The sequence below is a fragment of the Camellia sinensis genome, chromosome 13, assembly GCF_055761805.1.
Source record: "Camellia sinensis isolate YWXY chromosome 13, ASM5576180v1, whole genome shotgun sequence".
Taxonomy (NCBI): Eukaryota; Viridiplantae; Streptophyta; class Magnoliopsida; order Ericales; family Theaceae; genus Camellia; species Camellia sinensis.
The window spans coordinates 49,098,167-49,170,255 of record NC_138973.1 but is presented as its reverse complement, the minus strand read 5'-3'; the positions used below and the strand labels follow the sequence as shown (position 1 = coordinate 49,170,255).

The 72,089-nt window shown below is 46.2% G+C and overlaps 1 protein-coding gene across 1 annotated transcript; it reads left to right on the top strand.

Annotated features, from left to right (window-relative positions):
- Positions 1 to 18,284: 18,284 nt before the first annotated feature.
- Positions 18,285 to 51,540, top strand: LOC145805373 (uncharacterized). Its single transcript, XM_082900494.1, has 6 exons — positions 18,285 to 18,719; positions 18,847 to 19,008; positions 19,102 to 19,695; positions 19,778 to 19,876; positions 50,614 to 50,757; positions 50,830 to 51,540. The coding sequence occupies exons 1-6, from the start codon at positions 18,285 to 18,287 to the stop codon at positions 51,538 to 51,540; spliced, it is 2,145 nt and encodes a 714-aa protein (XP_082756620.1).
- The last annotated feature ends 20,549 nt before the right edge of the window (positions 51,541 to 72,089 follow it).

Below are 72,089 nucleotides of genomic sequence, written 5' to 3'. Positions count from 1 at the left end.
AGTTCCGGGTCAGGTAGTGAGCCGGAATCTGATTCTACCGAATCTTGTGCGTCGGAATCAGATTCCAGCTCGACTGAGTCTGAGTCCGGTATTCCTGGGGGTGATAACCCGGATGCCACAGTCCTGTCTAGGTCGTCTTTTTCATTTTCTTTTGAGTCTGTTGTAACAGAGGAATCTGACGGCTTGGAAATATTTAATGAGAATGATGTGGATGTGATTTCCGAGTATTTTTCTGTGCCTTTGATTTATTGCTTAAATCAGGATTTTCAAAATTTTGATGAAAACAACGAGGGAGAAATTCCCCCAGTTTTGCAACGATTAATTGATCAAGAGCAGGAAAGATTTGTTAAACCTTTAATGGATGAAATCACTACTGTGAATGTTGGTACTGAGAAGGACCCGCGGCTGGTCCAGATCGGGTCCACGTTGTCTTCAGAGGAGCGCGAGCGCTTAGTCGCTTTATTAAAAGATTTCAAAGATGTTTTCGAGTGGTCCTATGAAGACATGCCTGGAATCGATCCTGAGATCGTACAGCACCGGATCCCTCTTGATCCCGAGGCCCACCCTGTCAAACAGAAACTCAGAAGGATTCGCCCGGACTGGGCCCTCAAAATTAAGGAAGAGGTCACCAAGCAAATTGACGCAGGGTTCCTGCTGGTATCTGAATATCCAACTTGGTTGGCCAACATTGTTCCGGTGCCAAAGAAGGACGGCAGAATTCGGGTCTGTGTAGACTTTAGAGATTTGAACAGGGCCAGTCCGAAAGACGACTTCCCCTTACCGCACATTGATGAATTGGTGGATTTCACGGCAGGACACGCCTTGCTTTCATTTATGGATGGTTTCTCAGGCTATAATCAGATAGTAATGGCACCCGAAGACCGGGAGAAGACTGCGTTCACTACCCCGTGGGGTACATATTGTTATAGAGTGATGCCATTCGGGTTGAAAAATGCTGGAGCTACGTATCAACGGGCAGCGACTACAATATTGCATGATATGATCCATAAAGAGGTCGAGGTGTATGTGGACGACATGATTGTCAAGTCCAAAGATAGAGAGGGCCACTACACCGCCTTACAAAAATTCTTTCAGAGGATCAAAGAGTTTCGACTGCGACTGAATCCCCAGAAATGCACGTTTGGTGTTACAGCAGGGAAGATGCTAGGGTTTCTGATTACACAAAGGGGCATCGAGGTCGACCCTTCCAAAATCAAGGCCATCTTAGAAATGCCACCACCAAGGACTGAAAAGGAGGTGCGAGGCTTTCTCGGTAAAGTGCAATTCATAAGACGGTTTATTTCTAAATTAACCTTGACTTGTGAACCACTTTTTGGTCTCCTAAAGAAAGGAAAGAAATTCCAATGGGACGGCCGATGTCAAGCAGCTTTTGAGCAGATCAAAGAGTATCTACAGAACCCACCCGTGTTGTCACCGCCAGAGCCGGGGAGACCGTTGATACTGTACCTTTCAGTAACTGAGACTACCATGGGCTGCATGCTCGCGCAGGAGTCAGAAGACAAAGTGGAAAGGGCCATATACTATCTGAGCAAAAAGATGCTGGATTACGAGACCCGCTATACACCGCTGGAGAAGGCTTGTTTGGCCTTGGTATGGGCAACCAGGAAGCTGCGGCACTACCTGTTAGCCCACTCTGTAATGTTGGTTTCGCGTTTGGATCCCATTAAATATCTTTTCGAGAAACCAGCACTTACGGGTAGGCTAGCTCGATGGCTGCTGTTGCTCTCTGAATTTGATTTGAAGTATGTAACGCGCAAGTCAGTAAAAGGGAGAGCGGTAGCAGAGTTCCTTGCCGACCACCCGGTTGAGGGGGATGAAGCGTTTGAGTATCTATTCCCAGATGAAGCCATTCTGCACGTCAAAGATGAAACCTGGACGATGCACTTTGACGGAGCGTCAAACCAGTATGGGTATGGGATAGGGGTGTTGCTGATAGCGCCTGACGATTCCCGTATTCCTTTAGCATTCAAGCTCCGGTTCAAAGTTTCCAACAACGAAGCAGAGTATGAGGCATGTATTGCTGGCCTGGAAGCAGCCCTAGAACTAGGGGCAAGACGGTTGGACGTCATTGGGGACTCGAACCTCGTTGTGTCTCAAGCGAAAGGAGATTGGAAAGTCAAGGAGGAAAGGATGATAATTTACCACCAAACCTTAGATTTGTTAATTCCTCGGTTTGAGAAGCTGAATTTCACCCACCTCGTGAGAGAGAACAACAGGTTTGCAGATTCATTAGCAACTCTATCTTCTATGATAGACATTCCGTCCGGAGTCCGGATGCGTCCAGTCATTATTGATCAGAAGTTCACGCCAGCATACGAGTCGATTTCCGCCATAGATGAGGTTCAAGACGGCAACCCCTGGTATTACGACATCTGGAACTTCTTGGAAAAGGAGACATATCCACTAGGGGCAAATGCCAAGGATAAGAGGGCTGTCAGGAGAATGGCTGCTCAGTTCATTATCTGCGGGGGTAAGCTGTACAAAATGGGTCATCTGGGAATGCATAAGCTCTGTGTAGAAGCTGAAGAGTCGAAACGCCTGATGGAAGCCATCCATGGGGGAGAGTGCGGTGCACACATGAATGGAGTAATGCTGGCCAGAAAGATCCTCAGACAGGGCTACTACTGGTCAACCATGGAGGAGGATTGTATTAGTTTTATTTGGCGATGCCACAAGTGTCAAATTCATGCAAACCGCATGAACATCCCGCCGTCAAAACTGTACAACATGACTTCGCCATGGCCTTTTTCAGTCTGGGGAATTGATGTAATCGGAGCTGTTACCCCGAAGGGGTCAAACGGGCATGAGTTTATCCTGGTAGCGATAGATTATTTCACAAAGTGGGTCGAGGCCTAATCATACGCGGTGTTGAAGGCGTCGCATGTCGCAAAGTTCATCAGAAATAACATCATCTGTCGCTACGGGGTGCCAAACGAGATAATTTCAGATAATGGTTCCCATTTCAAGAAAGAAGTAATAGACTTGTTGGAGAAATACAATGTGGCTTTTCATAAGTCATCTACATATCGGCCGCAGACCAATGGAGCGGTTGAGGTCGCCAACAAGAATATCAAGCATATATTGCAGAAGATGGTGGGAACCTATCGGGATTGGCCAGACAAGCTGCCATTTGCTCTGTGGGGCTACAGAACTTCAATCAGAACTTCTACTGGAGCAACTCCATATTCATTGGTCTATGGAATGGAGGCTGTTCTACCCATTGAGATTGAGGTTCCGTCGTTACGAGTGTTGGCTGAATGCTAGATAGCCGAAGCAGATTGGCAGCAAAGCAGATTCGAAGAACTCATGCTCTTTGATGAAAGAAGACTGAAAGCACTGTACCACATCCAAGGCTATCAACGCAGAATTGCCCGGGCTTTCAACAAGAAGGTTAAGTCCAGGAATCTGAAAGAGGGAGATTTGGTGCTCAAAGACAATCGAGCTCCCATCCACGACCCAAGGGGCAAGTTCAAACCTAATTGGACCGGTCCTTACATCATCAAAGCTATCTGGTCAGGTGGAGCTGTGGTTCTGATGGATCTAGATGGCTTGGAGTTCTCACAATCGATCAATATGGACAAGTTGAAGAAATACTATCCTTGAGAGGCTCGTTAGGCCGAAAACCCGAAAGGGCGACCTAGGCAAAAGTCAGAGCACAAAAAATTAGAAAATATAAAAACTGAGCTCGCAAGGTTGAAAACCCGCAAAGGGCGGCCTTGGCAAAAGTTAGAGCGCAAAAGGAGAGTGAAAATACTCGAGCGAACCTGAGCCTGAACTACGTAAGGCTTGATTCCCATCTTTGGGATACGTAGGCAACTTCACATCGAAGTTCAGCCATAAACTTTTCCCCGATCAACTCTGTCCATTTCGATCATCTCAGTCATCCTTATCCATCAGCATTTATCGCGATCTCCGGTACAGTGCTGTTCAGACTGGGGCAACTTTCCGTTGCTTTGAAGTGCCGCATTGTTCTTCACACTAGGGGCAACTTTCCAGTTGCAGGGATCTGGGGTTGTGCATCTCAGTGACAGATTTTCGGCGTGTCCAGTTCTGATCCACATCGAAAATAGTTTTGAAAAGTTTTAATAAAAGTTGACTTTGTTCAAATTAATCTTTTTACGACTAAGACCATTTTTGGACCAAAAGCGAAAAATTTTCAGTACCACAACTTTCAATTTCATTGATTTCAAAACTGAGTTCTCCTGCTCTTGCATTACAATCGAGGTTGCTTTTTAGTACATTCATAAAGAAAACTTGAAAATGCTAAATAAGCAATAAATTTGGGGCATAGTTGAATCAAGTATCTCTGCGTCCCCTCCCAGAGCTGGACGGAGCATCTGATGCCAAGCTAGGCCCGACCTGTGCCTCTTCATTGAGCCAATCCAAGCACTCATCGGACAAAGTGCAACTGAAAGTTGAAGCAGGGGCCAGGAGCTCTCTAGTCCTCCATGCCGTGGCATATCGGGCAAGCTGTACACCCCGGACCGAAAAAGCAGCTGGGTACTCAATCCCCTCCGGTGGACAGGTCTGATCATGACCAAGCTGCCGCAGGAACCGGAACGGAAAATAGAATACGCAGTGGGTTAGACCAATCAATTGGATCCCAATCAGCCGAGACATACTATAGCTCATTGCCGGGAGGTTGAGCCAAGGACAACGCCAAGCAATACTGTCTGCAGACAAGTTGCACATCCAATCGAACCACCACCTTTCGTCAAGAGCATTGACTAGGCGTTGCCGAAAGAAGTAGCCTCGAGCTGAATAGGCCGGGCAAGAATCCACAACCTGCAACTTGTCCATTAACCATACCTAGGGGAGGGATGGAAAATGAGAGAATAAAGAACAGAGAGATGTACGATGAGAGAAAAAGTGAGGAAAAGGGTTTTGTGAGAAAAACCGAGCCTGAGGGTCAAGTGATGTGAGAAAATATATATGTGAGGTCGGGTGGGAAACATTACCTGCAGCAGCAGTGGACTCCCAGCAAACCTAGTCGCCTCCCGGCGATAGACAGAATCTAAGCCCATCAGTGTCTCGGCCAAGGTCATGGCAATACAGCTCTTTCCTTCTCTCAAACCTTGGGCGACTTCAATCAGGCGAATACTAGCTCCGCCGAAGCCCGAGGAAAGCAGAAAGTGAGACAACAAACATAAGCAGAGGGCGTGTTGCCGGAAACCCTGCCAATAATGGTTGCTGCGGTCACCGGCGTCGGAAAAACGATGGATCAAGCCGAGGATGTCTAGTTCCCCACTGCAAATCAGAGATCGAGCGTCATGCGCCGTGAGCCCACACATCCGCCCTAAAGCCTGAGCATGGCCAAAACGGAGTTGGGGCAAGATCACTTCAGAGCATTCAGACTCCATCAAAACCTGAAAATCTTCGAAAGTAGGACATACCTCTTGGCCGCCGAAGCTAAAAACATGCGTCACTGGATTCCAGAACCTTGCCGCGGTATGGAGAAAAGGAAGATGTAGCGGAGTACGGCTCAGCGTGAATAGTGCATTCAAGCCGAAACCCCGGAAATTCAGCTTTTCCGAGCCATCTAGAGAAGAGATCCAAGATGTGACATTTTCTGTGAGAAACGCCTCCATCTTTGTCTAAAACTAAGATGAAATGAATGTTCCCGAAGTTGAGGCTTTTATAGAAGGAAAGACACTATTCACGGGGACACGTGTCAAAAATCTGGTGGCTGCAGGACTGAGTGGCTGGCCGGCCACCTTTTCTGGCTGGCCAGCCATTTACTTTTTCAGAAATGGCCGGCCAGCTGTCTCTCTCCACAAAAAATGGTCGGCCGGCCCCCAGAGGTGACCAGCAATGCTCCAGTATATCCCCTTGGCCCTGTTTTACTCTTCGAGGGAAAGTTCCAAGCATTTTCATGCAACGGGAAAGTCAAAGGCCTTTATCTCCCTCCGTTTCGGATGCGTTCCGATGCCCAGATCGTCAGAAGTACACTTTGTTGTTGTTGAGTTTTGTTTATCGAGTTGTTGTTTTGCTTATCGAGTTGTTTGTCGAGCGGACGTGTTTTGTGTTTTTGAGTCTTTGCTCTCTGTTTAAGCAATTTTTGTTAAAGTCTTGTTTATTTGCGTTGTTACATTTTGCTTATCGAGTTGTAAACTTCCTAAGGTTCTGTTATATCTTAGTAAGTTGAGTTGCTTAGTTTGTTGCGTCGGTTCACTACCTGACTTGGTGATTACACAACGCGCATTTCCATTCAATTCCATTTTTGTGCAAAATAAATTGATGCGATACGATGCTAAAAGTTTAAAATACAAACACCTTTTCAAAAGCTATTTCATTTCATCATGCTTTACAACAAACAAAGGTACAAGTTTTACAAAAAAATAAAACTGCCTAACAATGTGCAAAGTGCTACAAACTACTAGCAAAAAAGAAAAATAAAGCAGAAAATAGCAGCATCAAAGTCCTCGGGAGCGGGAACGAGAAGCACTCCTCATCCTCTTCTGCAGGACAACGTGACAACCCGACGCAGAAAGGCCCGAATCCTGCCAAATCTACCAAATCTCGGACGGCCTCCGGGAGCTCGGCGTACCAGTCCCGTGCGATGGTGGAACCATACCCCCGCACACTGCGGGAACCAACCTGCATTCAGAATGAATACATTTGTCAATAATGAAATGAATGGGCTGTGTGCCAATGAAATGAATGGGCTGTGTGCCAATGAAATGAAGTGGGCTGTGTGCCAATGAGATGAAATGGGCTGTATGCCGATAAAGTGAAATAAGCTACATGCAAATCTATCTGGGCTGCATGTTCAGAAAATTTGAAGTTTGGGCTGCGTGTTCAACTTTCAGTTAAATTGTGGGCTGCGTGTTCACTATCTATCTGGGCTGCGTGTTCAGAAAATTTGAAGTTTGGGCTGCGTGTTCAACTTTCAGTTAAATTGTGGGCTGCTTGTTCACTATCTATCTGGGCTGCGTGTTCAGAAAATTTGAAGTTTGGGCTGCGTGTTCAACTTTCAGTTAAAGTGTGGGCTGCGTGTTCACTATTAATCTGGGCTGCGTGTTCAGAAAATTTGAAGTTTGGGCTGCGTGTTCAACTTTCAGTTAAATTGTGGGCTGCGTGTTCACTATCTACCTGGGCTGCGTGTTCAGAAAATTTGAAGTTTGGGCTGCGTGTTCAACTTTCAGTTAAATTGTGGGCTGCGTGTTCACTATCTATCTGGGCTGCGTGTTCAGAAAATTTGAAGTTTGGGCTGCGTGTTCAACTTTCAGTTAAAGTGTGGGCTGCGTGTTCACTATCTATCTGGGCTGCGTGTTCAGAAAATTTGAAGTTTGGGCTGCGTGTTCAACTTTCAGTTAAATTGTGGGCTGCGTGTTCACTATCTATCTGGGCTGCGTGTTCAGAAAATTTGAAGTTTGGGCTGGGTGTTCAACTTTCAGTCAAATTGTGGGCTGCGTGTTCACTATCTATCTGGGTTGCGTGTTCAGAAAATTTGAAGTTTGGGCTGCGTGTTCAACTTTCAGTTAAATTGTGGTCTGCGTGTTCACTATCTATCTGGGCTGCGTGTTTAGAAAATTTAAAGTTTGGGCTGCGTGTTCAAATTTCAACTAGTGTGGGCTGCGTGTTCACTATCTAATCTGGGCTGCGTGTTCAGAAAATTTAAAGTGTGGGCTGTGTGTTCACTTTCGAGTTCGGGCTGTGTGTTCGACAAATCAGTGTTTGAGCCGTGTGTTCTAATGTGGGCTGTGTGTCCGCAATTAATTAATGAGCCGAGTGTTCAGAAATTCGAGTGTTGAAATTACATGTTCAGGATGCAAGCAAAGTACTATGTCATAAGCTAAACTGTGTGTTCAAGCATGGCAAAGGTGCGAAATGTACAAAAAATACAGAAAATGAAGTAAATACCTCTTGGGCCTCGTGAGAGAGGTGATGCTCCGGCTCTCGGAGAAGCAGATCCACGGGTGCTCGCTCGTCAAAGCTAGTAAAGTGACGAAAGACAGCACGAGGGAGGACATGTGCTGGCGGACGGTACCTCCCGGGAATAAAAGGTCGGGTCCTCGGGGGTAGAGTCATGGGATCGAAATCATCTCTGGCACCTGGAAAACCTCCGCCGTGGGGAGAATTGCCCGCCATTTTCAAAGAATCTGCAAAAGGGAGCAAAAATGAGCAAAATGAGCCAAAATTGGAAAAAGTCAACAAAAGTCAACTCTTGGGAAATAAAAAAGTCAACAAAAGTCAACTCCCGAGAAAATCTTCCAAATATTAAGGCAAACTTACCTCAAGTGGCGAAAATGCAAAAAGAAGCTCCGAAGCCGGAATTTAATCGCTCCAAAGTGCTTGAAACTGAATGTTTTTGCGAAAACAATTTACACGGGGCGTTAGAAAACGCGCATAAAACTCAGATCTGGAGAGGAAAGTGGAATAGGAGGCAAGAAAGGAAGGGGCCTCGGCTGCCTTTTATAGACCTCAAGTCTTGGTTGAAGAAGCATGAAGGAAGGGGGTGAAAAAGACCAAAATGCCCTCGGATCTGGCATATGGCCGGCCGGCCCCTTTTTCTAGCCGGCCAGCTATCTGCTTTTTGGATAACTGGCCGGCCAGCCATTAGCTTTATGGGAAACCGGTTGGCCACCTCCCCTTGGGAAGATGAACGGCCGGCCATGTCCCTCACATGCCCACCTAGCTCTCTGCAAATTTTGAGGAAGATCGAAGTTCCCGGGACCTGAAAAAGTTCAAGAAAAGTACACTTCCGGTCGCGAAATAGCTCCGCCGGGACTTCAGCTTCAAGTTCTGACATGTGTCTCATCATCACTCATCGAAATCAAAGTGTATCCATTTTGAATGAGTTGTAACCTTTCAGGGAAGTGGGTCGGAGGCCGCGATCGAGTTGCCTTCGCCGAAACACGCGTTTCCGTACTCGTTATTTCATAACAAACGAACACCCTGATTCATGCTCGTGTCACATTATCTTGCATTCTCATGAGCATACTTGCCTTGTCACGTACATTTCTTGATATTGGCATACCTCCATGTTTGAGCATGCGTTGTCACGCATGTTCCACTCTTGCATTGCGATGCATACACTCACAGGCACTGCGTGTGTCAAACTTTCAGAATCACATTAAATACATGTTGTTAGCATATTGTGCTCGTTGAGTTTCTCTCTTTTGCAGGCACGATATTGTATGTACGGTTCAATTGAGGCTGGTGCGACCAGACGAATCGCGCAGGTATCGTATCTTCTCCGTGTGAGACGTGGCGGGGATTGTATAATCCTCCGCATTCTTAACTGCATGAAATGTAGTTGTTGCTTTGCATTCTTGCTTAAAACTGTTGCATCTATTTGCGAATACTTGCTTCATTACAGCTTGCTGCATTTGCATGATCATTGGGTTACTGTAGACGTCCCCGAACGCCCCGGGAGGGTTGAGCTCCCGTTCTGTTCATTTGGGGTCACTACAGCTCGGACTCTTAAAATGTCACGGTTTCTAATCTGAACCAAAGAGTCCAAATCCGGCAAATTGTTTTGAGAAACTGATTTTTGAAAAAGTAGTGCCAAACATGGACTGCTTTGCCAGATACAGAGTCACCACCTAAATATTTTATTTTGGGAAATTTAGGAAACCCTGACTCGGTGCCAAAAGGCCACGTGTCCGTCATCACCAAAGTTGCCTCGGCTCGGGAACTTGGGTACGATTGGGGAAGGTCACTTCGTGAGCACCCCCGCTCGCCCGGTCATAGACCGGCCTCTACTAACCATGATATCAATTTTGGAAAACATTGTGAGTTCTTATTTCGGTTATTAGCCTAGGTTACTATGTGATGCTCACAACATATAAATATAGACTGGGTCGCCCAAATTGGAATGAAACATTTCATGCTTGTTTTTGAAAATGGTTTGCTACCCGCAGGTAGGCTTGAAACATTTGATGATTTATCCCAATTCAGATAACCCAACCTTCATCCACAGGCATTCAGGCAGTTATATCACATAAGCACATAGCCTCATGGTAAGCATGCTATTCATGGCAGCACTCACACGCATGCAAGGATGCTAAAGCGTAAAACTCACCGAGTACTCCAAGCCAAAATAGAAATTCATTAGAGATTATGCATGATCCTAACTATACAGAAATGCCTAATGCAACACATGCAAAATGCAATTGTAGCAGGCTCGGCTATTCTAAGATGGCATATGGAATGCTACAGCTAACATGTATTCAATTTGGAATTGAAATACAAATGCAGTTAGTATGGTGCGCCAAGCTCGGTGCATGCAATACAGATGAATGAATGCAAACATGCTGTCATACTGTATGCTAATTTAAATATACCCTAATCTAACCATCATAAGCGGATAAATAAAAGGGAGAAAGACGTGGGGTTGGAAGACATACATCACACTCACCCACACTTATTACAATTATGCCCTCATAGAGAGGGTCCGAATAAATAATACAGTCCAAATATTACAGTCCCGAATAAAAGAATATTACAGAAAATCCTAATTAATTAATGAATTAACTAAGAAAGCAAGTAAAACTGGCGTGCAAGCCAGGGACTGCCTTGTTTCTGATGGATGATGCATGTCCGGGTTGTCTTGCGCGGAAATCCACCGGAATGCCCCAATTAGCCTCTGTTTACACCTGTTCTTGAAATGCGTGCCAAGTCCCAAAAAGTTGCTGATTCTGCGTTTTGCTGCAACAGAGAGCAGGAAAGGGGCATAGCAATGTATTTGCACAGATATATGCATGTCTCGATCCTCGTGCCACCAATCACGCATACCGAGGCATGATGGCAGAGGAGTCGAAATGCACAACTCAATATAGGATGAATGCACATGAAACTACAGCTAAAACCTAACTCCATCACGGATAATCCGGAGTGTCGGCGACTGGGGAATTGAGACACATTCCGTCACTCGGAGTACGAAACGTACCGCGTTTCCCGTGCCCGGGCTAACTCCTATTCCGAACACGATGCAATATGCATGATATGCATGAAATGTAACTAAGATGCAATCCTAACATACACAATGCTATGAAAATGAGGTGCCTCGAAATATGTGCACGCGGGCACGCGAACCGAGGAAATGGCAGAAAATTATGAAAATGAGGTGCCTCGAAATGCGTGCACACGGGCACGCAGACCGAGGAAATGATATGTGTCTCGAAATGCGTGCATGCGGGCACGCGAACCGAGGCGATGATATGTGTCTCAAAATGCGTGCACGCGGGCACGCAAACCGAGGAGATGATATGTGTCTCGAAATGCGTGCACGCGGGCACGCAAATTGAGGCGATGATATGTGTCTCGAAATGCGTGCACGCGGGCACGCAAACTGAGGCGATGATATGTGTCTCGAAATACGTGAACGCGGGCACGTAAATCGAGGCGATGATATGTGTCTCGAAATGCGTGCACGCGGGCACGCAAACTGAGGCGATGATATGCAATGCAAATGACATGGAAAATGTAACATGGACTTATACTAACATGAGAGAGCCTCAGCCACTCTCACATAAGAAGCCGGTTGATGAAAATGAAGTGCCTCGAAATGCGTGCACACGGGCACGCAAACCGAGGCAATGGCGGAATGTGATGAAGTAACATGGAAATGACAAATGGGCTTACACCAACATGAGTGAGCCTCAGCCACACTCACATAGGATGCCGGCGGATAAGAATGGAGTGCCTCGAGATGCGTGCACACAGGCACGCAAACCGAGGCGATGACAATATGTTATGAAATGACATGGAAATGACAAAATGGGCTTATACCAACATGAGTGAGCCTCAGCCACACTCACATAGGATGCCGGCGGATAAAAATGGGTTGCCTCAAAATGCGTGCACACGGGCACGCAAACCGAGGCGACGACAAAATATGATGAAATGACATGGAAATGACAAATGGGCTTATACCAACATGAGTGAGCCTCAGCCACACTCACATAGGATGCCGTCGGATAAAGATGAAGTGCCTCGAAATGCGTGCACACGGGCACGCAAACCGAGGCGATGACAAAATGTAATGCAACATGGCAAAAATGATATGCAAGCATACTAATGGAATTTCAGCATTAAAATATGGGGAAAAACAGTCCCGAAATGAGGCGAAATGACATGAAATGCATGGAATTGTCCCGAAATGCAACACTAGGCACCCGAAATGGCCTATAGCTATGCTAAACATGCACAATATGGACATGCAATGCAAAGACAGAAGCTAGACAGTCCCAAAAGATGCACTTTCACAGTTATAAACATGGCCAAACAGCAAGCATAGGTATGGCAAAAATAGCATGCAAGAATAGGGGCCAAAAGAGGGGTAATGAAGCAAGTGATACAAGAAAAACTCAAACTGAAAAATTTCCTTCTACAACACTGAAGAGGGACCAAAAATATGAATATTTACAGTATATGGCAGCCTCAAAATCAGTATACAAACATGCTAAAAGTGTGATGCAAAATTAGGCTCAAAAGTGGCTACAACATGAAGTATACAAAATAATCACCAAACAGCCAAAGACCCTTAATAAAACATGTAGAATGGACCAAAATAAGCACTTTTTCAGAACTGTAAAATGGCCAAAAACAAAAGCATGGTAGGCTAACTAAACATGCAAGAATGGGGAATAAAAGGGAGATATAACATGAAGTGACCTATGGAAACCCCAAACCATGAAAGGACCTAAATGAAACATGAAGTATGGACCAAAATAAGAAATTTTTCAGAACTGTAAAATGACCAAAAACAAAAGCATGGTAGGCTTCCATTGCATGCAAGAATGGGGAAGAAAAGAGGAGTATAAAGGTAGGTACAACATGGAAACCTCAAATGGTGTTGAGCTCTTCTTCAATGTTGAAGAGGGGCTCAAAATAAGCCTAATATCAGTTTACAACATGCTCGAAAATAAATTTCTCATGGGTCAAAAATAGCATGCAAAACTATGACATACAAGAGGGTCAATGAAGCAAGTGTGTCATGGAGGGCTCAAACAGGGTTGAGCCCTTAATGAAAAGTTAAGATAAGCTCAAAAGAGGGCCCTTTTCAGTTAGGGCCGGAGCTTGAAACAAAAAGGAAGTGGGGCTTACAAATAGATCAAGAAAAAGGGTCAAAAGGGTAAAACTGTTACTTACCTTTGAAGACTCAAACTTTTGTTGCTTCTTGGATGGATTTGCAGCTTCTTTTGCCTTTGAGAAACCTCCCTTGTTGCTGGAAATGAGGTGGTGGTGGTAGAGCTTGGTGGTGTAGAAGGAATGAAGGTTAGGGACTTAGGGTTTTTCAAAGAATTGAGAAGGAAGAAGATGGAGTTGAGTATGAAGACTTGAAGAACAATTTTTCTAACCCTTGTAAGTGAAGCCACCAGCTGGTTATAAGGGTTCAAAAGGGGTTGTAAAGGTGGGGGAAAAGGAGAGCAAAATTCCCCCACAAAATATCCCCCGGATAAATATCTTGTCTGGGGGATATTGCCCCACAGCTGTAAAGTGCACAGTGCAAGGAACACGGCCGGCCTATCACTTTTGTTGCAGGTGGCCGGCCGGCCACACCACCTAGCCGGCCGGCTAGGGGTCAAAAGGTTCAATCATATTTTCTGGCCGGCCAGCAACTGGGGAGGTACTCCTATGTGTGTACAACACAACCATGTGGTTAAAATTCCAAGAAAGTGGGTCCAAGGGGTTCAACATTGGCTCGGAAAGAGGGTGTCAAAAGGGTCAAGTTGAATTACTGGCCGGCCATGAACTTTTAGGGGCCTCTCATGTGTGTAGATCACAGATATGTGGTTCAAAGTTCAAGAAAAAAGGTCCAAGGGGTTCAACATTAGCCTGGAAGAAAATGGTCAAAAGGGTCAGGTAACCTTAATGGCCGGCCACCAACTTTTAGGGGCCTCCCATGTGTGTAGATCACAGATATGTGGTTGAAAGTTGGCAACACTAACCCTAGGGTGTTCAACATTAGCCCGGAAGTTGGAAAAACGGGCGCCGGGAGGCTCCGGAGGAGAGATAACTGGCTGCTGCAACAATTGCTGGCCTCCCACCCTTCAGTGACCTCTCCAGTGATAAAACAGAGGTACTTGCCAAAAATGAACGAAAACCGTTGCAAAACGAATGTTCGGGAGCCAAAACACGCAGTTTGGGGCCCTAGAAACTGCCCGTTAAACACCGAAAGTGGCGTTCGGCCACGAAGTGGGTTTCTCAGACCCCAGTGTCCCTCGAAAGGGAGCAAATAGGAAGTAAGCCAAAAACCGGAGCAAAAGGAGATGGTTAAGCGGTCCCGAACCGAGGCACACGGCCTGACGGCCCCGAAAACCGAAAACCGGACTCCGAAATGGGAACAATGGCCTACGGCCACCAAATGTAACCTACGGACATTGAGAGATGGTCTACGGGACCTCTCCCTTCCCTTAGGAAAAGAAACAGAGAAAACCGAGTCTGGTTCGCAAACCGAGACAAGGCACAGAAGAGGGTTCGGAAGTCCGGAGGTAGGGCTCACGGCCGTGACTCTGAAACTTCTGAACAAGCACATTATGCAACATCACCAAGCGCTCATCGGTGACGTCTGAGTCTTAAGGTCGGTCAAAAATGGGGTGTCTACAGTTGCCCCTCTTTGACAGAACTCGGAAGTCACAAGTGACGGGAGTGAATGTCAAAGCCCAGAGACGACTCATTTTTGACAAGGCCGAAGACTTAGACAAACATACAAGATAAATAGAGATGCGCCCGCAGGTATGCCCGCAGGCAGGGGGCAAAATGCAAATGACATGCAAGAAGCCGAAGGTAACCCAATGATCGTGCAAATGCAGCAAGCTGTAATGAAGCAAGTATTCGCAAATAGATGCAACAGTTTTAAGCAAGAATGCAAAGCAACAACTACATTTCATGCAGTTTAAGAATGCGGAGGATTATTCAATCCCCGCCACGTCTCACACGGAGAAGATACGATACCTGCGCGATTCGTCTGGTCGCACCAGCCTCAATTGAACCGTACATACAATATCGTGCCTGCAAAAGAGAGAAATGCAACAAGCACAATATGCTAAAAACATATATTTAATGTAATTTCGAAAGTTCGACATATGCAGTGCCGGTGAGTGAATGCATCGCAATGCAAGAACGGAACATGCGTGACAACGCATGCTCAAACACAGAGGCATGCCAATAACAAGAAATGTACATGACAATGTGAGTATGCTCATGAGAATGCAAGTTATGCGCACGATAGTACAAAACGAGCATAAATCGAGGTGTTCATTTGTCATGAAACAATGAGTACGGAAATGCATGTTTCGGCGAAGGTAACTCAATCACGGCCTCCGATCCGCTTCCCTGAAAGGTTACAACTCATTCAAAAAGGATACACTTGGATTTCGATGGATGATGATGATACACATGTCAGAACTTGAAGCCGAAGCCCCGACGGAGCGATTTCGCGACCGGAAGTGTACTTTTCTTGAACTTTTTCAAGTCCCGGGAACTCCGATCTTCCTTAAAATTTGCAGAGAGCTAGGTGGGCATGTGGGGAACATGGCCGACCATTTATCTTCCCAAGGGGGGGTGGCCAACCGATTTCCAATAAAGCTAATGGCTGGCCGGCCATTTCTGCAAAAAGCAGATAGCTGGCCGGCTAGAAATAGGGGCCGGCCGGCCATGTGCTTTATCCGGGGGTATTTTGGTCTTTTTCCCTCCTTTTTGCATGCTTCTTCAATCAAGGCTTGAGGCCTATAAAAGGCAGCCGAGTCCCCCTTCTTTTCTTGCATTCTACAACACTTTCCTCTCCAGATCTGAGTTTCACGCGCGTTTTCCAACGCCCCGCGCAAATTGTTCCCGCAAAAATACTCAGTTTCAAGCCCTTTGAAGCGATTAAATTCCGGTTTCGGAGCTTCTTTTTGCATTTTCGCCACTTGAGGTAAGTTCGTCTCAACATTTGGAATATTTTCTCGGGAGTTGACTTTTGTTGACTTTTCGTTTCCCGAGATTTGACTTTTGTTGACTTTTTCCAATTTCGGCTCATTTTGCTCATTTTGGCTCCCTTTTGCAGATTCTTTGAAAATGGCGGGCAATTCTCCCCACGGCGGAGGTTTTCCAGGTGCCGGAGATGATTTCGATCCCATGACTCTACCCCCGAGGACCCGACCTTTCATTCCCGGGAGGTACCGTCCGCCAGCACACGTTCTTCCGCGCGCTGTCTTCCGTCATTTTACCAGTTTTGACGAGCGAGCACCTGGGGATCTGCTTCTCAGAGAGCCGGAGCAGCATCTCTCTCACGAGGCCCGAGAGGTATTTACCTCATCTTCTGTATTTTACATTTCGCACCTTTGCCATGCTTGAACACGCAGTTTAGCTTATGACATAGTACTTTGCTTACATCCTGAATATGTAATTTCAACATTCGAATTTCTGAACACTCGGCTCATTAATTAATTGCGAACACACAGCCCACATTAGAACACACGGCTCAAACACTGATTTGTCGAACACACAGCCCGAATTTGAAAGTGAACGCACAGCCCACACTTTAAATTTTCTGAACACGCAGCCCAGATAGATAGTGAACACGCAGCCCACAATTTAACTGAAAGTTGAACACGCAGCCCAAACTTCAAATTTTCTGAACACGCAGCCCAAATAGATAGTGAACACGCAGCCCACAATTTTACTAAAAGTTGAACACGCAGCCCAAACTTCAAATTTTCTGAACACGCAGCCCAGATAAATAGTGAACACGCAGCCCACAATTTTACTGAAAGTTGAACACGCAGCCCAAACTTCAAATTTTCTGAACACGCAGCCCAGATAGATAGTGAACACGCAGCCCACAATTTAACTGAAAGTTGAACACGCAGCCCAAACTTCAAATTTTCTGAACACGCAGCCCAGGTAGATAGTGAACACGTAGCCCACAATTTAACTGAAAGTTGAACACGCAGCCCAAACTTCAAATTTTCTGAACACGCAGCCCAGGTAGATAGTGAACACGCAGCCCACAATTTAACTGAAAGTTGAACACGCAGCCCAAACTTCAAATTTTCTGAACACGCAGCCCAGGTAGATAGCGAACACGCAACCCACAATTTAACTGAAAGTTGAACACGCAGCCCAAACTTCAAATTTTCTGAACACGCAGCCCAGGTAGATAGCGAACACGCAGTCCACAATTTAACTGAAAGTTGAACACGCAGCCCAAACTTCAAATTTTCTGAACACGCAGCCCAGGTAGATAGTGAACACGCAGCCCACAATTTTACTGAAAGTTGAACACGCAGCCCAAACTTCAAATTTTCTGAACACGCAGCCCAGGTAGATAGTGAACACGCAGCCCACAATTTAACTGAAAGTTGAACACGCAGCCCAAACTTCAAATTTTCTGAACACGCAGCCCAGGTAGATAGCGAACACGCAGCCCACAATTTAACTGAAAGTTGAACACGCAGCCCAAACTTCAAATTTTTTGAACACGCAGCCCAGGTAGATAGTGAACACGCAGCCCACAATTTTACTGAAAGTTGAACACGCAGCCCAAACTTCAAATTTTCTGAACACGCAACCCAGGTAGATAGTGAACACGCAGTCCACAATTTAACTGAAAGTTGAACACGCAGCCCAAACTTCAAATTTTCTGAACACGCAGCCCAGGTAGATAGTGAACACGCAGCCCACAATTTTACTGAAAGTTGAACACGCAGCCCAAACTTCAAATTTTCTGAACACGCAGCCCAGGTAGATAGTGAACACGCAACCCACAATTTAACTGAAAGTTGAACACGCAACCCAAACTTCAAATTTTCTGAACACGCAGCCCAGGTAGATAGTGAACACGCAGCCCACAATTTAACTGAAAGTTGAACACGCAGCCCAAACTTCAAATTTTCTGAACACGCAGCCCAGGTAGATAGCGAACACGCAGCCCACAATTTAACTGAAAGTTGAACACGCAGCCCAAACTTCAAATTTTCTGAACACGCAGCCCAGGTTAGAATTTTCATGTAGCTTATTTCACTTCATCGGCACACAGCCCATTTCATTCCATTGGCACACAGCCCATTTCATCTCATTATTGATACATGTATTCATTCTGAATGCAGGTTTGCTCTCGCAGTGTGCGGGGATATGGTTCTACCATCGCGCGGGATTGGTATGCCGAGCTCCCGGAGGGTGTTCGAGACTTAGTCGACTTGGCAGGGTTCGGGCCCTTCTGCGTCGGGTTGTCACGTTGTCCTGCCAGGAGGACACTGATGGCGGCCTTGGTAGAGAGATGATGGGACACCACCAATTCCTTTCATTTCTCTGCTACCGGGGATATGACCATGACCCCTTTTCACTTCGCTGTATTGACCGGCCTTGACGTCGGAGGTTGGTCCATCCCTTACGATGAGGATATGGGCGAGTGGGAGGCCGCCTGGATGTATTTATTGGGGGCTCACCCGCCTGTTGATAGGGTTTCGGGGAGAGTCCGATACACTTGGTTCTCTTCCCATTTCCGGCGGGCGGAGATGGTGCCTGAGACTCCCGAGGAGACAGAGCAGTATGCCCGTGGTTTCCTGATGTTCCTCTTCGGGACTACCCTGTTCGCCGACAGAGGGAACACAGTTGGGCTATATTTGCTGAGCGCTCTAGTCGACCTATCACAGGTCCATCGATATGACTGGGGTGGCGCCGGCCTGGCTACCCTTTACTTTTATATGAGCGCGACCTCCCGCGGGCGGGGCGATTTGCTTGGCGGTTACTGGAGAGCCTGGGAGGTACTTTCTATCCCCTTGATTTACATTTCTGCTTCTCATTACTTGTACATCACACACACAGCGCACTCTTATAGTCTGTATTTTGCTCTCAGCATTTCGTGCTTACATTCTGCATTGTTTTTCTCAGCTATGGGTCTATGTATACTTCCCATCATTAGCCCCAGAGCTGGAGGTGGTAGGGATTCCCGTGACCCCATATTCATTGATATTCGAGGGCCCACACCGGCCGAGGCCTCGAGAGACCCTCCTTCGCCTGCGACAGTACTTCGACACTGTGCGACATTCAGAGGTACCTCAGAACTTTCAGTTCTTTTCATTTTCATCTTTGATTTGCTCTGTATGTTCTCGATTTCTGATTGGTTTAGGCATTCATCATCCGCAGATTACATGGCAGCCCTGGGTGTCTCTGGGTGATAGTCTCCGACTTCAGTATACCGGAGCATCGGACATCTCCCAGTATAGGGTCCTGCTCGAAGGGCCGGTTGGCAGGGTATGGTTCCTGGGGGAGCGCTTTCTGCGCCAGGTATGGGGGTATCTTTCTCAGGATATTCCCGCAGTACCCCCAGCCAGTATGCGGACCGCTGACAGACTCTCTTACTCGGAGGTAGTCGGCGCCATGCTGGGCACTGATGCTTTACTATACATTGAGGAGGGGGACTACGCCACTTACCGTCATATATATTTGATGCCTCCATTGACGGAAGCTCGTATCCCGATGATGAGGCCTGCCGGTATGTCATCCTCGGACCAGGCTCGGGCTCGGGCTGCAGACGTCCCTTCTACTAGCAGGGCCGGTACATCTAGAGGTGGGAGCAGACCGGTTCCTCCGGCTCCGTCAGTTCATCCTCATCCTGGATGGCCAGATATGCCTACTGAGTTGATGGCGTGGCAGTATGGGGCTAGCTCTCCGACTCCGATTCCACTAGAGCCTCCGATGCCCAGTGATCGATACGCCATTGATCCGGACTCACCGCCGGTATGCTCCACTTGTTTTCATTCATCATTCAGATGTTTAGATACTCTTCTGTTCACTGATGATTATGAGCTCATTTTTGCAGCCATCGCGAGGATACATGGAGGAGGTGGTTGGACTGGTGGCCACACTCGAGGGCATGGTCCTGCGTAGGGAGGCACAGTTGTCTGTCGCGAGCATTCAGGTACCCTTTAGTTTTCTGGCATTTATCATACTTCTGATGACATGCTGATTTTTACTGCATCGATAGACTGTTTGTGTAGAGCACATCTGACACACACCCCACTTGTACACTGTATTAACATGCACCCACTTTACGTATCCTTTGCTTGCATCTGCATCTGATATATATATTTGGACTGATGTATTTGAATTAAACTCTTTGTTTTCAGATGCCTTCATGGTCCGGTCAGCTGCAGACCAGGCCACCTGGGCCTCATTAGGGAGCTGGGCCATCTGGGCCTTTTCAGGGAGCGGGGCCATCTCGGCCTTCCCGAGGATCCGGGTCATCTAGACCTTTTCGAGGAGCTCGAGGAGGGCCCGTCCGCAGACGCAGGGCTCACGTTGTGGAGGTGGAGCCTGACGAGGAGGAGGAGGATGCTGAGGAGGAGGAGGAGGCTACCGACCGTCAGTCAGAGACATCTGTTGAGGAGGGGGGCTCCGGTTTCGGCTCGGGGAATAGAGGCGAGGCTGAGGGGGATCCTGAGGATGACAGCTCCGACTCAGATGGTGGTGCGGAGATTGTCCCGCAAAAGAGGATGAGGCGTGCTTCTCGTTCCCGCTCCCGAGGACTTTGATGTTATTATTTCCTGCTTTATTTTTCTTTTTGCTAGTAGTTTGTAGCACTTTGCACATTGCTAGGCAGCTTTATTTTTTGTAAAACTTGTACCTTTGTTTGTTGTAAAGCATGATGGAAAGAAATAGCTTTCGAAAAGATGTTTGTATTTTAAACTTTTAGCATCGTATCGCATCAATTTATTTCGCACAAAAATGAAATTGAATGGTAATGCGCATTGTGTAATCACCAAGTCAGGTAGTGAACCGACGCAACAAACTAAGCAACTACACTTACTAAGATATAACAGAATCTTTAGCAAGTTTACTACTCGATAAACAAAATGCAACAACGCAAATAAACAAGACTTTAACAAAGATTGCTTAAACAGAGAGCAATGACTCAAAAACACGAAACACGTCCGCTCGACAAACAACTCGATAAGCAAAACAACAACTCGATAAACAAAACACAACAATGACAGAGTGTTCTTCTGACAATCTGGGCATCGGAATGCATCCGAAACGAAGGGAGATGAAGGCCTCTGACTTTCCCGTTGCATGGAAATACTTGGAACTCTCCCTCGAAGGATAAAACAGGGCCAGGGAGATACACTGCAGCATTGCCAACCATCCCTGGGAGCCGGCCGGCCATTTTTGGTGGAGAGAGACAGCTGGCCGGCCATTTCTGAAAAAGTAAATGGCTGGCCAGCCAGAAAAAGTGGCTGGCCGGCCATTCAGTCCTGCAGCCACCAGATTTTTGACACGTGTCCCCGTGAATGGTGTTTTTCCTTCTATAAAAGCCTTAACTTCGGGAACATTCATTTCATCTTAGTTTTAGGCAAAGATGGAGGCGTTTCTCGCAGAAAATATCACATCTTGGATCTCTTCCCTAGACGGCTCGGAAAAGCTGAATTTCCGAGGTTTCGGCTTGAATGCACTATTCACGCTAAGCCGTACTCCGCTACATCTCCCTTTTCTCCATGCCGCGGCAAGGTTCTGGAATCCAGTGACGCATGTTTTTAGCTTCGGCGGCCAAGAGATGTGCCCCACTTTCGAAGATTTTCAGGTTTTGATGGAGTCTGAATGCTCTGAAGTAATCTTGCCGCAGCTCCGTTTTGGTCACGCTCAGGCTTTAGGACGGATGTGTGGGCTCACGGCGCATGACGCTCGGTCTCTGATCTGCAGTGAGGAACTGGACATCCTCGGCTTGATCCATTGTTTTTCCGACGCCGGTGACCGCAGCAACCATTATTGGCAGGGTTTCCGACAACACGCCCTCTGTTTATGTTTGTTGTCTCACTTTCTGCTTTCCTCGGGCTTCGGCGGGGCTAGCATTCGCCTGATTGAAGTCGCCCAAGGTTTGAGGGAAGGAAAGGGCTGTATTGCCATGACCTTGGCCGAGACATTGATGGGCTTAGATTCTGTCTATCGCCGGGAGGCGACTAGGTTCGCCGGGAGTCCACTGCTGCTGCAGGTAATGTTTCCCACCCGACCTCACATATATATATTTGCTCACATCACTCGGCCCTCAGGCTCGGTTTTTCTCACAAAACCCTTGTCTCACTTTTCTCTCATCGTACATCTCTCTGTTCTTTATTCTCTCATTTTCCATCCCTCCCCTAGGTATGGTTAATGGATAAGTTGCGGGTTGTGGACTCTTGCCCGGCCTATTCAGCTCGAGGCTACTTCTTTCGGCAGCGCCTAGTCAATGCTCTTGACGAAAGGTGGTGGTTCGATTGGATGTGCAATTTGTCCGCAGACGGCATTGCTTGGCGTTGTCCTTGGCTTAACCTCCCGGCAATGAGCTATAGTATGTCCCGGCTGATTGGGATCCAACTGATTGGTCTAACCCACTGCGTATTCTATTTTCCGTTCCGGTTCCTGCGTCAGTTTGGTCATGATCAGACCTGTCCACCGGATGGGATTGAGTATCCAGCTGCTTTCCCGATCCGGGGTGCACAGCTTGCCCGATATGCTACGGCATGGAGGACTAGAGAGCTCCTGGCCCCTGCTCCTACTTTCAGTTGCACTTTGTCCGATGAGTGCGTGGACTGGCTCAATGAGGAGGCACAGGTTGGGCCTAGCTTGGCATCAGATGCTCCGTCCAGCTCTGGGAGGGGACGCAGAGATACTTGATTCAACTATGCCCCAAATTTATTGCTTATTTAGTATTTTCAAGTTTTCTTTATGAATGTACTAAAAAGCAACCTCGATTGTAAAGCAAGAGCAGGAGAACTCTATTTTGAAATCAATGAAATTGAAAGTTGTGGTACTGAAAATTTTCCGTTTTTGGTCCAAAAATGGTCTTAGTCGTAAAAAGATTGATTTGAACAAAGTCAACTTTTATTAAAACTTTTCAAAACTATTTTCGATGTGGATCAGAATTGGACACGCCGAAAATCTGTCACTGAAATGTACAACCCCAGATCCCTGCAACTGGAAAGTTGCCCCTAGTCTGAAGAACAATGTGGCACTCCACAGCAACGGAAAGTTGCCCCTAGTCTGAGTAACTTTGCACCGTCGCGGCAACGGAAAGTTGCCCCTAGTTTGAACAGCACTGTACCGGAGATCACGATAAATGCTGATGGATAAAGATGACTGAGATGATCAAAGTGGACAGAGTTGATCGGGGAAAAGTTTATGGCTGAACTTCAAGGCGAAGTTGCCTACGTATCCCAAAGATGGGAATCAAGCCTTACGTAGTTCAGGCTAAGGTTCACTCGAGTATTTTCACTCTCCTTTTGTGCTCTAACTTTTGCCAAGGCCGCCCTTTGCGGGTTTTCAACCTTGCGAGCTCAGTTTTTATATTTTCTAATTTTTTGTGCTCTGACTTTTGCCTAGGTCGCCCTTGCGGGTTTTCGGCCTAGCGAGCCTCTCAAGGATAGTATTTCTTCAACTTGTTCATATTGATCGGTTGTGAGAACTCCAAGCCATCTAGATCCATCAGAACCACAGCCCCACCTGACCAGATAGCTTTGATGATGTAAGGACCAGTCCAATTGGGTTTGAACTTGCCCCTTGGGTCGTGGATGGGAGCTCGGTTGTCTTTGAGCACCAAATCTCCTTCTTTCAGATTCCGGGACTTAACCTTCTTGTTGAAAGCCCGGGCAATTCTGCGTTGATAGCCTTGGATGTGGTACAATGCTTTCAGTCTTCTTTCATCAAAGAGCATGAGTTCTTCGAATCTGCTTTGCTGCCAATCTACTTCGGCTATCTGGCATTCAGCCAATACTCGTAACGACGGAACCTCAATCTCAATGGGTAGAACAGCCTCCATTCCATAGACCAATGAATATGGAGTCGCTCCAGTAGAAGTTCTGATTGACGTCCTGTAGCCCCACAGAGCAAATGGCAGCTTGTCTGGCCAATCTCGATAGGTTTCCACCATCTTCTGTAGTATATGCTTGATATTCTTGTTGGCGGCCTCAACTGCTCCATTGGTCTGCGGCCGATACGTAGATGACTTACGGAAAGCCACATTGTATTTCTCCAACAAGTCTATCACTTCTTTCTTGAAGTGGGAACCATTATCTGAAATTATCTCGTTTGGCACCCCGTAACGACAGATGATGTTGTTCCTGATGAACTTTGCGACATGCGACGCCTTCAACACCGCGTATGATTGGGCCTCGATCCACTTTGTGAAATAATCTATCGCTACCAGGATAAACTCATGCCCGTTTGACCCCTTCGGGGTAACAGCTCCGATTACATCAATTCCCCAGACTGAAAAAGGCCATGGCGAAGTCATGTTGTACAGTTTTGATGGCGGGATGTTCATGCGGTTTGCATGGATTTGACACTCATGGCATCGCCGAACAAAGCTAATACAATCCTCCTCCATGGTTGACCAGTAGTAGCCCTGTCTGAGGATCTTTCTGGCCAGCATTACTCCATTCATGTGTGCACCGCACTCTCCCCCATGGATGGCTTCCATCAGGCATTTTGACTCTTCAGCTTCGACACAGAGCTTATGCATTCCCAGATGGCCCATTTTGTACAGCTTACCCCTGCAGATGATAAACTGAGCAGCCATTCTCCTGACAGCCCTCTTATCTTTGGCATTTGCCCCTAGTGGATATGTCTCCTTTTCCAAGAAGTTCCAGATGTCGTAGTACCAGGGGTTGCTGTCTTGAACTTCATCTATGGCGGAAATTGACTCGTATGCCGGCACGAACTTCTGATCAATAATGACTGGACGCATCCGGACTCCGGACGGGATGTCTATCATAGAAGATAGAGTTGCTAGTGAATCTGCAAACCTGTTGTTCTCTCTTACGAGGTGGGTGAAATTTAGCTTCTCAAACCAAGGAATTAGCAGATCCAAGGTTTGGTGGTAGATTATCATCATTTCCTCCTTGACTTTCCAATCTCCTTTTGCTTGAGACACAACAAGGTTCGAGTCCCCAATGACGTCCAGCCGTTTTGCCCCTAATTCCAGGGCTGCTTCCAGGCCAGCAATACATGCCTCATACTCTGCTTCGTTGTTGGAAACCTTGAACCGGAGCTTGAATGCTAAAGGAATACGGGAATCGTCAGGCGCTATCAGCAACACCCCTATCCCATACCCATATTGGTTTGACGCTCCGTCAAAGTACATCGTCCAAGTTTCATCTTCGACGTGTAGAATAGCTTCATCTGGGAACAGATACTCAACCGCTTCATCCCCCTCAACCGGGTGGTCGGCAAGGAACTCCGCTACCGCTCTGCCTTTTACTGACTTGCGCGTTATATACTTCAAATCAAATTCGGAGAGCAACAGCAGCCAACGAGCTAGCCTACCCGTAAGTGCTGGTTTCTCGAAGAGATATTTGATGGGATCCAAACGCGAAACCAACATTACAGAGTGGGCTAACAGGTAGTGCCACAGCTTCCTGGTTGCCCATACCAAGGCCAAACAAGCCTTCTCCAGCGGCGTATAGCGGGTCTCGTAATCCAGCATCTTTTTGCTCAGATAGTAGATGGCTCTTTCCACTTTGTCTTCTGACTCCTGCGCGAGCATGCAGCCCATGGTAGTCTCAGTTACCGAAAGGTACAGTATCAACGGTCTCCCCGGCTCTGGCGGTGACAATACGGGTGGGTTCTGTAGATACTCTTTGATCTGCTCAAAAGCTGCTTGACATCGGCCGTCCCATTGGAATTTCTTTCCTTTCTTCAGGAGACCAAAAAGTGGTTCACAAGTCAAGGTTAATTTAGAAATAAACCGTCTTATGAATTGCACTTTACCCAGAAAGCCTCGCACCTCCTTTTCAGTCCTCGGTGGTGGCATTTCTAAGATGGCCTTGATTTTGGAAGGGTCGACCTCGATGCCCCTTTGTGTGATCAGAAACCCTAACATCTTCCCTGCTGTAACGCCAAACGTGCATTCCTGGGGATTCAGTCGCAGCCGAAACTCTTTGATCCTTTGAAAGAATTTTTGTAAGGCGGTGTAATGGCCCTCTTTATCTTTGGACTTGACAATCATGTCGTCCACATACACCTCGACCTCTTTATGGATCATATCATGCAATATTGTAGTTGCTGCCCGTTGATACGTAGCTCCAGCATTTTTCAACCTGAATGGCATCACTCTATAACAATATGTCCCCCACGGGGTAGTGAACGCAGTCTTCTCCCGGTCTTCGGGTGCCATTACTATCTGGTTATAGCCTGAGAAACCATCCATAAATGAAAGCAAGGCATGTCCTGCCGTGAAATCCACCAATTCATCGATGTGCGGCAAGGGGAAGTCGTTCTTCGGACTGGCCCTGTTCAAATCTCTGAAGTCTACACAGACCCGAATTCTGCCGTCCTTCTTTGGCACCGGAACTATATTGGCCAGCCAAGTTGGATATTCAGATACCAGCAGGAACCCTGCGTCAATTTGCTTGGTGACCTCTTCCTTAATTTTGAGAGCCTAGTCCGGGCGAATCCTTCTGAGTTTCTGTTTGACAGGGCGGGCCTCGGGATCAAGAGGGATCCGGTGCTGTACAATCTCAGGATCGATTCCAGGCATCTCTTCGTACGACCACGCGAAAACATCTTTGAAATCTTTTAGTAAAGCGACTAAGCGCTCGCGCTCCTCCGAAGACAACGTGGACCCGATCTGGACCAGCCGCGGGTCCTTCTCAGTACCAACATTCACAGTAGTGATTTCATCCATTAAAGGTTTAACAAATCTTTCCTGCTCTTGATCAATTAATCGTTGCAAAACTGGGGGAATTTCTTCCTCGCTGTTTTCATCAAAATTTTGAAAATCCTGATTTAAGCAATAAATCAAAGGCACAGAAAAATACTCGGAAACCACATCCACATCATTCTCATTAAATACTTCCAAGCCGTCAGATTCCTCTGTTACAACAGACTCAAAAGAAAATGAAAAAGACGACCTAGACAGGACTGTGGCATCCGGGTTATCACCCCCAGGAATACCGGACTCAGACTCAGTCGATCTGGAATCTGATTCCGACGCACAAGATTCGGTAGAATCAGATTCCGGCTCACTACCTGACCCGGAACTGCTAGATAAAAAGCCTTCTTCATATTGCCAGATGAGAGAAGGTGCGATAGATGCATCCAAGATCGGCGCTGGAAAGCCCGCAGCTATTTCATCTCCAATCACAGAAACCGAAGAGTTATCCCCCAAGCACTCTTGGCCAATCGGAGGATCTGATAGTAGACTCGCCAGTGCTACCCCCATTTCAAGCTCTGTGCTCTCAAGATCCACTGCTTCACATTGCTCAACCTCAGTTGGTGGGTCTGTCTGCGCTTCGGCAACGTCATCCCCAGATAATTGTATGTCGAATAAGATTTCAAAACCAGGCACGCGTTTAGCCATGGCTCCGGGAAGCCGCAGAATGGAAAATCTTCTCCCTCCCAGACGAAGCGTCCGTTTAGGGTACCCCAGATGGGCCTGTGCATTAAATCAAATGGCTTCCCGGCCTTCTTTGCCCTGGCCCTTCCGGCCATTTCTTTTCCTTTCCTCACCCAATCTTCCTTGGTGGGCAGATAACCCAGTCCAAAAGCGTGAGGGTTGTGTGGCACTTCGGCCAACACTGAGACGCCTTTCCGGTCGCTTCTCCCTAATCCCATCCCATGGGTATGCTTTAGCTTGTTCATGAGGTATATGGATTGTGCACTAACATACATGCCCTCATTCGCAGCCATGACATTCTGCACCACTTGAGCCTCGGCCAAAGTGAACCCCGACAAAAACACATCCTCCGTGCCGTGCTCAATCTCCAAGACAGGTGTAGACACCTCCGGCGGCGGATGGATTGATGAATTCCCGAAAACTATCGCTACCCTTTTCCTGTGGGGGTACTTTAGCATCTGATGTAGAGTGGAAGAGACTGCTTTGACCTGGTGCAACCACGGTCGCCCCAAAAGTAGGTTAAAGGTTGCAAGAACGTCCAAGATATGAAATTCGATGCTGTGTTGTCCTGGACCAACCTTGGTTTGAATTTTAACAATCCCCATCACCTCTCTGCTGGTATTATCATATGCTCTGATCACTTGGGTGGTTGGGACGAAGTCCACGGGTTTCAACCCGATTGCATATGCTGTTCTGGTTGGGCAGACGTTAATTGCAGACCCGGTATCAACAAGTACCACCGGTATCCACTTATCTCTACACTCCACAGAAATATAGAGAGGTTTGTTATGACTTGTGCCCTCAGGCGGTAGCTCCTTGTCCGAAAAGGTTAATGCCGGGGAACCTCCTCCCGGAAAAACCAGCCCAACCAGCTGTTCAGGCGTGGTGTCTATGGAGAGTTTGGACTTGTCCATAGCAGATAGGACAGCTTCTCTGTGTACTCGTGATGCCATTAGCAGTCCCCAGATGGAGATGTCTGCTTGTATCTTTTTTAACTGTTTCAGCACAGCTTCATCCTCAATCTGCTTCTCCTTCTGTCTCTCCGCTTCTCTATCCTTCCCGGATGCCTCGGGTTGGTCCAGATGTGGGGGCTTGAAGTACCGCCCACTTCTTGTCATATGATCCACTTCATCAAGATACCAAGTATCATCCGGCTGGTTATTCCCCCAGTCTTCATCCGTGTGGGCAAGACACAAGTCGTCATCTTCCCACCACATTCCACTGGCAGCCAACAGACACCTGTCTGGCTCCGGTCCACTCGCACTCTCAGTGCTCTCTGTCCATATGCTCGCAGCATTGTCTGTCTTCGTGCACACAGCACTTTCAGTCCCCTCAGGGCCTTTAGCTTTTCTAATTCTCTCAGCCTCCTCAAACTTTTCTTGTTCTAGCTGCATCAGTACAGCTGTTTGTTCAACAGTTCCCATATCAATAATGCCCATGTCTCGAGCGGAATTCTTAACACCGGCGCTCTCCGGCGATACAACTTGGTTTTCGGCCATTCCGGCCACAACTGATATTTCTGCCCCTGCCGGGCTCTGTTCTGGTTGGGTTTCCCCCACTGCATCCGGTTGATCTTCAAGCCATCCAGTGGCCTCCTCTGATCCCTCATAATCATACCAATTAATTGACGCATCCCCCAGTTCCTGGTCCTTGAGAAATTGCAGGTTAGCAAAGTCCTCCTCTACGGCTGTCAGCTCATCTGCCCATAGCCCAGATCCATCCCCCCGGATCATGCATAGCTCTCCTGTCTCTGGCAATTCTACGCCTAGCCCAATTCGGCTCGTTGATAGGATGTGCTTGCTTGGATCATAGGCTCCCCCAGCAAAATTCTGCCCAGTCTCAGATTCAACAATCTCATTCTCTCCCAAAATCTACCCTGCCCTGTCTTCGACGGTCACCACCATTGGTTCTGGTTGGGTTTCAGAGATGTCCACCATGCACAAGAAATCAGTGCAATCGGGGAGGAGCACCTCCGGCTTGGGTAGGTGGGTGGGCGTAATATAGATGCTAGGATCGTAAGATGCGACCCCAGTCTGGATAAAGTTAATTCTTTTGGGAGGAGGAGCTTGGTTATGTGGTGGGAGAGGGTTGGTTGTGACATTAGGTTTATCAGGGGGTGCGATCACTTGTTTGTCAATAAGATCTTGAATCTCATGACGCAATCTGTAACAACGGTCGGTGTCATGACCGTGTTGTTGGTGATACGCACAGTATTTTGACGGGTCGTAAGAGGGGGGGAGTGGATTCGGTAATAGCTTTGGTTCTAGGGGTTTTAAATGATTATTTCTAATCAGTATTCCTAGAACCTTGGTCAGATACATATATAGTGGGGTAAAGGTTCTTTGGCCTCGCGGTTGGAATCTGTTGGCTTGTGTGTTGCTTCCGGATGCGCCGGAGAAGGGTGTGGCAATCATGGGCCTTGGAGGGGGAGGGGGAGTGGTGGTGACCATACTAACTTCCGAGGCTCTCGTATTTGCAGCGCCACTCGGGCCCGCATTGTTGTTACGGTTGAAGGTCCTCCTCGGTTGTTCTCTATCATGGTCAAACAGACCTTGTTTCATTGCGTCTTCGATTTGCACCCCCATATCATGTAAATCTGCGAAAGTAGGGAAGGGGACTACAATCATTCTCAGCATCAGTTTTGGGTGGAGATTGCGCACAATCATCCGGATTTGATCTTTGTCTGTGGGCCTTAAAGTCATTGTTAACGCCTTTGCCCTCCATCGGATCACAAAGTCCGAGAAAGATTCCTTAGGCTCTTGCCTTGTCGTTTCAAGATCACGGGTTGTGATCTCGATCTGAGTGTTGTACGAATATTGCGTGACAAAGGCCTCAGCCATTTCATCCCAATTCTTTTTCACTTCATCTTGTAATCTTGCGTACCAATGGGAGGCCACACCCGACAGGGTTCGGCCGAATAGTGAGAGCTTCTGTGGTCGTGTTAGGCCTATTGGCCGTAAGACATCTGCAAACAGTCGGATATGGACCATGGGGTCGCCGGTTCCGTCAAAGCGGTCGATTTGTGGCATTTTGAACCTATCGGGGAGTGTTACGGCCTCCTCGGTATATCCATCTCCGATATCTGGCATAGCCTTGACCCCTTGGGATTTCTTAAAGAGCTTCTCCAATTTGCTCAATTTCAGAGCTGTATGATCAACCTCGACCTTGAATGGAGAGTCCGGGTGATTGGATGTATGGACCTTGGACAGTTGTGGTGGAAGCGGGGGCGGAGCTGGCCCCGTTGGAAGATTCGTGTCCTCTTGTACATTTTGGACAGTCGGTAGAGTATTCTGGGTGTTTGGAGGAGCGTTCTGAACAGCAGGTGCCTGCTCAGGTGACGGAGCCCCTGCCGGAGGAGGAATTTGTTGTGAAGCAGACGCTGTATTCTGCTGTTGCAATCTGGCGATTAGTTCGGCCTGTTGGGCCATGATCGTGGCCTGCTGTTTGGAAAACTCCGATTGACGGGTGGCATCATCATGCATCTGTCTCATGCTCTCCTGCATCTGGTGCATTAAAGCCTCCATCCCTGACGTATTTTGCTGATCCATCTGTCTAACTGGTATGTCTATTTCTGCAGTAGTAATTGAGACCTCAGTCCTATAGTCCTCTGATGAAGTAACCCACTGCCCTGACAACCTCTGTTCTGACACACTGCGCCTTTTCGGCTTCCTTTTTGTAACAGGGGGTAGAGAATGGAACACTGGCTGTCCGTCGATTAGATCCTCAGATCGATGGAGTCGACGACCTCGTGTCCAAGGTGCTTGGGGAATGCCTGTTGGGTTGGAAGCAATCGTGCTAAAACTGGCCTAGCAAAAGATAAATAAAGCGAAAAGGAAATAAATAAACAGATAAACGGACAGCACAACAGCTTAAAATAAAATGCAAGACACACAGTCGGGCATAATCAATACACAGTCAATAAGCTGAAATACACACTGTCCTCAAACACTGATTATCATTCCTGTATCACTGTTCCTTAAAACAGAATCTGATATCCGCAGATAACTCGTTCTCAAATACTGGCTGATGCCCGCAGGCCTGATACCCATAATACTGAACGGATGCCCGCAGGCCTGATGCTGACAATACCGAACTGATGCCTGCAGGCTTGATACTGACGGTCCTGAACTGATGCCCGCAGGCCTGATACTGACAATACTGAATTGATGCCCTCAGGCTTGATATTCAAACTCATATACTGATACATGCATTCCTGTAGAGACGCACTCTAAAGCACATAACAGATAAATGAGAGCCAAAACACCCCTATGTTGGGGTAGGGTTTCCCTGTCCTATTGTGTCAGGAGCTAGGGTTTCATTACGCACGCAGCGGTTTCAAACAACCTATAAACGGGTAAGCAACCTGTCCTAATTTGGAATGGTCACTATGGATTCGAATATGCACTAGGTCGAATGGTCAAAGAGGGTGCCCCGGTAAAACCGGGGTTTGTGTTCCCATACTGGCAGAGCCCACAACCGGTCAGCCTTATGGTCATGCCTTGACAAGACAAGCCTCCGGCAAACCGTTCAGGAATAGCAGATGGCAAACACGGTGTCCTAGGCGCACCAATGCAAATGCAATGCAAAAAACACACAAGTGTATTCAAAAACAGATATCATGAATTCGAGTCAAGTTCTCTAAATCCCCAGCAGAGTCGCCAGAAACTGTAGACGTCCCCGAACGCCCCGGGAGGGTTGAGCTCCCGTTCTGTAGACACCCCATTTTTGACCGACCTTAAGACTCAGACGTCACCGATTGAGCGCTTGGTGATGTTGCATAATGTGCTTGTTCAGAAGTTTCAGAGTCACGGCCGTGAGCCCTGCCTCCGGACTTCCGAACCCTCTTCTGTGCCTTGTCTCGGTTTGCGAACCAGACTCGGTTTTCTCTGTTTCTTTTCCTGAGGGGAGGGAGAGGTCCCGTAGACCATCTCTCAGTGGCCGTAGGCTACATTTTGTGGCCGTAGGCCATTTTGCCCATTTCGGAGTCCGGTTCCCGGTTTTCGGGACCGTTGGCCGTATGCCTCGGTTCGGGACCGCCTAACTATCTCCGTTTGCTCTGATTTTTGGCATACATCTTATTTTCTCCCTTTTGAGGGACACTGGGGTCTGAGAAACCCACTTCGTGGCCGAACGCCACTTTCGGTGCTTAACAGCCCATTTTCGGGACCCCTAACTGCGCGTTTTGGTCCCCGAGCATTCGTTTTGCAACGGTTTTCGTTCATTTTTGGCAGGTACCTCTGTTTTATCACCGGGGAGGTCACTGAAGAGTGGGAGACCAGCAATTGTTGCAGCAACCAGTTATACATCCTCCGACGCCCTCCGGCGCCCGTTTTTCTCACTTCCGGGCTAATGTTGAACACCTTGGGCCCTTTTTCTTGAACTTTGAACCACATATTTGTAATGTACACACATGAGAGGACCCTAAAAGTTCATGGCCGGCCATTAATTCAACTTGACCCTTTTGACCCCCTCCTTTCGGGCTAATGTTGAACCCCTTGGACCCTTTTTCTTGAACTTTGAACCACATATTTGTGATGTACACACATGAGAGGACCCTAAAAGTTCATGGCCGGCCAGTAATTCCACCTGACCCTTTTGAACCCCTCTTTCCGAGCTAATGTTGAACCCCTTGGACCCACTTTCTTGGATTTTGAACCACAGGGTTGTGTTGTACACACATAGGAGGACCCTACCAGTTGGTGGCCGGCCAGAAAATCTGATTGACCCTTTTGACCCCTAGCCGGCCGGCTAGGGGGTGTGGCCGGCCGGCCACCTGCAACAAAAGTACCAGGCCGGCCGTATTCCTTGCACTGTGCACTTTACAGCTGTGGAGCTTTATCCCCCAGAAAAGATCTTTATCCGGGGGATATTTCTTGGGGGAAAGTTACTCTCCTTTTCCTCCACCTTTACACCCCCTTTTTGACCCTTATAACCAGCTGGTGGCCTCCTTTGTTGGGGTTAGAAAACTTCATCTTCAAGCTTCCATATACAACTCCATTTCTATACCTCTCATTTCCTTGAAAAACCCTAAGTCCCTAACCATCATTTCTTCTACACCACCAAGCTCTACCACCACCACCTCATTTCCAGCAACAAGGAAAGTTTCTCAAAGGCCAAAGAAGCTGCAAATTGAACCAAGAAGCAACAAAAGTCTTAGTCTTCAAGGGTGAGTAGCCTTTCTCTTCTTTGACCCCTTTTTCTTGATCCATTTGTAAGCCTCACTTGCTTTTTGTTTCAAGCTCCGGCCCTAACTGAAAAGGGCCCTCTTTTGAGCTCATTTTGACCTTTCATTAAGGGCTCAACCCTGTTTGAGCCCTCCATGATACACTTGCTTCATTGATCCTCTTATATGTAACAATCTTGCATGCTATTTTTGGCCCATGAGAAATTTATTTTCGAGCATGTTGTAAACTGATATTAGGCTTATTTTGAGCCCCTCTTCAACATTGAAGAAGGGCTCAACACCATTTGGGACTTCCATGTTATACCTACCTTTATACTCCTCTTTTCTTCCCCTTTCTTGCATGCAATGGCAGCCTACCATGCTTTTGTTTTTGGCCGTTTTACAGTTCTGAAAAGGTGCTTATTTTGGTCCATTCTTCATGTTTCATTTAGGTCCTTTCATGGTTTGGGGCCTCCATAGGTCACTTCATGTTATATCCCTCTTTTATTCCCCATTCTTGCATGTTTAGTTAGCCTACCATGTTTTTGTTTTTGGCTATTTTACAGTTCTGGAAAAGTGCTTATTTTGGTCCATTCTACATATTTTATTAAGGGCCTTTGGCTTTTTGGTGATTATTTTGCATACCTCATGTTATAGCCACTTTTGAGCCTTATTTTGCATCACATTTTTAGCATGTTTGTATACTGATTTTGAGGCTGCCATAAACTGTAAATATTCATATTTTTGGTCCCTCTTCAATGTTGTAGAAGGAAATTTTTCAGTTTAGGTTTTTCTTGTATCACTTGCTTCATTACCCCTCTTTTGGCCCCTATTCTTGCATGCCATTTTTACCATACCTATGCTTGCTGTTTGGCCATGTTTATAACTGTGAAAGTGCATTTTTTGGGATTGTCTAGCTTCTGTCTTTCCATTACATGTCCATATTGTGCATGTTTGGCATAGCTATAGGTCATTTTGGGTGCCTAAATTCACATTTCGGGACAATTCCATGCATTTCATGTCATTTCGCCTCATTTCGGGACTGTTTTCCCCCATATTTTAGTGCTGAAATTCCATTAGCATGCTTGCATATCATTTTTACCATATTTCATAGCATTCTGTCATTGCCTCGGTTTGCGTGCCCGTGTGCACGCATTTCGAGGCACCCTTTTTTTATCCGCCGGCATCCTATGTGAGTGTGGCTGAGGCTCACTCATGTTGGTATAAGCCCATATCATGTTTCCATATCATTGCATCACATTTTATCATCGCCTCGATTTGCGTGCCCGTGTGCACGCATTTCGAGGCGCCTCATTTTCATAGCATTTTGTCATTGCCTCGGTTTGCGTGCCTGTGTGCACGCATTTCGAGGCACCCCTTTTTTATCCGCCGGCATCCTATGTGAGTGTGGCTGAGGCTCACTCATGTTGGTATAAGCCCATATCATGTTTTCATGACATTTTCATAGCATTTTGTCATTGCCTCGGTTTGCGTGCCCGTGTGCACGCATTTCGAGGCACCCTTTTTTATCCGCCGGCATCCTATGTGAGTGTGGCTGAGGCTCACTCATGTTGGTATAAGCCCATATCACGTTTTCATGTCATTTCATCACATTTTGCCACCGCCTCGGTTTGCGTGCCCGTGTGCACGCATTTCGAGGCACCCATTTTTTATCCGCCGGCATCCTATGTGAGTGTGGCTGAGGCTCACTCATGTTGGTATAAGCCCATGTCATGTTTCCATATCATTGCATCACATTTTATCACCACCTCGGTTTGCGTGCCCGTGTGCACGCATTTCGAGGCGCCTCATTTTCATAGCATTTTACCATTGCCTCGGTTTGCGTGCCCGTGTGCACGCATTTCGAGGTGCCTCATTTTCATAGCATTTTACCATTGCCTCGGCTTGCGTGCCCGTGTACACGCATTTCGAGGCGCCTCATTTTCATAACATTTTACCATTGCCTCGGTTTGCGTGCCCGTGTGCACGCATTTTGAGGCGCCTCATTTTCATAGCATTTTACCATTGCCTCGGTTTGCGTGCCCGTGTGCACGCATTTCGAGGCGCCTCATTTTCATAACATTTTGCCATCGCCTCGGTTTGCGTGCCCGCGTGCACGTATGTCGAGGCATCTCATTGTCATTGCATTGCGTATGCCATCGCCTCGGTTTGCGTGCCCGTGTGCACGTATTTCAAGGCATCTCATCTTCATTGCATTCTTGCATTTTCTCGGTTTGCGTGCCCGTGCGTACGCATTTCGAGGCATCTCATATTTCAGAGCATTGTGTATACTAGGTTGTATCTTAGATTGCATTCTGTCATTTTCTCGGTTTGCGTGCCCGTATGCACGCATTTTGAGGCATTTCATTTCCATAGCATTGTATATGTTAGAATTGTATCTTAGTTGCATTTCATGCATATCATGCATATTGCGTCATGTCCGGAATAAGAGGTAGCCCGGGCACGGGAAACGAGGTACATTTCGTATTCCGAGTGACGGAATGTGTCTCAATTCCCCAGTCACCGACACTCCGGATTATCCATGATGGAGTTAGGTTTTAGCTGTAGTTTCATGTGCATTCATCCTATATTGAATTGTGCATTTCGACTCCTCGGCCATCATGCCTCGGTATGCGTGATTGGTGGCACGAGGATCGAGACATGCATATATCTGTGCAAATACATTGCTATGCCCCTTTCCTGCTCTCTGTTGCAGCAAAACAAAGAATCATCAACTTTTCGGGGCTTGGCACGCATTTCAAGAACAGGTGTAAACAGAGGCTAATTGGGGCATTCCGGTGGATTTTCGCGCAAGACAATCCGGACATGCATCATCCATCAGAAGCAAGGCAGTCCCTGGCTTGCACGCCAGTTTTACTTGTTTTCTTAGTTAATTTGTTAATTAATTAGGAATTTGTATATTATTCGGACTGTAATATTTGGACTGTAATATTCTTTTATTCGGGACTGTATATTTATTTGGACCCTTTGCGCGAGGGCACAACTGTAATAAGTGTGCGTGAGTGTGATGTATGTCTTCCAACCCCACGTCTTTCTTCCCTTTTATTTATCTGCTTATGATGGTTAGATTAGGGCATATTTAAATTAGCATACAGTATGACAGCATGTTTGCATTCATTCATCTGTATTGCATGCACCGGGCTCGGCGCATCATACTAACTGCGTCGTACTTTCAATTTCAAAGTTGAATACATGATAGTTGTAACATTTCATATGCCATCTTAGAATAGCCGAGCCTGCTATAATTGCATTTTGCATGTGTTGCATTAGGCATTTCTGTATAGTTAGGATCATGCATGATTTCTAATGAATTCTTATTTTGGCTTGGAGTACTCGGTAAGCTTTATGCTTTAGCATCCTTGCATGCGTGTGAGTGACTACCATGAATAGCATGCTTACCATGAGGCTATATGCTTATCTGATATAACTGCCTGAATGCTTGTGGGTGAAGGTTGGGTTACTTAAATTGGAATAAATCATCAAATGTTTTAAAGCCTACCTGCGGGTAGCAAACCACTTTAAAAAAAACAAGCATGAAATGTTTCATTCCAATTCAGGCGACTCGGTCTATATTTGTATGTTGTGTGCATCACATAGTAACCTAGGCTAATAAACCGGAATAAGAACTCACAATGTTTTCAAAACCAGATATCATGGTTAGTAGAGGCCGATCTTTGATCGGGCGAGCGGGGGTGCTCACGAAGTGACCTTCCCCAATCGTACCCAAGTTCCCGAGCCGAGGCAACTTTGGTGATGACGGACACGTGGCCTCTTGGCACCGAGTCAGGGTTTCCTAAATTTCCCAAAATAAAATATTTAAGTGGCGACTCTGTATCTGGCAAAGCAGTCCATATTTGGCACTACTTTTTCAAAAAATCAGTTTCTCAAAACGATTTGACGGATTTGGACTCTTTGGTTCAGATTAGGAACCGTGACATTTAAGAGTCCAAGCTGTAGTGACCCCAAATGAACAGAACGGGACTTAACCCTCCCGGGGCGTTCGGGGACGTCTACAGGTAGATCTGACAGCAGGACACAACCGACTTAGCTTTCTTGATGCGTATAGAGGTCACCATCAGATCGCTATGTATGAACCAGACCAGGAGGTCACATCTTTAACAACTCCTAGAGGGCTGTATTGTTACAAGGTCATGCCCTTTGGCCTAAAGAACGCAGGGGCAGCATTTCAACGGATGATCTCCAAGATGTTTGAACCATTGTTAGGCAGAACAATGGAAGCTTACATCGACGACATGGTGGTCAAGAGTAAGGATGAGAAGGACCATCTCAGGGACCTAGATAAGATGTTCCAGATCCTGAAAAAGAACAAGTTGTGCTTTAATGCATCCAAGTGTGCGTTCGGCGTAGGATCTGGCAAATTCCTAGGCTTCCTGGTGACCAACCGAGGTATAGAAGCCAATCCCTCTCAGATCAAAGCAATTCAAGATCTAGAGAGGCCCAACTCAGTAAAAGAAGTATAGCATCTCACTGGCATGGCAGCTGCGCTCAACCGATTCATAAGTCGGTTGTCAGACAGATGTCGACCATTCTTCCAAGCACTAAAGGCTAAGTTTGAGTGGGATGAAGAATGCGACCGTGCCCTAGAGAGTTTGAAAGAATACATATCTTCTCCACCATTGCTAGTAACCCCAATACCTGGAGAAAGAGCTCTTTTTGTACCTGGCAGTTTCACAGCACGCAGTTAGTGTAGTGTTGGTCCGAGCAGAAGGAATCCAATACCTACCCATCTTTTATGTCAGCAAGACCTTGCTGGGCACAGAAACCAAGTACTTGCCATTGAAAAAACTGGCCTTAGCCTTGATGATGGCATCAAGGAAGTTGTTGCATTACTTTCACGCCCACACCATAATCGTCCTCACAGCTTTCCCATTAAAAGCTTTGTTTGAGAGGGCGAACTTTTCTGGGCGAATCTTGAAGTGGGCGGTGGAACTGGGACAGTACGATATCAAGTTTCAACCCAGAACCGCAATAAAAGCCCAAGTATTGGCAGACTTTGTGGCAGAATTCACCCTAGAAAGCTATCACATCTGCCCAGTTGACTTGACTAGTGCAACCGAAATGGGGATGGAAAGCACCGCAGAAAGCATGCAACCCCTGAATCAGGATGCCCAGCCACACCCCAAAACAGATCGGAGTAATAACGAGCAGGAAGAGGCGAACCGTGCTGCACCGGCAAAGACTCATTAGCAAACAAAAAATTGATACAATCAGATAGTGAGGGGCAAACAGTAGGTGTGGACTTGAAAGAAAACATCAGCAACACTCACGACCCAAAGACATCATCCGACCCCTCAACTTGCTGGAAGCTATTCGTTGGAGAGATGTGGAAGCTCTTTGTGGATGGAGCATCTAACAGGCACGGTGCAGGACTTGGCATCGTCCTCATCTCACCAGATGGCTTATTAGTGAAGCAGGTAGTCAACCTTGGCTTCCCAGCATCAAACAACGAGGCGGAGTATGAAGCACTTTTAGCAGGCCTGAAATCAGCACTCTATATGAAGGCAACCGAGCTAATGATTTATAGTGACTCCCAGCTAGTTGTAAACCAAATTTCAGGCGACTACGAGGCAAATGATGAAAGGATAAGTACTAAGAGTTAGTGAGAAGAGAGATCATTAAGTTCGAAGTAATGCGAATAGAGCAGATTGGCAGAGAAGAAAACAATAGAGTAGACGAATTAGCAGGCTTTGCTTCGATAGCAGATACATCCATCCCACATCCATTGCTAATCGACTTCTTAGCAAGACCAAGCATTGAAGAATCTGAAGAAGCCAAAGTATGTTGTGCTAAATTAGGTCCTTCCTGGATGGATCCCATTATAGTGTTCTTAAAGGACGACAACTTACCCGAAGAGAACAAAGAGGCCAACAAAATGAGAGCAAAGTCGCAGCGATTTTGGCTCTCCCCGTCAATAGCCTTGTACAAAAAATCATTTACAAGACCTTACTTGAAGTGCTTCTATCCCAGCAAGGTTGAGGCATTCTTGTTCGAGATACACGAAAGCGTATGCGGAAGCCACCAATGGGGGAGATCATTGGCCTACAGAGTAATTTCGCAGGGATGTTAGTGGCCTTACATGCAAGCAGATTCAGAGAAGTATGTCAAGAAGTGCAAGAAATGTCAGAAGTTCGCACACCAAATACATCAGCTAGCCATAGAGCTTCTACCTTTAACTAGCCCATAGCCCTTTGCAATGTGAGGCTTGGACATAGTAGGACCATTTCTCATGGCACCCAGCAACAGAAAGTTCTTTCTTGCAGCAACAGACTACTTCACAAAGTGGGTGGAGGTAGAAGCACTAGCATCAATAAAGGAGAAAGATGTGAAGAAATTCGTTTGGCAGAATATCATCACTCGATTCGGCATACCAAAAGCTCTAATATCTGACAACGACACTCAGTTCGATGGCAAAATTTTTAGAAACTTTTGTGAAGAATACAAGGTAGAATTCTACAACCCATCACCGGCATACCCCCAAGCGAATGGCCAGGCAAAAGCATCAAACAAAGTCGTCTTGGATGGATTGAAGAAAAGATTAGAGAAAGCAAAAGAAAAGTGGGCTGAGGAGCTTCCTTATATTTTATTGGTCTACTGTACCACACCTCGACGATCAACTGGAGAAATACCATTCCCCTTAACTTACGACATGGAAGCTGCAATCCCACTGGAAATTGGCCTCCCTACCATCAGAAGCGAAAATTTTGACCCAGAGTTAAATGGAGAAGCCATAGCATTAGAGCTCGACCTTGAAGAAAAAAGAAGAGAAAAAACACTGGTTCACATTACCTCATACCAGCAAAAGTTATCTAGAAAATATAACAAGACAGTACATCCAAGGCAATTCAAGATCGGAGATTGGGTGCTGCGCAAAGTAATGGGAAACACCCTGATATCTGGAGATGGCAAGTTAGGGCCCAATTGGGAAGGACCTTACAAAGTGGTTAGATTAGCTGGCAAAGGGGCATACCACTTATAGGATGGAGACAGCAAGACCATTCCCAGGCCGTGGAACACTGCCAATCTCAAACTATTTTATTTTTAGCTTTTCTTTTAAGTACATGTAATTTTTTTTTTCAATAAAACAAGTAATTTCTTTTCAGCACAATTGTTTTCTACTGTAAAAGTTGTTTTAGTGAGCTAGGGGCATTGTAAGCAAAGTTGGCCGGAATAACCAACTTTACATTCTCTTCAGCTAAGATTAGGATCTGGACTGAAGAGATTGGCTGGAAAAACCAACACTTTTCTTAAGCCCAAGATAAGGATCCAGGCTACAGGACATTTGGCTGGAAAAACCAAACACTTCACTCGAGGTTGGCAGGAATAACCAACTTTGAGCTCTCTTCAGCCAAGATAAGGATCTGAGCTGAAGAGGTTGGCTAAAAAAACCAGCACTTCTCCTAAGCCCAAGATAAGGATCCAGGCTGCAGGACGTTTGGTTGGAAAAACCAAACACTTCACTCGAGGTTGGCAGGAATAACCAACTTTGAGCTCTCTGCAGCCAAGATAAGGATCTGAGTTGAAGAGGTTGGCTAGAGAAATCAACACTTCTACTAAGCCCAAGATAAGGATCCAGGCTACAGGATGTTTGGCTGGAAAAACCAAACACTTCACTCAAGGTTGGCAGGAATAACCAACTCTGAGCTCTCTTCAGCCAAGATAAGGATCTGCGCTGAAAATGTTGGCTGGAAAAACCAACACTTCTCCTAAGTCGGGATAAGGACCCAAGCTGAAGAGTGGTTAGCTGAAATAGCCAACACTTAGTCTCTTCAGCCGAGATAAGGATCTAAGCTGAAGAGTGGTTGGCTAGAAAAACCAACACTTAGTACTCTTCAGCCGAGATAAAGATCCAGGCTGAAGAGTGGTTGGCTAAAAAAACCAACACTTAGTACTCTTCAGCCGAGATAAGGATCTAAGCTGAAGAGTGGTTGGCTGGAATAACTTTTAGTACTCTTCAGCCGAGATAAAGATCAAAGCTGAAGAATGATTGGCTAGAAAAACCAACACTTAGTACTTTTCAGCCGGGATAAGGATCAAGGCTGAAGAGTGATTGGCTGGAATAACAAGTTTTAGTGATCTTCAGCCCAGGTAAAACCTAGGCTGAAGAGGTTGGTAGGTATGACCAGATAGGTCTCACGGTTAAAATCGAGATAGGTATCTTGGCCTGAAAATGTTATATTGCATTCAGATTACAATTGGAAAGTAAATGAAAGTATGGCATGGCAGTTAACCGAACTAAAAGTTGAAACAAGAGGAGGTTTCATTCAAAGTTCAAGACAAAGGTACAAAAGGTGGGGCCTCAGCCCGGTTACAAACTCTTTTGATAGAAAAAAGAAAAATTAGGAGAAAAGGTCGTCTAGGTCAGCATCCAAAATAACCCAGTCTTCACCCAGAGGCAGCTCGGTTGTGGCAAGCACCTCTTGGTCGAGCTCGGTCAAAGGCACTGCATCAGTCACAGCAGGCAAAGATGGGATGGAGTCCATTGGAGTTGGGAAGATAAACCGACCCGACTGGGTGTTGCTTTTAGGAGCAGGATCTTCGTCCTCCCCTTCTTGCAGAAATTTTTTTCTGAATAGCAGCAGCGTACTCCGCCATATAGCTCGATATGAAATACGGAGGAGGGTTGAGGATGACCTCGGTCTCTAGGCCATGACCGAGCTACGCCATAGCCGCCCTCCACCCAGACTTGAAGAATATATCTTCGGAAGCTTCACATTGCTTAATATAAGTGGCCTCCCCCTCTTTGTAACTCCGGTCTTCAGCGTTTTCTACTTTTTTCTCCAACTCGGTTATCTCGGCATTCTTCTTTCCTTCAAGTTTGGCTAGCTCGCGCAGGTATTTGTCTTTTACCACAGCCGCAGCCTTTTTCTTATCTGCTTCAGCCGAGCTGACAAGGCTGGTTAGCCGGGATACTTCAGTCTGTAGGTCGGCCATCTTTTGCTGCGATTCTTTTAGTTCGGCTGTTTTAGCATTGGCCTTTGCCATGGCCTCCCTAGTGGTCTTTCGAAGTTCCAGCACGCGCTTGTGTGCGACGTGGTTCTTCTGTAAGGCCTGCAAGAAGGGAGAAACAATTTTGAGATAAACCGAGCGAAAATATGTTGAAATTTGGAGAAGAAAAAAGAGAACTTACCAACACCATTGATTTTGAAGCCGAGCGAATGGCCTTCAGCTCGGTAAGATGGTTGTGGTGATCCATATCGGCTGGAAGATAGATGCTCTTGGCCAGATTAAAGGCCAGCATATGGTCTTTTTCCGTAACCACTGAGTCGGAGTCAGTGATAGCACAATTCTTGTATGTGACCTTAGGCACCCACTTGGAGAGTTAGCTCGGTCAGAGCGCTCTAGTTGTGGGCTTGGTGGTGTGGATTGAGGAAGGATGGTTTCATCTTCGTCGACAAGGCGTGGCTCGGTTGTGGAAGTCCGAGCACGCTTGCTTGGGCGGGATAATGAAGGCTGATGGGATGGTAAGTCTACCACGGTCTCTTGAGTCTAACCGGTCAGTGGTACCTCGGGATGGTTTGTCTAGGTGATGAGGGCTTTTACAGCTCTCTTTTTTTCCATCTCTTGCTCCGCTGTTAATGGAATGAGGTTGATTTGTGTAAGAGAAGGATCAGGCTCAGGAGAAGGCTCCAGCAAGAAGTCTGTCACCCTGGTCTTTCGCCTGCGGCTGTATCTATACGTCGGCTCAAAATTGAGTAGCTCGGCCCAACTTCGATCGTGATGTCTTAGCACAGCGCGGAGGGTGGCAAGGTTTGGGTAACTATACTGCGACTTTAAAAAGTTTAAATCTGCATAAGGAAAAAATACAACGGTTAGTGTAGTTCAAAGCTTACAATTGAAGTAAACAAAGCCCAAAACTAAGCCGAGGAAATTATATCGGCGATTCCTTAGTTCCAGTTTATTCAGTCGCCTGGGATCTGGGCCTCATGGTCTTCAAACTTCCCAGAAACCCATAAAAAATCATCGTCATTTACCTCTTTGTCTGGGGTATTCTTTATTATCTTTTCACGACGGTGCCTTATTCTTAAATAGTAAACCCAGCCGTCCTTATTCTGGCCTAGAGAGTACTGGTGAAACAGCTCGGCCAAACCGAGGTTAAGGCCAAGCCGGCGGTTTAGCTCGACAATACCATTTATAATTCGGTATGAGTTTGTTGAAAGCTGGGTAGGGCAGAGGTTTGTTTGTCTAAGGAACTCACAAAGAAGAGGTTGTACAGAGAATCTAAGTTCGGTTTCTACAATGGAAAGAAGGGCAAAGGGAACGAAGCCAGGATTTTCTTAGGGTGTGGTATCTAGTTCGGCTAAGGTAAGATGGACATCATCAGGGATATGGTAGTCCCTTCGAAACTCGGCCATAGCACCTGGTGAGTTTACTAAGAAACTATACTTTCCCATATGGGTTTAAATTATGTATAAATTAAACTCAAGTGTTAGCTCGGTGCTGAGATGATATGGAATATCTCGGCTGAAGCGTTCAAGAGAGTGCCTGGCCAACCTAAGTCTGCAAGGTAAAAAGGAAAAGTGTTAAGCACAGACCAGTGGACCGTGCTAAAAGTAAACAAAAGGTAAAATAAATGTTGTATTAGCTCGGCTACATGGAATAATATCCGTTCTTAGCTCGGTTTGAGCGGGAGACTTTAGCTCGGTTAAGTTAATGAGAAGTTCGTAGCCCGGTTGTAGCTTATGGTGCAACATTTTTAGTTCGGTTTTGACTAAGTCAGGGAGCTGGTTTAGCCCCAAGTTATAGCTCGGTCAGTGGTTGAGGCTTTCTAGTACGGCATTGTGCAAACCTAGTACGGTTCGCTAGCTCGGTTAAGTTTAGCAAAAGGTACCGAGACTTATTGAAACTACAAGTATGGCGTGAGGTTTTAGTTCGGCCGTTTGGTTTGGCTAAGCTTGTACCTAATACAAACAGTATCCTAGTTCGGTTGGAGTGTGATTTTGGATCAAAGGAAAAAAATTTCAGATTGTTCGTAAGCACAATAGTTCTATTACGTGGTTTTTTTTCCAGAAAAAAGGAAGCAAGAATGGAATATGCATTGAAAAAGCATACGAATAAACGTGTTATGTGTTGCAAAACATGTGCGAAATCGACGGAAAGGAAGTAAATTTGAACCACTTACCAGTTCAAGATGAAGGCACTGAAGATGGAAGTAACAACAGCAAGAAACACGAGCTCTGCAAGTGTAAGGTTGAGGAGAAATGGAGGGAGAGAGAGAGAGAAGATGAACAGAGGTATTGTAGTTTAGAAAATTAGGGTTTTGGTATAAACCTTGGTTTTAGACGGGACTATTCAAAAATTTCGGAGTACGAAGACGGCGTGACAGCTACACTGGCCCAATGAGAGTCTGCCACGTGTCCATGGCAGGGGAAGCAATTCAATTACGGCGACTGAAGAGACGTTTTGACTGGACAGATTTGTAGCCCGGTGTGAATTTAGCTTGGTTGAAAGGCTAAAGTTGTTAGCTCGGCTGGTAATGAGTAATCCCAATCATGTTACGCATATGGAATTAAGAGGCAATTGAGAGGGTAATTTATAAATAAATTGGGCCAAGCTAAGTAGGAGACTTCCTTGGTAATTGGGTCGCGAGACGGACCGAGGTAAAAGCAGATTTACTTCGGTCTAAAAGGCTAAGCAGGTATGCGCCGAGCTAACTAGGCACTGTGCTTGGGAGAGCCGAGCTAACTCTTACCTTGTGCTTGGTTAGCTCGGTGTTGAATGAACAACCCAGTTGGAGTATGTCAAACCGAGGAACATGCAGTGAAAGGAAGAACCGAGCTAGTCAGAGTTCGGTCTAGTTTGCGGCTTTAGTATGGCCACATTAGCTCGGTCATATTGACATCCAACCGTGGTAAAACTATCTCACCTGGTTTAAACAGTAAGGGGGGTGTAAAAGGATAAGCATTATCTTTTCGGAGTATGATTCCTAGGAGGACTCTACATGGAGGAATAAGAGTCCTACTAGGATTATGCCACGAGGAACCTATAAAAGCTCACAACATCACCTATGGAGGGGTAACACAACTTTGATTCCTAAATTCACAGAGCTTTTGTGTCTATTGTCTATTGTGCTGACTTAGGCATCGGAGGGGTTTCCGACACACACCCGCCGGTTAGCTCACGTTTGTGTTTTCAGGTGGCAAAGCGACGACGTTTGGAGGAGCGCAAGTTTGATCAACAAGATCATATGAGAAGAATTATTTCGTGCTCGTACAGGTTCTAATTTGGAAATTACATTAAACCAAACAAACCCTTTTGGAGTTTGGTCTTAAAACTAGCTTTCTCATTCAAAATAAGCTGGTTTTGGGTTCTAGGTACCTTTTGTTTCTCTGCAAATCAACAGAAATGAAAGGAAGAATAATAGTGGATGCATTTAGATTTCTAACTTTTTTTTTTTTTTTTGGGCTTCAAGAAAAAGATTACCTCTTTAGGTTTCTAACTTTTTTCTTGTTTTGTGTTTGAAGAGTTGTTCTTCTCCTCTCTCTCTCTCTTTCTATGTGCTTGGCTCTTCTTCCCCTTCTTCTTCGATTTCTGATGCTGTTTTTTTTTCTTTTTTTCTTTTTGGTAATTTTATCTCAAAATGACGTCGTTTTGGGCCACCGCAAGAACAGCTGCAGGAAATGCCAGCAGAGGATCTGGACTCGTGATCTTTGGGTTTCTTGCTTGCACAAATAGTAGTATTGATTTATTTCTCTCTTCGGAACTTACCTATAAGTCTAACCAAATAAATTTATTATCTAACCGATCTTATAATAATTAATGATATTTTTTATCATATTTTATTAAAAAAATGTATTAATTATTAATTTTAAGTTATAGTTTAAAAATTTTGTTACAAAAAATATCACTAACTATAAATTTTAGTGACAATTTCAAAAAATTCTCATAAAAAAAAATTACTAATTTTTAATTTTCAAAGACTGTTTGAAAAATTCGTTATAAAAAACATCACTAATTATAAATTTTATTGACAATTTATAAAAATTGTGACAAAAAAAGTCACTAATTATTAATTTAATAACACGTAAAAAATTATTATAAAAAAATTATTTTAAGCAATAATTTTACTAATAATTATTTTCAATAAAATTTTATGAGAATTAAATTTAACTATTAAGACATATTGATAATTCACCCTCCTTTTATATATGTAAATGGTTGTTGTGTTATCATTGTATAGTCATCAAAGGCACATCATTTGTCTTTCCGTCTCTCTCTTTAGCTTTCTCTCTCTTCATTCCTGATAAGAATAAAGACAAAGGAGATATCTTTCTCTCTAGCTTCCCCCCTCCCCCCCCCCTTCTCTTCATTCCTGGTAAGAGGGGAAGACAGGTTCCATTTTAGAAGATGGACATGGAGAATGGTGCAAATAAGGCAAAAATGGACCCCCAACAACTGAAACGACAAGAAGAAGCTCCACCCAGAAGAAAAAAGGGTGGCCTTATAACTATGCCATTCATCATAGGTACAGCTTTTGATGCATATACATATATATACTTTATTTACTTTTAGAGTTTAGGATTTAAGATTTAATTCTTAATTTTTTTTATTTTATTTTAAGATTGATTTATGATTTAGAATTTAGGATTTAATTTTTAAAATTTATTTATTTTTATTTTAGAGTTTAAAGTTTAAGATTTAAGATTTAATTCTTAAAATTTATTTTTTTATTTTAAGATTTAGAGTTTAGAATTTAATTTTTAAAATTTAAAATTTAGGGCAAAATATAATTTATCACGCCAAAAAACATAACGAGAACAAAAAAAAAAAAAAAAAAAAAACTGAAACGGTGTCATTTTACACACAAGGAACACAACAGTGACCCGTGTCCATATAAATCAATGAGCTATATATTGATCAGTTTGTTAGGTTTTTCTAATTAACTCCCATAAAACGAATGGTATCTAGCGCTCGTATATTATATATATATATATATATGAGTTATATATATATTTATATAAATGATATATGAGTTGTAATTTTTAACATAACGAAGTGTACGGGAAAGGGATAAACCTTCTCATATAATCCTGTTGATCAAGTCTGCGCTCTTCTGTACGACGTCGCTTTACTCCCTAAAAACACAAACGTGAGCTAGTTGGCGGGTGTGTGCTAGAAACCCCTCCGATGCCTAAATCAAAAAAACAGACAAGTAGACAAGAAGCTCTGTGAATTCGGGGATCAAAGTTGTGATACCTCTCCATAGGTGATATTTGCGAGCTATTATAGGTTCCGTGTGGCACAATCCAAGTAAGACTCTTACTCCTCCATATAGAGTCCTCCTAGGATTCATACTCCTGAAGGATAATGCTTATCCTTCAACACCCCCCTCACTACTTAAACCAAGTGAGATGGTTTTACCATGGCCAGACTACTATACGACCGAAATAACATTGCCATGCTAGACTAACTGGAATGACTGATCTAACTGTTAGTTCGGCTCTTCCTTGCTTTTCTCCTACCTCAGCTTCACATGCCAAGACCGAGCTATCCATAGACGAGTTTAAGCCGAACTAACCCCAAAACCATGTCCTAAAAAGGGCTCAGTATACTTCGGTTCTCTGTGCCATGGCCGATCTAACTATACCGCGACAGCCGGTACAAGTTTTTAACATGGTGACCAAGCTAACCTCTTTGGGACCGAAGTAACTTCAAGCCTCCTTTCTGCCGGAGTAAATTTATGCTTCCTTTGGACCGGAGTAACTTTATCGCCTTTTTACTCAGCCCTTCGTACTGTGGCCCACGACGGCCCATTGCCTGTCTCGGCCCAATTTTCATATAAATTACCCTCTCAATTACCCCTTAATTCCATCTGCATAGCATAATTGGGACTACCTGCTTTCTCAACCGAGCTAAGGTTTTTAAGCCCTCAAACCGAACTAAAACTCTTTAGCTTTTCCAGCCGATCTAAAACCCCCTTTTCCAGCCGAACTAATGTTGTACCGGGCTCTGCATGTCCGGTCGAAACGTCTCTTCAGAATCATTGCAACTGAATCGTTTCTTATCCCTTATACACGCGGTAGCCTTTGATTAGCCCTTTGCAGCTGTCACGCCCCCCTCGTACTTCGCAAGATTTGAACAGTTCCCGCATTTTTCACTTTTCTTTTCACAAAACAAACCCTAATGCTGTGAATCATTCACCTTACTATTCACCTTCTCACTCTTGCCAGCCTCTGAAACCCCTCAACTCTGAGTTTGCTGAGTTCGTGTTCTTCATTGTCTTCGCCTCCATCTTCAGTTTCCTCCTCTTGACCTGGTAAGCTATGCAAATCTGTCTTGTTTCCATCGTTTTTCGCATTTGCCTCTACAATACATGCACTTCGCGTGTTTTTTCAAAACACTATTTTTGCTTCCTCTTTTTTTTTATTTATTATTTTTTGGGAAAAAACTTCATGAGAACCCCATGAACTTTATGAAGCAATCTTTAGGATACTCTGTTTGATCCATAAACACGTCTCAATCGAACTAGGATACTGTTTATGCTTTGTGTAAGTCTAGTCAGACCATTCAACCGAACTAACACTTGTACTAGTAGTTTTATTAAGTCAAAAAACCATCTTTTTGATATATCTTAACCGAAATAACAAACCGAACTAGGTTTGTACTTAGTTTGAAGGCCTCAATTCCAGCCGAACTATCTTGGGGCTAAACCAGCACTCTTAGTTCAGACTGAACTAAGAAAGCTGCCCCTAGTATTTCAACCGGTCTAACAAATCACTTGCCCCAACCGAGCTACCAAGCACCTTAATGAAACCGAGATAGGACCTGCAATAATTCACAAAGCCGAAGTAGGACTTGACTTGTTTTTACTTTGTAGCACGGTCTAAACGATCTGTGCTTAACACTTATGTTTTTCACTATGCAGACTTAGGTTGCCCAGGCACTCCTTTTGATCGCTCAACCGAGCTACTCAGCCCGCATCTGCGACCGAGATAATCCCAAGCGTAATTTATTTTTAACGTAGGACAAAAATGGGTAAATATAGGTATCTAGTAGAAACACCTGGTGGCCTGGCCGACTTCGGAAGGGATTATAACATTCCTGACGATGTCCAGCTCACCTTAGCCGAACAAGACCTCGTACCTTGGGGAAACCCTAGTTTTGTTCCCTTTACCCTTTTATCAATAATAGAAACCGGACTAAGATTTCCAGTCCAACCCTTAATTTGTGAATTCCTTAGGCAAACGAGAATATGCCCAACCCAGCTTTCCACCAACTCATACCGCATAATAATAGGTATAGCTGAGCTAAATCGCCGAGCTGGCATTAACCTTGGTTTAGCCGAACTCTTTCACCAATATTCTATAGGCTCAAAGGAGGATGGGTGGGTTTATTATTTAAGGATACGCCGCCGTCGAGAGAAAATAATAAAAGACACACCGGATAAAGACTTGAACAACGATGATTTTTTCTGGGTATTTGGCAATTTTGAAGACCATCAAGCCCAGATCCCTGGTGACCGAATAAATTGGAAAAAAGGGGCCCCTAATATAGTTTATCTCGGCTCTTCTGCATGCTTCTCTTTATTTCGGTCTCCTGTTTCTGAACCGAACTAACAGTTTGTCTTCTTTATGCAGATTCAGCCCATCTTCAATCCTCATATAGTTACCCCAACCTGAACACTATCCGCGCCGCACTACGCTTTCCAGAAAGAAGTTGGGCCAAACTTCTAAATTTTGAACCGACATACAGATATAGCGGCTGCCGAAAAGCCAGAGTAACTGACTTTCTGTTAGAGGACGCCCCCAAACCGAACCCAACCTTGCCACAAATTAGACTAATCCCACTGACCGCTGAAGAAGAAATGGCCAAGAGAAACAGAGTCCGGGCCCTCTTGACCGAGACAACCAGGGCTGAGGTACCACCACCACCCCAAACACAAGAAACCGTGGTGGCCCTACCATCACAACCCTCCTTATCACGCTGAACTAAGCGCGCCCGTACTACCCAGACCGAACAACACTTAGTTGATGAAGACGAAACCACTCTGCCACCAAGCCCTCCACCGAGCTCGTAACCGGAGCACGCCAACCGAGCTAGCCCTTCTAAGTGGGCACCTAAACTGACCTTTCAGAACCGTGATATTCAGGAAACTGATTCAGTTGTTGCTGAAAAAGACCATCTGTTGGCTTTCAACCTTGCCAAGAGTGTGTGCCTCCCAGCTGACATAGAGCACTACAAGAACTTGACCGAGCTAAAGGCCATCCGCTCGGCTACGAAATCCATGATCCTGGTAAGTCGTTCTTCTTGTCTGTCTAAATATCACCAACTTTCTGTTCGGTTTTGACATTAGTTTATTTTTCAGGCCGTGCAAAAGGGCCAAATTGTGCATAAAAGGGTGTTGGAGCTCAGGAGCACAGCAAGGCAAGCCATGGCAGAGGTCAAAGCAAAAATGACCAAACTGAAGGAGTCATACCAGAAAACGGCCGAGCTAGAGGCCGAGGTAGCTCGTCTGACCGGACTAGTTACTTCGACCGATGCAGACAAACAGAAGGCCCTAGCTGTGATGACGGATAAGTACCTTCGTGAGCTAGTCAAGCTCGAAGGTAAGAAGGACACCGAGATAATGGAGCTGAAGAAGAAGGCAGACGACGCCGAGCTCTGGGGTTTCAAGGAGGGCGAAGCCCTTTACGTCAAACAATGTGAAGCAGCGAAGGATTTATTCTTTAAGTGCGGCTGGAGAGGTGCTGTGGAGCAGCTCAGTTGTGGGCCTGAAACCGAGGTCTACAATGCTCCTCAGTATTTCATACCGAGCTCACTATCGGAGTACGCTACATCAGTACAACAACAATTTCTTGAGAGTTCAGACGACGAAGAAGAAACCGAGCACACTAATGCCCCGGTTGTTAATGATCCTGCCAACGATCAAACAGCTCGGTTGGAGGTAACGGTTGAAGACCTGACAATTGAAACCGTGCTTCCAGTAGAAACCGAGCTCCCCGCCGAGACCGATCTGCCGTCTGAGACCGGTCTTCGTGTTGACATTGACGATGATCTTGATGATTTGTTCAACTGATTCTGTACCTTCGTTTCTTGTTGCTTGTTTTTAATATTTTCTTCTTCTCTTTTGATCTTGTAACCGGGCTAAGGCCCCTCCTTTGTATTTGCTTTAAATTTTGATCAATGAAGTGCTTTTTTGTTCAATCTCTTATTTCGGTTTGATCTGTATGCTTGCACTTATAATGAGTTTTTTGATTGATTCTTTTGCTCCAACTGTTATCTCGGTTTACTTTCCTGTTTGTGCTTGCTGTCTAACTGCAACTTGAAACGTATTATTTTTCGGCCGATATATTTTATTTCGGTCTTAGCTGTGCCCTCTGACTGAGCTTACTAGCCAACCATTCTTTAGCCGATATACTTACTTCGGCTGAAGAGTACTAAGATTGGTTTAATTCAGTCATCCACTCTTCATCCTATACTTTTACTTCGGCTGAAGAGTAATAAGAGTTTAATCCAGCCAACCTTTAAGTCGGTTTAATCCAGCCAACCATTCTTTAGCCGATGTCTTTACTTCGGCTAAAGAGTACTAGGTGTAGGTTTAGTCCAGCCAACCACTCTTTAGCCGATGTCATTAGTTCGGCTAAAGAGTACTAGGTGTTGGTTTAGTCCAGCCAACCACTCTTTAGCCGATGTCTTTACTTCGGCTAAAGAGTCCTACGTGTTGGTTTAATCCAGCCAACCTCTAGATTGGTTTTTCCAGCCAACCTAAAGTAAAGTGTTTGGTTATTCCGACCGAACGTCCTACAGCCTGGATCCTTATCCTATACTTAGGAAGGGTGTTGGTTTTTCCAGCCAACCTATAGATTGGTTTTTCTAGCCAATCTAGAGTAAAGTGTTTGGTTATTCTGACCGAACGTCCTGCAGCCTGGATCCTTATCCTGGGCTTAGGAAGGTGTAGACACCCCATTTTTGACCGGCCTTAAGACTTAGACGTCACCAGTTGAGCGCTCGGTGATAGTGCCTATCGTGCTCGTTCAGAAGTTTCAGAGTCCCGGCTGCGAGCCTTGCCTCCGGACTTCCGGACTCTTTCGTGCCTTGCCTCGATTTGCGAACCAGGCTCCGTTTTCTCTGTTTTCTCTTCCCGAAGGGAGGGAGGGGTCTCGTAGATTATCTCTCAGTGGCCGTAGGCTACGTTTTGTGGTCGTAGGCCATTTTCTCTCGTTTGGAGCCCGATTTCCAATTTTTCGGAGCCGTTGGCCGTGTGCCTCGGTTCGGGACCGCCTAACCACCTCCGTTTGCTCCGGTTTTTGGTATACATCTTATTTCCTCCCTTTTGAGGGACACTGGGTCTGAGAGACCAACTTCGTGGTCGAACGCCACCTCCGGTGCTTAACAGCCCATTTTCGGGGCCTCGGGCCGCGCGTTTCGGTCACCCGAACCTCCATTTTGCATCCGTTTTGGTTCATTTTTGGTGGAGACCTTATTTTCATGATTAGGAAGCTTGTAGGAGGGTGGGAAACCAGCAATTGTTCCAAAAGCCAGCTTCATTCCTCCATCGCTCTCCGACGCCTGTTTTTCTCACTAAAAAGCCAATGTTGACCACCCCGGGGCCACTTTCTTGAACCCCAAACCCCATATTTGTGTTGTACACACCTGGGAGGCCACCAATATGTGGTGGCCGACCAGTAATTGTTCCTGACCTTTTTGACCCCCTCTAAAAAATGGTCTTTTCTCTCTCCTGGTTCACTTTTTCTGGGTTTCAATCACATAGTTGTGTTGTACACACCTGAGAGAGCACCAATATGAGGTGGCCGACCAGTAATTTTGCTTGACCCCTTTGACCCTTGGTCAGCCGACCATGGGAGGTTGTCGGCCGACCACCTGAACCCCCAAAAACTGGCTGGCCATGACCCCCTTACCTGGTTCCTTACAGCTGTGACCTCTTTTTCCCCCCAGATCCTGTATCCGGGGGGTGCCCTTTTGGGGGAAAATTTGAATTCATTTATGCCCTTTTTCCTCCCCTCCTTTGCTTATATAACCAGCCCCTTAGCTACATTTTGAGGGGTTACAAAATTGGTTTACGGCCATTGCATACAACTCTCCCTCTCCCTTTCTTCCAAGCCTCAAAACACCTTTGTTCCTACGCCATTTCTACACCAACTCATAGCCTATCAATCCATACTCCACTTCCAGCAACTTGGGGCTGTTTTTCAGAGTTTAGGAGCACCTTTCCTTGGTCCAAATGCTGCTGAAGCATTGGTCTACAAGGGTGAGTCACTTTTTTCCCTTTTCTAGTCCTTTTTTGCTTTGTATATAAGCCTTAGTTTGTTGCATTTTTGGGCTCCGACTCTAACTGTAAATAGTCATATTTTGAGCCCCTTTTCATGTTTGATTAAGGGTCTTTTTCTGTTTGAGGCCTCCTGCTGTCGCTTGCTTCTTTAACTCTCTTTTAGGCCTTATTTTTGCATAGTATTTTTGGCCTATTTGTGAGCTGTTTTGAATCTTTCTATAAACTATAAAACCTCTTGTTTTGAGCCCCTCTCCAACATTGTTGAAGGGCTCTCCTCTGTTTGAGAACAGCTGCTGCCCCTTTGTGTTTAATCCCTATTTTAGGCCTTTTCTTGCATGATAGTTTGGCCTTATTTGTGATTATTTTTGTGGCTTGATGTAAACTATAAAGTGCCTTTTTTTGAGCCCCTGTTCAACTTTGTTGAAGGGATTTTTTCCATTTGGGGCAAGATGCTGTCCCTTTGTGTTTAATCTCTCTTTTGAGGCCATTTTTGTATGATAGATTAGCACTATTTGCATTCATTTTAGGGACTTGTTATAAACTAGAAACATGCATGTTTTGGGACTGTCTTACATCTGTCTTCATGCTTCATGACCAAATAATGCATCTTTTGTATAGCTATAGGCCAATGTGCATGCCTAGTTTTGTGTTTCGGGGCCATTTTATGCATCGGGAGCAATATTTCCATGTTTCGGGATCATTTTGCATCACATTTTAGTGCTGAAACTTGCATGTTTGTATGCCATATTTCGTGCCTTGCCATGCTTTGTTAGAGTGGCATTTGTGCCTTAGGATCGATCCTCGGTTTGCGCGCATGTGCGCACGTATCCCGAGTGTCTCATTTTTCATCTTATGGCTACTGATGTGAGTGTGGCTGAGGTCCACTCATGTTGGTGTAAGTCCATCGTGCATTGTGTATGCCATTTCAATTCATAGCATTGCGTATGCTAGGTTGTATGTTAGCGCATTGTGTATGCCATGTTACCTCGTGCATTGTGTATGCCATTTCATAGCATTGTGCATGTTAGGTTGTATATTAGTTGCATTCATGCATGTCATGCATATTACATTGTGTTTGGGATAGGAGTTAGCCCGAGCACGGGAAACGAGGGACGTTTCGTACTTCGAGTGACGGAACGTGTCTCAATTCCCAGTCACCGACACTCCGGATTATCCATGATGGAGTTTAGGTCTTGTTGTGTTTATATGTGCATTCATTTCACATTGAGTCGTGCAATTCGACTCCTCGGCCATCATGCATCGATATGCGTGATTGATGGCACGAGGATCGAGGACTACACTCCCAGAAGAGTAGTCATGCATACATATGTGAAAATACTTTGCCATGCCCCTTTGTTGCTCTCTGTTGCAGCAAATCAGAAATCGACAGTCTTCCGGAGCTTGGCACGCATTCCAAGAATAATTGCGAACAGAGACAAACCGGGGCATCGCGAGGAATTCTCCGTACAAGGCAACCCGAGCATGCATCATTCATCATCTGGAGCAGATTTGAGGCAGTCCCCGGCTTGCATGCCAATTTATTGCTTACCTAATTTAATTTGTTAATTAATTAGGATTTTGTACATATTTGAACTGTAATTATTCATTTGGGACTGTATTATTTATTCGGACCCTCCGAGTGAGGGCACAACTGTAATAAGTGTGCGTGTGTGTGATGTATGTCTTCCAACCCCACGTCTTTCTCCCTTTTATTTACCCGCTTATGATGGTTAGATTAGGGCATGTTTCAATTAGCATACAGTATGATAGCATGTTTGCATTCATTCATCTGTTTTGCATGCACCGGGCTCGGCGCATCATACTAACTGCATTGTTTTTTCAAATCCAAGTTGAATACATGTTAGCTGTAGCATTTCATATGTCATGTTTAGAATAGCCGAGCCTACATTAGTTGCATTTTTACATGTGTTGCATTAGGCATTTCTGTATAATTAGGATCATGCATGGATTTCTAATTAGCTTCTGTTTTGGCTTGGAGTACTTGGTAAGTTTTATGCTTTAGCATCCTTGCATGTGTGTGAGTGACTGCCATGATAGCATGCTTACCATGAGGCTAATTGCTTATGTGATATAACTGTTTGAATGCTTGTGGGTGAAGGTTGGGTTATTTGGATTGAAACAATTCATCAATTGTGAGTTTTAAGCCTACTAGATAGTGGCAAATCATCTCGTTTTCTAAGCCCACCTGAGGGTGGCAAATCCACATTTTAGCCTACTTGCGAGTAGCAAACTGTTTTCAAAACAAACATGAGATGTTTCGGTCTAATTTAGGCGATCCAGTCTATACTTGTATGCTGTGCGCATCACATAGTAAATCTAGGCTAATAACCGGAATAAGAACGCATAATGTTTTCAAAACTAGATATCATGGTTAGTAGAGGTTGATCTTTGATCGGGCGAGCGGGGGTGCTCACGAAGTGACCTTCCCCAATCCTACCCAAGTTCCCGAGCCGAGGCAACTTTGGTGATGACGGACACGTGGCCTTAGGCAACGAGTCAGGGTTTCCTAAATTTCCCAAAAATAAAATATTTAGGTGGCGACTCAGTATCTGGCAAAGCAGTCCATGTTTGACACTTCTTTCAAAATCTGTTTTCTCAAAACGATTTGTCGGATTTGGACTCTTTGGTTCAGATTTAGAACCGTGACAATCTGAGAGTCCTGAACTGTAGTGAGCCCAATACGAATGGAACGGGGGGACTCGTTCCTCCCGGGGCGTTCGGGGGACGTCTACAGTTTCTGGCGACTCTGCTGGGGAGTTTTGAGAACTTGACTCGAACTCATGATATCTTGTTTTGATTACACTTATGTGTTTCTTTGCATTGCATTTGCATTGGTGCGCCTCGGACACCGTGTTTGCCATCTGTTATTCCTGAACAGTTTGCCGGAGGCTTGTCTTGTCAAGGCATGACCATAAGGCTGACCGGTTATGGGCTCTGCCAATATGGGAACACAAACCCCGGTTTTACCAGGGCACCCTTTTTTGACCATTCGACCTAGTGCATATTCGGATCCATAGTGACCATTCCCAACTAGGACAGGTTGCTTACCCGTTTATAGGTTGTTTGAAACCGCTGCGTGCATAGTGAAACCCTAGCTCCTGACAAAAAAGGACAGGGAAAACCCTACCCCAACATAGGGGTGTTTTGGCTCTCAATTATTTGTTATGTACTGTCAGAGTGTGTCTCTACAGGGGTTACATGTATCAGTTTGCAAGTTTTTGGGCATCAGGCCTGCGGGCATCAATCAGTGTTTGAGAATCAGTTATCTGCGGGTATCAGATTCAGTCTTTGGGAACAGTGATTTGGGGATGATGATCAGTGATTGAGGACAGTGTGTATTAAGCTTATCTGACCGTGTGTTGTTATGCCCAGCTATGTGTTGTGCATTTACTTTAAGCTGTTATGCTGTCCGTTTATCTGTTTATTTATTTCCTTATTGCTTTATTTATCTTTTTACTAGGGCAGTTTTAGCATAATTGCTTCTAACCAAGTAGATATTCCCCAAACACCCTGGACAAGAGGTCACCGACTCAATCGATCTGAGGATCTAGTTGACGGACAGCCAGTGTTTTACTCTCTACCCCCAGTTATCAGAAGAAATCCAAGGAAACGCAGTGTATTCGAGCAGAGGTTGCCAGAGCAGTGGATTACCCTATCAGTGGACAGTCAGATTGAGATCCCAATTGTTGCTATAGAAATAGACCTGCCAATAGTTCAAACAAATCAGGGCAGTATGGCAACACCGACAGGGGTCGAGGAAATGATGCGTCAGATGCAAGAAACCATAAGAGCCATGCAGCAGGACGCTATTCGCCGAGATGAGTTTGCCAAGCAACAGGCCAAGATCATGGCCCAGCAGGCAGAATTAATTGCCAGGCTGCAGCAACAGACTGGAGCATCTGCTTCACACCCGGTTCCTCCCCCACCAGGAGCCCCTCTACCTGAGCAAGCACCGACTATCCAGAATACCCTGCCAAATGCCCAGAACACCTTGCCGAATGTTCAGACCCCTCAGGAGGACACAGATATTCCAACGGGGCCAGCTCCGCCCCCGCTTCCACCTCAACTGTCCAAAGCACATACACCCATCAATCACCCGGACTCTCCCTTCTAGTTTGAGGTAGACCATACAGCACTGAAATTGAGCAAGCTCGAGAAGTTGTTCAAGAAATCCCAAGGGGTAAAGGCTATTCTAGATATCGAGGACGGATATACCGACGTGGCTGTAACATTGCCGAACAGATTCAAAATGCCGCAGATTGATCGCTTTGACGGATCTGGGGATCCCATGGTCCACCTCCATTTATTCTCAGATATACTACGACCAATGGGCCTCACCAGACCGCAGAAGCTTTCACTATTTGGCCGGACCCTGTCGGGTGTGGCCGCTATCTGGTATGCAAAGTTGGAGGACGATGTCAAGCGAAGTTGGGATGAAATGGCTGAAGCCTTTGTCGCACAATACTCGTACAACACCCAAATTGAGATTACAACTCGTGATCTCAAAACAACAAGGCAGGAGCCCAAGGAGAGTTTCTCGGATTTCGTAACCCGGTGGAGGGCGAAGGCCTCGATGATGACTTTAAGGCCCACCGATATAGACCAAATCAGGATGATTGTGCGCAATCTCTAGCCAAAATTAATGCAAAAGATGATTGTACTCCCCTTTCCCACTTTTTCAGATCTGCACGAGATGGGAGTACAGATTGAAGATGCAATGAAACAGGGTCTGATCGACCAAGATAGGGAGCAACCGAGGAGGACTTTCAACCGTAACAACAATGCAGGCCCGAGTGGCGCTACAACTGCAAGAGCTTCAGAGGTGAGCATGGTCACCACCATTCCCCCTCCCCTTCCAAGACCCATGGCAGCCACGCCCTTCTCCGGTGCATCCGGAAGTAACACCCAAACCACCAAATACCAACCCAAAGGCCAAAGAACCTTCACACCCTTATACATGCCCCTATCCAAAGCTCTAGGGGTATTGATCAGGAAAAAGCATTTGAAACCCCTGAAGCTGAGGCCACTACCAAATCCACTCCCTCCCTCTCATGACCCAGCAAAATACTGCGCGTATCACCAACAACACGGTCACGACACCAACCGTTGTTTCAGATTGCGTCACAAGATCCAGGATCTTATTGACAAGCAGGTGATTACGCCTCTCGACAAACCCAATGTCACAACCAATCCTCTCCCACCGCATAACCAAGCTCTCCCTCCCAATAGAATCAATTTTATCCAAACTGGGGTCGCATCTTACGATCCTAGTATCTATATCACCCCATCCCACCTACCCAAGCCGGAGGTGCTCCTTCTTGACTGCACCGACTCTTTGTGCATGTTGGACATCTCCACAACCCAACCAGAGCCGACGGTGGTGACCATCAAAGATGGGGCAAGGCAGACTTCAGAAAAGAATGGAATTGTTGAGTCTGGGATTGAACAGAGTTTTGCTGGGGAAGTCTATGATCCGAGTGAGTACATCCTGTTAACAGGCCCTGGGTTTAGAATTGCCAGAGAATGAAGAGCTGTGTGTGATCCAGAGGGGTGGATTTGAGCAAGGGGCAAATGATTTGATGGCTGTAGAGGAGGACTTTACCAACCTACAGTTTTTCGATGACCAAGAATCAGGGGGCGCGACAGTCAACTGGTTTGATTATGAAGAATCGGCAGAGGCCACTGGATGGCTGGATGATCAACCAGATGTGGTGGAAGAATCCCAACCAGAACAGGACCGGTAGGGGCGAGAGTATCAACTGTGGCCCGAAGGGCCGGAAGCCAGATTACATTGCCGGAGAGCGCCGGTATGAAGAATTTTGCTCAGAACAAGAGCATTGTGAATGAAGGGGAAGCTGAACAAAAAACTACACAGACACACGCAAAACAAGAAACGTTTTGGGATTCCGAGAGAATCAGGAAGGCAAAAGCCCATGAAGGGGCCGAGGGTGCTATGGGCACAAGAACGGAAGATGCTGCGGGCATGTGGACTGAAGGTACCGCGAGTACGATCATACTGGGGCCGGACAGGTGTCTGTCGGCCGCCGACGGAATGTGGTGGGAAGACGATGATTTATGTCTTGCCCACACAGATGAAGATTGGGGAAACCATCAGCCAGACGACACCTGGTATGTCGGAGAGGTCGACCATATGATAAGAAGCGGGCGGTATTTCAAGCCCCCGCACCTGGACCAGCCAGAAGTATCCGAAAAGGATAAGGAAGCTGAGAAACAGAAGGAGAAACAGCTTGAAGAGAAGGCTGTACTGAAGCAGTTAAAGAAGATACAAGCAGACATCTCCATCTGGGGACTGCTTATGGCTTCACGAGTGCATAGATAGGCTGTCCTATCTGCCATGGACAAGGCCAAGCTTTCTATAGACACCACACCAGAGCAGCTAGTTGGATTGGTTTTTCCGGGAGGAGGTTCCCTGACGTTGACCTTTTCTGACAAAGAACTACCGCCTGAGGGCGCAAATCATAACAAACCCCTTTACATCTCCGTGGAATGTAGAGGCAAGTGGGTGCTAGTGGTTCTTATCGACACGAGATCCGCCATTAATGTATGCCCGTCAAGGACGGCATATGCGATCGGGTTGAAGCCCGCGGACTTCGTGCCGACTACTCAAGTGATCAGAGCCTATGATAACACTAGTAGGGAGGTGATGGGGACTGTCAAAATTCAAACTCAGGTTGGTCCAGGACAACACAACATTGAATTCCATGTCTTGGACATTCCCGCGACCTTTAACCTACTTTTGGGGCGACCGTGGTTGCACCAGGTCAAGGCAGTCTCTTCCACCTTGCATCAGATGTTGAAGTACCCTCACGGGAAAGGGGTAGCTATTGTTTTCGGGAATTCCTCAATTCATCCACCGCCAGAAGTGTCTACACCAGTCTTGGAAATCGAGCACGGCATGAAAGATGTGTTCTCATCAGGGTTTACTCTGGCTGAGGCCCGGGTTGTGTAGAATATCATGGCTATTAATGAGGGAGTATATGTCAGTGCTCAATCTGTATACCTCATGAACAAGCTACAACACATCCCCGGGATGGGATTAGGAAGGAGCAGCCGGAAGGGCATCGCAGCATTGGCCGAAGTGCCACACAATCCTCATACCTTTGGCTTGGGATATCTGCCCACCAAAGAGGACTGGGTGAGGAAGGGAAAGGAAATGGCTGGGAGAACCAAAGCAAAGAAGGCAGGGAAGCCTTTTGAGCTGATGCATAGGCCCATTCAGGGTACCCTAAACGGACGCTTCGTCCGGGAGGGGGAAGACTTTCCATTTTGCGGCTTCCCAGAGCCGTGGCTGAACGCGGAGAGGAAGCGCGTGCCGAGGTTTAAGATTTTCTTTGACCTGCAGTTATCTGGGGATGACGTTGCCGAAGAGCAGACAAATCCATCAGCTGAGGTTGAGCAGTATAAGAAAGTGCAGTCTGAGGATGCCGAACTTGAAATGGGGATAGCATTGGCATGTCTACTTTCAGATCCTCCGATCGACCAGGAGTGCTTGGGGGATAACTTCTCGGTATGCGTGATCGGGAATGGAACGGCTGCGGGCCCACCAGCAACTATTTTGGATGCATCTATCGTACCCTCCCTCATTTGGCAGCATGAAGAGGGATTTTTGTCCAGCAGTACCGAGTCAGGTAGTGAGCCGGAATCTGATTCCATTGAGTCTTGTGAGTCAGAATCAGGTTCCAGCTCGACTGAGTCTGAGTTTGGTAATCTTGGGGATGTTAACCCGGATGCCACAGTCTTGTCCAGGTCGTCTTTTTCATTCTCTTTTGAGTCTGTTGTAACCGAGGAATCGGACGATTTGGATGTGCTTAATGAGAATCAGGTAGCTGTGGTTTATGAGTACTTTTCTGTGCCCTTGATTTATTGCATTAATTCAGACTTTCAAAATTTTGATGAAAACGACGAGGACGAAGTTCCTCTGGTTTTGCAACGCTTAATTGAACAAGAGCAGGAAATATTTGTTAAATCCCTGGTTGATGAAATCACCACAGTAAATATTGGTACTGAGGAGGACCCGCGGCTGGTCTAGATCGGGTCCACGTTGTCTTCAGAGGAACGCGGGCGCTTAGTCGCTTTATTAAAATATTTCAAAGATGTTTTCACGTGGTCCTACGAAGACGTGTCTGGAATCGATCCTGAGATTGTACAGCACCGGATCCCTCTTGACCTCAAGGCCCGACCCGTCAAGCAGAAACTCAGGAGGATCCGCCCCGACTAGGCTCTCAAGATTAAGGAAGAGGTCACCAAGCAAATCGACGCAGGCTTTCTGCTAGTATCCGAATACCTGACTTGGTTGGCCAACATCGTCCCAGTGCCGAAGAAGGATGGCAGGATCCGAGTGTGCGTGGATTTCAGGGATTTGAACAGGGCTAGTCTGAAGGACGACTTTCCCTTACCGCATATTGATGAGTTAGTGGACTTCACAGCGGGGCATGTTTTGCTCTCATTCATGGATGGTTTCTCAGGTTACAATCAGATAGTGATGGCACCAGAAGACAGAGAAAAGACTGCTTTCACCACCCCATGGGGGACTTACTGCTATAGAGTGATGTCGTTTGGGTTAAAGAATGCTGGAGCTACATATCAACGGGCCGCGACTACAATATTACATGACATGATCCACAAGGAGGTTGAGGTGTACGTGGATGACATGATTGTCAAGTCCAAAGAAAGAGAGGGCCACTACACCGCCTTGCGAAAGTTCTTTCAAATGATCAGAGAATTTCGGTTGCGACTAAATCCTCAGAAGTGTACGTTCGGTGTTACAGCGAGAAAAATGCGGGGATTTCTGATTACACAAAGGGGCATCGAGGTCGACCCTTTAAAAATCAAGGCCATCTTAGAAATGCCACCACCAAGGACTGAAAATGAGGTGCGAGGCTTTCTAGGTAAAGTGCAATTCATAAGACGGTTTATCTCAAAATTAACCTTGACTTGTGAACCACTTTTTGGTCTCCTGAAGAAAGGCAAGAAATTCCAATGGGACGGCCGATGCCAAGCTGCTTTTGAACAGATCAAAGAATACTTGCAGAACCCACCCGTGTTGTCACCGCTAGAGCTGGGGAAACCATTGATATTATACCTTTCAGTGACCAAAACCACAATGGGCTGTATGCTCGCACAAGAGTCAGAGGACAAGGTGAAGAGAGCCATCTATTATCTAAGCAAGAAAATGCTATAGTATAAGACTCGCTATACGCCATTGGAGAAGGCTTGCTTAGCTTTGGTATGGGCTACCAGGAAGCTGCGGCACTATCTGGCTCACTCCATAATGTTGGTTTCACGACTCGATCCCATCAAATATCTTTTCGAGAAACCGGCACTTACGGGTAGGCTAGCTCGTTGGTTGCTGTTGCTCTCCGAATTCGACCTGAAATATGTGACACGCAAGTCAGTCAAGGGAAGAGCAGTAGCAGAATTCTTAGCCGATCATCCCGTGGAAGGAGGTGAAGCAGTTGAATACTTATTCCTAGATGAAGCCATTTTTCACATTGACAACGAGTATTGGACGATGTACTTTGATGGAGCGTCAAATCAGTACGGGTATGGGATAGGAGTGTTGCTAATAGCACCCGACAATTCCCGTATCCCTCTAGCCTTCAAACTCCGGTTCAAAGTTTCGAACAACGAAGCAGAATATGAGGCATGCATTGCCGGTCTAGAAGTAGCCCTGGAACTAGGAGCAAGACGGTTGGATGTCATCGGGGATTCAAACCTTGTTGTGTCTCAAGCAAAAGGAGACTAGAAGGTCAAAGAAGAACAGATGATGATGTATCACCAGACGTTGGACTTGTTAATTCCTAGGTTTGAGAAGCTAAACTTTGCTCATCTTTCAAGAGAGAACAACAGGTTCGCAGATTCTTTAACAACTCTATCTTCCATGATAGACATCCCGTTTGGAATCCGGATGCGTCCAGTCGTCATTGACCAGAAATTTGCACCAACCTATGAGTCGATCGCTGCTATAGATGAGGTTCAGGATGAAAACCCCTGGTATTATGACATTTGGAATTTCTTGGAGAAGGAAGCATATCCGCCAGGGGTAAATGCCAAGGATAAAAGGGCAATCAGAAGAATGGCTGTTCAGTTCATCATCTGTGGGGGTAAGTTGTATAAGAGAGGTCACCTGGGAATGCATAAGCTATGTGTTGAAACCAAGGAATCGAAGCGCCTGATGGAGGCCATCCATGGAGGAGAATGCGGTGCCCATATGAACGGAGTAATGCTAGCACGGAAGATCCTCAAACAGGGTTACTACTGGTCCACCATAGAGGAGGATTGTATCGGTTTTGTTCAGCGATGCCACAAGTGTCAAATTCATGCAAACCGCATGAACAGCCCACCGTCGAACCTATACAACATGACTTCGCCGTGGCCATTTTTCAGTTTGGAGAATTGATGTGATCGGGGCTGTCACTCCGAAGGGGTAGAATGGGCATGAGTTCATCCTGGTCGCGATAGATTACTTTACAAAGTGGGTCGAGGCCCAATCGTATGCGGTGTTGAAGGCGTCACACGTTGCAAAATTTATCAGAAACAACATCATCTGTCGCTATGGGGTCCCAAACGAGGTCATTTCGGATAACGGTTCCCACTTTAAGAAGGAAGTAATTGACTTGTTGGAGAAATACAACGTGGCTTTTCATAAGTCATCCACATACCGGCCGCAAACTAACGGAGCGGTTGAGGCCGCCAACAAGAATATCAAGCACATATTGCAGAAGATGGTGGAAACCTACCGGTATTGGCCAGATAAGCTGCCGTTTGCTCTGTGGGGCTACAGGACTTCAATTAGAACTTCAACCGGAGCGACTTCGTATTCATTGGTTTATGGGATGGAGGCCGTTCTACCTATCGAGATTGAGGTTCCGTCATTACGAGTATTGGCTGAGTGTCAAATAGCCGAAGCAGATTGGCAGCAGAGCAGGTTTGAGGAACTTATGCTCTTTGATGAAAGAAGACTGAAAGCACTGTACCATATTCAAGGCTATCAGCGCAGAATTGCCCGGGATTTCAATAAGAAAGTTAAGTCCAGGAATCTAAAGGAAGGAGATTTGGTGCTCAAGGACAACCGAGCTCCCATCCACGACCCAAGGGGCAAGTTCAAACCCAATTGGACTGGTCCCTACATCATTAAAGCTATTTGGTCAGGTGGAGCTGTGGTTCTGATGGATCTAGATGGCCTAGAGTTCTCCCAACTGATCAACATGGACAAGTTGAAGAAATATTACCCCTGAGAGGCTCGCTAGGCCGAAAATCCGAAAGGGCGACCTAGGCAAAAGTTAGAGCATTGAAAAATTGGAAAACATAAAAATTGAGCTCGCAAGGTTGAAAACCTGCAAAGGGCGACCTTGGCAAAAGTTAGAGTGTAAAAGGAGAGTGAAAATACTCGAGTGAACCTAAGCCTGAACTACGTAAGGCTTGATTCCCATCTTTGGGATACGTAGGCAACTTCATCCTGAAGTTTAGCCATAAACTTTTGCCCCGATCAACTTTGTCCATTTGATCATCTCAGTCATCTTTGTCTATCAGCATCCGTTGGAATCTCCGGTGCAGTGCTATTCAAACTAGGGGCAACTTTCCGTTGCCATGCAGTGCCGTACTCTTCAGACTAGGGGCAACTTTCCAGTTGCAGGGATCCAGGGTTGTGCATCTCAGTGACAGATCTCGGGCGTGTCCAGTTCTGATCCATATCGAAAAAGGTTTTGAAAAGTTTTAATAAAAGCTGACTTTGTTCAAATTAATCTTTCTACAACTAAGACCATTTTTGGACCAAAGCGGAAAATTTTCAGTACCACAACCTTCGATTTCATTGATTTTCAAAACAGAGTTCTCCTGCTCTTGCATACAATCGAAGTTGCTTTTTATTATATTCATAAAGAAAGCTTGAAAGTACTAATAAAGCAATAAGCCCGGGGCATAGTCAAGTCAAGTGTCCCTGTACCCCCTCCCAGAGCTGGTCGAAGTCTCTGATGCCAAGCTGGGTCCAATCTGCGCCTCTTCATTGAGCCAATCCAAGCACTCGTCAGACAAAGCATAACTGAAAGTGAGAGTGGGGGCCAGGAGTTCTCTCGTCCTCCATGTTGTGGCATACCGGCAAGCTGTGCACCTCGAACTGGGAAGGCAGCCGGATACTCTATCCCCTCTGGCGGGCAAGTCTGATCATGACCAAACTGGCGTTGGAACCGAAACGAAAAGTAGAATACATAATGAGTCAGACCAACTAACTGGATCCCGGTCTGCTGAAACATACTATAGCTTATTTCCGGGAGATTGAGCCAAGGGCAACGCCAGGCGATGCGATCTGCAGACAAATTGCACATCCAGTCAAACCACCATCCCTCATCAAAGGCATCGACTAGGCGTTGTCGGAAGAAGTAGCCGCGAGCTGAGTAGGCTGGGCAAGAGTCCACAACTTGCAATTTATCCATCAACCATACCTGGGGAGGGATGAAAAATGAGAGAATAAAGAATAGAGAGATGTACGATGAGAGAGAAGTAAGACAAGGGTTTTGTGAGAAAAACCGAGCCTGAGGGCCGAGTGATATGAGCATTACATATGTGAGATTGGGTGGGAAACATTACCTGCAGCAGTAGTGGACTCCCCGCAAATCTGGTCGTCTCCCGGCGATAGAAAGCATCCAAGCCCATCAGCGTCTCAGCCAGTGCCATCGCAATACAACTCTTTCCATCCTTCAAACCTTGAGCAACTTCAATCAGGCGAATGCTAGACCCACCAAAGCCCGACACAAGCAGAAAGTGAGATAGTATACACAAGCAAAGGGCATGTTGTCGGAAACCTTGCCAATGATGGTCGTCACGGTCACCAGCATCAGAAAAGCGGTAAATCAACCCGAGGATGTCCAATTCCTCATTACAGATCAAAGACCGAGCGTCGTGCGTGGTGAGCCCACACATCTGCCCTAAAGCTTGGGCATGACCGAAGCGAAACTGAGGTAAGATCTCTTCACAACTTTCGGATTCCATCAAAGCTTGAAAATCTTTGAAAGTTGGACATACCTCTTGCCCGCCGAAGCTAAAGACATGAGTTACCGGGTTCCAAAACCTTGCCGCGGCATGAAGAAAGGAAAGGTGTAGCGGAGTACGACTTAGCGTGAATAGTGCATTCAAGCCAAAACCCCAGAAGTTCAACTTTTCTGAGCCGTCTAGAGAAGCAATCCAAGCTGTGAGACTTTCGACGAGAAATGCTTCCATTTTGGTGCAAAACTGAGATAAAATGAATAAGGTACGGAGCTGGGGCTTTTAAAGGGAATAAAGCACTGTTCGGAGGGACACGTGTCGAAAAACTGGTGGTGCCTGAGCAAAATGGCTGGCCGGCCACCTTTTCTGGTAGGCCGGCCACCTCTCCCCCTTTCAAATGCAAAAGCTGGTCGGCCAGCTCCCAAAAGTGGCCGGCCATGCTGCAATCTGTGTATTTGGTCCTGTTCTACCCTTTTGAAAGAAAGTCCCTAGCGTTTCCATGTACCGGGAGTATTGAAAGCGCAGGTTTTCCTCAATTTTGGATGCATCCTGTCACCCAGATCGTCCGAAATACACTTTATAAAGTTATTGTTTTGCTTATCGAGTTGTTGTTTTGCTTATCAAGTTGTTGTTTTGTTGGTCGAGCTGTTTTGTTTACCATGTCTTGTTTAATTGAGTCACCGAGTTTTGTGCTTTTGAGTTATTACTCTTTGTTTATCAAATTTGTTGTGTTTTGCTTATTGAGTTGTAAACTTGCTAAGTTTCTGTTATTTCTTAGTAAGTTAGATTGTTTAGTTTGTTGCGTCGGTTCACTACCTGACTTGGCAAAAAGACACAGTGCACATTCCACTCAATGTCATTTCTGTGCAAAACGATGCGATGTGATGCTAAGGACATAAAATACAACACTTTTTCAAAAACATGTTTCATTCCATCATGCTTCCTTTGTTACAACATTTTACAACAAGGATACAAGTCTTATAGAAAATAAAACTGCCTAATGATATACAATGTGCTACAACTACTAGTAAAAAGGTAAATAAAGCAGGAAACGGCTGCACCGATGCTCTCAAGGGCAGGAATAAGAGGCCCTCTTCGTCCTCTTCTGCGGAACAGGCTCTGCACCACTGGCACCATCTGAGTCAGAGCTGTCATCCTCAGGACCCTCCTCAGCCTCCTTTCCACCGCCGGAACCAGGGTCGAAGCCCTCTTCTCTGTCAGTAGAGGTCTCTGACTGGCGATCTGTAGCCTCCTCCTCCTCCTCGTCCTCATCAGGCTCCTCATCTACAATGTGTGCCCTGCGCCTGCAGGATGACTCCCCTCTCTCGGCTCCCCGAGAAGGTCGAGATGGCCCGGCCCCGCGGGAAGGTCGAGATGGCCCGGCTCCCGGAGAAGGCCTGGATGGCCCGGTCTGTGACTGACACACCGGAGGCAGCTGAAAATGAAAGTGCAATTTGAAATCCATCAGCTCAAATGTATATGAGATACAGATGCAAGAAAACTACATGAAATGAGGGTACATGCAGGTACAGTATGTAAATGTGGTGTGTGTCAGATGTGCTCTACACAGACGACCTATCAATGCAGTGAAATCATCAAGTTCAACATGTCATCGGAAGTATGATAAAAGCGAGAAAATTAAAGAGTACCTGGACTCCCATGATGGACAACAGTGCCTCTCTCCGCAAGACCATGCCCTCGAGTGAGGCCACCAATCCGATCACCCCCTCCATGTACTCTCTGGGTGGCTGCAGATACAAGCTCATAATCATCAATGAATGAAAGAATGTCTAAGTATGTGAATGATGAATGAAAAGCAGTGGGGCCTACCGGTGGTGAGTCGGGGTCAATAACATATCGATGATCAGGCATGGGAGGCTCTATCGGAATCGGGTAGGAGGTCCCGTATCGTCATCCTGTCAACTCGGTCGGCATATCTGGCCATCCGGCATGACGATAAGTCGGAGGAATCGGGGGGACCAGTCCAACCCCTCCTCTCGATGTGCCAGCCCTGCTAGTAGAAGGGGCACCTGCAGCCCGGGCTCGACCCAAAGACAGCGTGTCACTGGACCTCCTCGAGGGAGCACGGGCACCTGTCAATGGAGGCATCAAGTAGGTGTGACGGTAGGTCGCGTACTCCCCGTCCTCTATGTGCAGCAATGCATCAGTGCCCAGCCTAGCGTCAATGACACCCTGGAGAGTGAGCCTATCAGCAAGCCGCATATCGTCCGGAGGTGCTGAGGGAATACTCTGCTTAGGAAAGCCCATAGTCTGGCGGAGGAAGCGCTCCCCCAAGAACCAGGCCCTACCCATTGGCCCCTCGAATAAGATCCTATACCGAGAGGCACCCCAGGCTCCGGCGAACTGAAATCGAAGGTCCCCACCCAAAGGCAACCAAGGCTACCAGGTAATCTGTGGATAACCAATGCATAAGCTGATCATAAATCGTAGATGTACGGAATAAACCAAAGATGAAAACATTGGGAATTGGGAGTTTTGGATTACCTCTGACGACCGCACCGTGTCGAAGTACTGCCACAGATAAGGAAGAGTCTCCCGAGGCCGCGGCCGGTACTGGCCCTCGAAAACAAGTGAGTACGGGGTCACCAGGGGCGCCTCCACCTCCAGCTCTGGCGCTAATACGGGAAAATATGCGAAAACCCATAACTGCGGAAAACGGGGCAAAAAAAAAAAAACCATCAGAATACAGAATGCTGAGTGCAGGATGTCAGGACATAGTATAAAGTGTGCCGTGTGTACAATATACATACATTGAAAAGCAGAAATATAAATCAAGAGGGCAGAAGGTACCTCCCAGGCTCTCTAGTAGCCGCCGACTATGTTCCCCCGTCCGCTGGAGGTCGCGCTCATATAGCAATAGAGGGTAGCTAAGCTGGCGCCACCCTAATCATACCGACTAACCTGTGTAAGGTCTGCCAGGGCACCCAGCAAATATAGCCCAACGGTATTACCCTTGTCGGAGAACAGAGTGGTCCCGAAAAGGAACATCAGAAACCCGCGGGCGTACTGTGTAATCTCCTCCAGAGTCTCGGGCTCAGTATGCCTAAAATGGGAAGAGAACCAAGTGTATCGGACCCAGCCCGAAGATTGGTCCACCGGTGGACGAGCTCCCAGTAAGAAGATCCAAGCGGCCTCCCACTGGCCCATATCCTCGTCGTATGGGATCGCCCAGCCTCCCACGTCAAGGCCGGTCAATACGGAAAAATCAAACGGGGTCATGGTCATATCCCCGGCGGATGAGAAGTGAAAGGAGTTGGTGGTGTCCCACTACCTCTCCACCAGGGCGCCCATCAACGTCCTGCTAGCTGGATGACGAGATATCCCGGCACAAAAGGGCCCGAATCCGGCTAGATCAACCCAATCACGGACGGCCTCTAGGAGCTCCGCGCACCACTCTCTCGCAATGATGGAGCCGTATCCCCGTGTAACACAGGAGGACACCTGCATTCATGGTGAACACATATATTCAGTTTCAGAATGAAATAAACAAGCTGCGTGCAAATGAAATAAATGGGCTGCGTGCAAATGAGATATGCAAGCTGTGTGCAAATGAAATGTATAAGCTATATGCAAAATCAGAAATTCAGAGTTTGGGCTATGTGTTCTACTCTCAGCAAATCAGTGGGCTGTGCGTTCACCTCAACTTGGGCTGCGTGTTCAGAAATTCAGAGTTTGGGCTGTATGTTCTATTCTCAACAAATCAGTGGGCTGTGCGTTCACCTCAACTTGGGCCGCGTGTTAAGAAATTCAGAGTTTGGGCTGTGTGTTCTACTCTCAACAAATCAGTGGGCTGTGCGTTCACCTCAACTTGGGCTGCGTGTTCAGAAATTCAGAGTTTGGGCTGTGTGTTCTACTCTCAACAAATCAGTGGGCTGTGCGTTCACCTCAACTTGGGCCGCGTGTTCAGAAATTTAGAGTTTGGGCTGTGTGTTCTACTCTCAACAAATCGGTGGGCTGTGCGTTCACCTCAACTTGGGTTGCGTGTTCAGAAATTCAGAGTTTGGGCTGTGTGTTCTACTCTCAACAAATCAGTGGGCTGTGCGTTCACCTCAACTTAGGCTGCGTGTTCAGAAATTCAGAGTTTGGGTTGTGTGTTACTCTCAACAAATCAGTGGGCTGTGCGTTCACCTCAACTTAGGCCGCGTGTTCAAAAATTTAGAGTTTGGGCTGTGTGTTCTACTCTCAACAAATCAGTGGGCTGTGAGTTCACCTCAACTTGGGCTGCGTGTTCAGAAATTCAGAGTTTGGGCTGTGTGTTCTACTCTCAACAAATCAGTGGGCTGTGCGTTCACCTCAACTTGCGCTGCGTGTTCAGAAATTCAGAGTTTGGGCTATGTGTTCTACTCTCAACAAATCAGTGGGTTGTGCGTTCACCTCAACTTGGGCTGCGTGTTCAGAAATTCAGAGTTTGGGCTGTGTGTTCTACTCTCAACAAATTAGTGGGTTGTGCGTTCACCTCAACTTGGGCTGCCTGTTCAGAAATTCAGAGTTTGGGCTGTGTGTTCTACTCTCAACAAATCAGTGGGCTGTGCGTTCACCTCAACTTGGGCTGCGTGTTCAGAAATTCAGAGTTTGGACTGTGTGTTCTACTCTCAACAAATCAGTGGGTTGTGTGTTCACCTCAACTTGGGCTGCGTGTTCAGAAATTCAAAGTTTGGGCTGTGTGTTCTGCTCTCAACAAATCAGTGGGCTGTGCGTTCACCTTAACTTGGGCTGTGTGTTCTACTCTCAACAAATTAGTGGGCTGTGCGTTCACCTCAACTTGGGCTGCGTGTTCAGAAATTCAGATTTTGGGCTGTGTGTTCTACTCTCAACAAATCAGTGGGTTGTGCGTTCACCAAAACTTGGGCTGCGTGTTCAGAAATTCAGAGTTTGGGCTGTATGTTCTACTCTCAACAACTGTGTGCTGTGTGTTCTACTCTCGACAAGTGTGCTGTATGTTCACCATCAGGTTATGGGCTACGTGATCAGAAATTCAAGCGTTCAAAACACAAACAGAATACTCTATCAGGGGCTAAGCGTCAAAACAAGCTACGTGCTAAAAAGAGCAGATATGCATAGCAAGAGGCATTAAACATACAAAAATGCGGAATACGCTGCAGAAATGTAAAAAAGGGAAAATAAATACCTCTCGTGCCTCGTGAGAGAGGTGAGACTCTGGCTCTCGCAAGAGCAGATCCCCAGGCGCCCGATTGTCAAAATCAGTAAAGTGATAAAAAATGGTCCGCAGGAGGATATGAGCTTGAGGGGTGTACCTCTCGGGGATAAAGGAGCGATCCCTCGGATGCAAA

Excerpts from the sequence above, each read along its gene's own strand:
- LOC145805373 (XM_082900494.1), top strand. The coding sequence starts at position 18,285 with ATGACCCCTTTTCACTTCGCTGTATTGACCGGCCTTGACGTCGGAGGT. Across the intron at positions 18,720-18,846 it reads GTTACTGGAGAGCCTGGGAG|CTATGGGTCTATGTATACTT; the intron begins GTACTTTCTATC and ends TGTTTTTCTCAG. Across the intron at positions 19,877-50,613 it reads TGTCTGTCGCGAGCATTCAG|GAAACTGATTCAGTTGTTGC; the intron begins GTACCCTTTAGT and ends CGTGATATTCAG.